At 31.8% G+C, this 72,089-nt stretch overlaps 1 protein-coding gene across 1 annotated transcript; it reads right to left on the reverse strand.

Moving 5' to 3' along the window:
- Window positions 1-30,472: 30,472 nt before the first annotated feature.
- On the reverse strand, window positions 30,473-36,249 carry LOC106716329 (zwei Ig domain protein zig-8). The gene is made up of 7 exons (XM_014509836.2): window positions 36,065-36,249; window positions 33,873-34,006; window positions 33,265-33,342; window positions 32,915-33,047; window positions 31,597-31,716; window positions 31,072-31,269; window positions 30,473-30,768 (listed from the first exon to the last, which is right to left on the reverse strand). The coding sequence occupies exons 1-7, from the start codon at window positions 36,168-36,170 to the stop codon at window positions 30,635-30,637; spliced, it is 903 nt and encodes a 300-aa protein (XP_014365322.2). The 5' UTR covers window positions 36,171-36,249; the 3' UTR covers window positions 30,473-30,634.
- Window positions 36,250-72,089: the final 35,840 nt, after the last annotated feature.

Consider the following 72,089-nt stretch of genomic DNA (forward strand, 5'->3'; position numbering starts at 1 on the left):
GGGAGGGGGCAAACGAGCAACGGACCGAGACCAAGTATCAATGCAATTGATTTTCGAGAGTAAAGTGTTACTAACAGATTTTGAATGTAAGAACACCTACACACAAATAGTGGCTTGTGTACTCCTGCGGTTGATTGTGCTGTGACGTCATATAGTAATCGCGCGAGGAATCACCGTGTTGAGAGTAACCACACCTTCGTATAAAGACTAGGTGTTTCATTCATTATTGCTTTTTTTCGCAGTACCCGGTTAGTTATTCAAAGCTTGCGTAATGTAGACTACATATTTTTCTGTACATGTGTTGTACTTAATTAAACACGCAGTAATGGTAACATTAATGTTGGATAATCAGCTTTACTACTTGACATGACAATAATTAATGTTGTCAACTCTGTCATTAAATTTATACCCTCATCTTGCATTGTAATCCTATTCAACAAGTATGGGACTGTGTTTAGGATTATATATAAATAACAATGTTTGTATTAGTCGACTGACTCGGGAGAGTTATGTTTTGTTTGTATGTTTTATGTATGTAGATTTGTTTGTATGTTGTAGTTTTACATCAACTTACTTCAAATATAACAGTCTAGCTGTCGCCCGCGACTCCGTCCGTGCGCAATTAAAACAAAACGTAATAAATAGCCTATGTGTTCTTCTAGACTATGTTTCACGATCCATTCCGGAGATGTCTTAGAACAAACATCCATCCATCCATCCATCTAAACATTACGCAGTTCTTAGTTGGGAACACACACAAACTGACATTTGACAAAATGTACATCGATTACTTACTAAACTGCAAGTGCCGGATATAACGAATGTAGGCTACTATGTGATTGAAACTTAACTGAATTCCGATGCAATTTGTGCTGCTAAAATTTCAACCTATTTCGCCGAACATTGATTAATAATCAAGCAACAACTAAAATAAACTGAAGTTTACAAAGTTTCCGACTGTATTTAAAAGCGGAAGCTTAAGCAAAGTTGAATTCAATCTTTGTCTAAAATATTAGACGTGTTCTGATTGAATTTTAAACTAGCTGTAGCCCGAGACTCCGTACACACGGAATAAAAAAAAACATAATTAGTAGAATATGTTAATTTCAGCGAGATCTAAGCAGCCGTTCTGGATATACCTTCTAACAAACATACATCCATCCATCCGAACAATCACATTTGTAATATCAGTATGATTTATACAAAAAATATATTTAATTCTAATTTATTCCTCGCAAATATCGTTGCAATTTTTGACAATTATTTGGCAGACGCAAGTTCAACAGTAGACAAATGTGTGCAGAATTTTCATAAAATATGGTGGTAATAAACTATTAATTTTACTAACTGGCTGTAAATTAAAAAATAAACTGTGATAATCGGGTAACGTAGAATGATATACTTTCTTTACGTTTTCTTCATTTGGAATAAGATTCGCAAAACAATAAAGAAACATGCCCTATATTTTGAAATATAAAGAAACGCTTAACTAAATCACTGGCTGGCTTTTTTGACCTATTTATTATACAGGTAATTTATATTAGTCGCTGTTTTTACGCTTCGGAAAACAACGAAATGTTTTGCCATTCATTATTTTATTAAGTAGCTTTCTTATATGCCGAAAAGTTTTTTTTTTATTTATTCATTGAAACAATTGACTTAAAGATGAAATATTTTCTAGTTTGATGAATGTGGTGCCTAAGGCCTATATTTAGTCCAAGTTGCCTTTACACTCTTTTCTTATAAGGAAATGATGGGAAGAGGAAGTGGATTTGATGGGGACGCATAGGAAGAGGATATATCTTATTTCTGTGCAGGCAAGGCATCTGCAATTACGGTTGTCTATGACCAGCGGTCGCTTCGCTGTTTAGGCGGACTCAGGTGACCGCTTGTTAGTTTGTCACCTGATATAAAAAAATCACGAGTAAAATATTCTATCTCAATAAAAATTCACCAGAAATTTGTGTCCCTTAAAAGAGAAAGCGTTAAGGAAAAGGGAACACTTAAGTACCTGTAAACCTTTAGTTATGTAACATTAGGCAATAGACGTTCCAGAACAAACAACGTTTGAACGTTTTAGTTATTTAGTTTTATTTAAGTAACAACTTGTTTTTCGCGTACAACAAATAAACCTAATAAATTAGATCTGATATTTATTGTGTTCTAATACTTTTATTTCTTAAAAAGTGTTATTTGATATTTGTTAATATATGTACTAATATTTTTGTATTAATTCCAGTTAAAATGGAAGCATGTTGATAACTAATTCAAATTAATAGATTCAAATTCAATTACTGTTAGGTAATATGTTCCCTCAACCATTAGGTCTTTAGCATTTTAAAATTATTTAAAACGAAATAAATAAAACTACTGATCTAACTTTATCGATTTTACTTTAACCGTACTGAAGAAAGAAAAAATATACATCTCTAATAATGTTTAAAACCGCATACATATAAGTAAAAAGTATGGAGTACTTAAGTTGTAAGTAAAACTGCTACTTGCAACTTAAGTACTAACTATAAGTATGGATAAAAGTTTTATGAGACAATGGAACATTCTGTAATAACCCTTTATATAGACTTCGCACATTATTTAACTATACTAAAACTGAAATATTGCTTTAACGTGTAGAATATTTCGTGTCACATAATACCCCAACTTAATGTTTCTTAGTAAGTACTGGATCTTAACTTGCCAACTTGGAATGTGAAATGTTAATATGTGCATTTATCGTAGGCTACAAAGAACTTGTTATTAAACCATAGTATGATACAAATATTATAAATGCGAATGTTTAGATGGATGGATGTTTGTTTAAAGGTATCTCCAGAACGGCTCAACGGATCTTGATGAAATTTGGCACAGATGTAGAACATAGACTGAAAGAACACATCGACTACTAATTAAGTTTTTTTAGGTTTAAAGATCTTTGTTTCTCATAAAAAACACAATGTTTCACTTACAATGAGAAAAATAAAAAAGAAGTAGATATAACATACAGGCTTGCGGGTTAATACGTAATATAGATACAGAATACAGGATTAATATAAAACAAATAAACCTTAACACAACTATAGAAAAGAATCTAAATTGACAGGAATGACAAAGTTATATATGTAGATAATATTGAGAGATTATTACAGTTCAGCGATGATATATGATTTAAGTTTATTTTTGAAAACATTAATACTGTTACAATTCTTTATCTCGTCCGGCAGTTTGTTAAACATTTGAACGCCTTCGAACAAAATAGTTTTATTTCCATAGTTAGTTCGCGGAGTAATTGATTTTAATTTGTGTTTGTTACGTAAGTTATGTTTGTTATCTCTTTTTTTATTTTTATTTAAGTTTGTTATTTCTTTTTAATTAGGCGCAGACTGAGTCGCGGGCGATAGCTAGTGTATAACAAATCATAGTTGATGTCAGTATCCCACGTGACGAGAATCTCGTAAAAGCTGAAAACGAAAAAATTATAAAACATTTAGTTACTTGGCTTACGAAGTTAGCGCCATGTGGCGTAAATCGACTGCCATTATTTCGATTGTATTAGTGAATGGACTGATAGCAAAGAGCTTCGACCAACATCTTAAGAAGCACTTGCTAAATAATTGAAAAACGCGCGCATTGTGAAGAGGTTCCTATCTCTGCAGCCCTCATCACTAGTTGCTTGAATATGGGAATGCGTAGCCGGTGGTGTACTATTTTATATAATATATTTTGTTATTTTTTTTAATGTATTATATTGAAAAATATGTCTATAAATTAATTTGATTTTAATAATTTTTAGTTCAGTAGAAACCGCTTAATATGACATCTGTTAAAACAACATCTTTTAAACAAAATCCATAGGTCCCTAAGATGTTATTATAACCGGTTTATGATATAAATTAATATTATAAATAAAACCAATACAAAATTCATATCGAACCTTTGCTAGCTAAGTAAATAAATACACTTTTACACTTCGGTTGCCAATACAACGATTTTCATTTAATAATCTCAAAATTTGGCATTGGAATAGTTATAAAAATGACAGTTTTACCAATGACAAACTTATCGATTTGATTAAGTCCAAAAATAGGTCAAGAACTTCGCAGACAAATATAATATAAAAAGCAATGGGTCACTTTTATTAAACTATTCGTCTTTTTTACGGTCATCCGAAGGTTTTCTGGTCAATCCGGTGCTTGCTAGGATTTATTACGACACTAAAATCCAAGAATATATTTACATAATACATAAATATTCCCTTTCCTTCGGATTGTTTTATGAAAATGGCTAACTAATAACGCATGCCTTCAAAGGTTTTATCCCTTCCTTATACTAGGTAAACATAAGACCCTATACATAAAACCAATATACATTGCAAATATTCTTCCTTCATGGAAGATAATTATATCCTTCTTATTTCCATTGATAAAAATGTAGAAAATAATGTTGAAAATATAATATTTTACAATTCCTACTAAACGTCTTAGATTTTCTTTCCGTCAATCGATCTACTCGTAGAATATTTTGAAAGATTCTCTAAGCGGTCTCTACGTGAGTAGGAAACGCAATGAGACGAAGTGATGCTATTTGATACATGGCGAAAATGTCAAAATAGTAGTTGATTTTATTCAGTGGGTTTATATTTCTCAATCTTCAATTGATCAGTCTATCTTGTAGAATTCGGTCTAAAACATTTACACACATCACCATTTAATTATTCTGCAAGAATGGAAGTTTTATATGAAGAACTTAATAATTCTATTGACCCAAAATTGAAGAGATTTTTTTTGCTCTTATGTATGTTTCTAAGAATGCGAGACGCTTCGAACGTTTTTGAAGGATAACACATCATTAGATTCGTATTGATTCCGGGAGTTTTATATAATGAGATTGATGTAACACAGACAGCATAATTTTACAGTATTTTTTTTTTATAGGAGAAGGAGGCAAACGAGCAGCGGGAACATCAAGGTGTTCATCGACGCCAAATTAATAGTATCAATAGTATTTACTAAGAATATCATAAAAAAAATATTATAATAATGATTGTATCAACAGTTTTATTTTCCAGCATTCAGTAGCTTGTCAGGCTTTCCTTAGTCTTAAGTCTCCCCTAGTTTCTTCCACTTCTCTATCACGTGCTAATCTTCTCCATCTTTTTGGTTAAGTCCTATTTTATTATTTGTCGTCCTCTTTGTCTTTGCTCTTCTCTGGGGTACCAATTCATAATATCTTTGGTACATTTTCTTTTATTTGTCTTAATAAGTTTTTGTGAAAAAACAAACTTAAGAGTATGAATTTGATTTCTAACTTAAGGTTTAATTTATTTTCAAATTTCATTTTGGTTTCATTTTTCATCGAACTAAGTGTGTTACAACAATGAATCAGAAGTTAATATTGCTTCAATATATTTTCGATTTATTCCCTCAGAACTCCGCGAGAATAATACTGTGAATATCTTTTTGTGATAATCCTTTTCAAACGGGAATTTAGTGCTCGGAGAAATTTTTTGAATAACAAAAAAGTTGTAGATCATATCTGACTTTTTGTGGATTTTTAAGACTTTAAAATTTGAATTCTCAAAACGTGCAAGAGGTTACAAATTCTTCTATGCTAATATTCCTTGTTTATTTGCATTGAATAGGCTCTGAAACTACATAACTGATTTGAAAAATTCTTACATTCTTTTTTTCCGCGCGGACATAGTTGCGGGCAACAGCCAGTATTTAATTATATCAAAACAATCAATATTATTTAATGATAACTAGATATTTGAATGATACTTTGAAACGAAGGTCTTTTCCTCTTCTCAAATATGTATTATTCGTTCGTTTTGGAGGATTGTTATTGATCGTAGAGTGTGTTGAATTTTTAGCGAGAACGAGAGCGAGTTTAATTTGTAATTCAAAGATATCAACGTACTTTGATCTATAGAATTGATAAAATTATAAGACTGGGAAGATTAGACTTGGTATACATATAAAATACACAATTAATTAATAACAAAGGCAACAAAGATATGTGTCCAAAAGATTTTATAACTGAGTATAATACAATCAAGTAACATACGAATACGTCTAGAACAAAAAGATATATAAATCTTATAAAACAATGATATCAAATGAGCTGAATAACTCAAAGCGTATCACGCGCTCTGAGCTATTTGTTTAGGAATAATTCATAACAGTGCGGTTATGGCCCAAACCGAGGGTTGTACGTTGACGGCAAAAGAATTTTTTCTCAAAGGAATTTCTATGCGTACTGGCAACATTCATCAATGTAATAAAAATCACCTGCCGCAGTTATATAATGTATTTTATTAATCGTTAAGAACCAATTACGACTTTGAATACGGTAGTATGTAGTACTACTAAATATATTATTTAAAAAAAAAATCACGACCATAAAGTTGTTCAAACATAAGTACAAACCGAATGTGAGGCATCCGTATATTAAATCTAAGTGAATTTAGAATAGAAAGGAAATTAACTTTGATATCTATCGTTTTACATCACATGTGCAATGTCCTTTTTTTAATCGGTTAAATCAATTACGTTAAATATAAAATAGCAAATATTATACTTAATTCTAAGGTGAATGTTTCATATGTCGGTATTTAAATCAATTAATATTCTTTTAAAATAGAAATTTTCAACAAACGTTGAGGATGTCTGTTTTAATAAATAATAGAATGGAAGGCGCCATGTCGTCTACACTTGTAGGTCAACGGCTCGATAAACATGCAAACTGACTTGTTTGTCAACAGGATTGTTCGAGAACATTCGAATCATGAAACGTTTTCCGATGAGAAAAGGGGATTATCATGATATATTAATTTACCTATACAATAGTTTTTTGTCAAAGTATCATATCTTATTTTAGTGAACAATTATTATAATATTTCTTGGTTATTATCGCTTGCGTCTTCATTGTTGTTATGATCTGTTCACACTTCCTATCCCACCCTTTTCTTAATAGAAAGGGAAGGGGATATGGATTTGGCAGAAAAGGGGACACATAGAAAAAAGAAATATCCTCTTTTTGGGTATCCCATCTTATGTCGATTAAAGGTAAGTAATACAGATTTCTATGACCTTCGGTCATTTTGCTATTTTCACGAATCCAAGTGACCGCTTGCTCTTTCGCTACCTTTTACTACAAACAAATTAAAAATATCATACATTTGTATGTGAATTACAATATCCGTAGTAAATTTAACCACTTAATGTCATAACTCAGAAACACAGCAAGGTCTAAACATAGTAAGATAACAGTGATATACACATATGTACATTACATAATATTCTCAACGCTTTGTATACCTATATATTAGTTTTCAATGAAACTGTATATACATATTATATACATAAGAGTGTCAATTGTAATATAATATATCTAAATTTTATTTCTTTAATAAAACAGAGTATAACATGTTAATATGAAAATAAATATCTCCATAAAAAAGTATACAATTTGTACCAATCAAGTGTAATTTTTTTCTCATCAAGGGCTTCGCTAAGAATTTACGAGGAGGATGTTAGGACGATAACAACGTACCCTAATTATGTTCCAGTTATTTCCAAAACTGTTTTTTGTTACAAAAAATAATATTCACTAGAAACTTAATATTTCTTAAGATAATAAATAAGCCACGTCTATTGACTATGCGTTTTAATGCCGAATAAATATATAGAAGTATTTTTCGGTCCAATTTATTTCTTATTTATATTTATTTATCTATATTTATATATTATAACTTATGTATTAAATATAAATAAGTTATAATATAGTGTGATTTATATTAAATATAAATTCATCATTCATTTACAAATTGTAATTAAAATTTAAATTGTAAATGAAAATAATGAGAAATACCACAATTTTGCGAATTTGCGAAAATATTGCTGAAATTTATTAGATAATTGACAACCAAATTTAAATATTTTATATTTTAATAATATTCAATTAAGATAAGATCTTTATTATCATACTAATATTATAAATGCAAATGTTTAGATGGATGGATGGATGGACGTTTATTTGAAGTTATCTCCAGAACGGCTTAACGGATCTCTTTGAAATTTGTCATAGATGTAGAACATAGTCTAAAGGAACGCATAAACTACTGATTAACTTTTATTTTTATTCCGTGCAAACGGAGTCGCGGGCGATAGCTAGTTTACTATAATTTATAATAGCAGATAAAAAAGTGTAATAGCGGTGTAAATCTGTAACGACTTGTGCGTATCCTTCTAGAGCGGTCCCACATTAATTTTCTCGGCGCCTCGTCCCTTCATCGCGATGTAACAAGGGCTTTTATATTTTACATTTGTAAAACTCCGCTTAGTTCGATTCTGATTACATTTAAATGGTAACAACGGTTTTTGTATTCAAAGGATTCTTACTGTACTTACGTATTCCATTTGGTTAACAAGATATTATAATAGAGTGTAATAAAGCTAACTGCACTTCAGAGATATTTTTTTTTGGAATGTAAGATGTTGTTTACCTCCAAAACCGGTTGAATTTCATCATCAACTCACTATACGTCCCTACCGAGGATCTCGGAGCCTACCTTAAGTTAGGGGTGACTAGGTCATAGTCAACAACGCTGGCCCAGTGGGGGTTGGTTGATTTCACACATATCATTGAATTTCTTCTCAGATATGTGCACGTTACTTTTCTTTACCGTAAGAACGGATAAACCGGTTGAATGGTTCAAGCTAATAATAAAGCTAATAATCGCTGGCCCATGACCTAGGCTAGTAGATTTGGGGGGGGGGGGAGTATCTACGTAGAACTATAGGGCGTATAAGCTGCTTCCCTTTTTTGACAACTGCAGGGATTCTCGTACTAGAAATCTTACTAAGATTATAAATGCAAATGTTATGATGGATGGATGTTTGTTTGAAGGTATCTCCAGAATGGCTCTACGGATATCGATTAAATTTGGCAAAGATGTAGATTATAGTCTGGAAGAACACATAGGCTACTCATTATGTTTTTTTTTTAATTCCGTGCAAACAGAGTCGCGGGCGACAGCTACTATAAAATAATTGATAAAATACTGTACCAATAACACTAAGAAGCCGAAGACAAAACGGCGTGGAGGCAGCTGGTCGACGCATCTGTAGAGGCATATCAAGACGAGCACGATCTTCAGTAATGAAGTATACGAAGAAGAAGAAGAACACTAAGAAAGAATACGATTTTTCATTAAATGTTCTGTGTGAATTGAAGTAAGTTGTAAGTTTTAATGAACTGAACATGAATTTAAAATCAGTCAAGTTTTTTAGGTTACATGAGGGCACAAGGGAGTATACTAAATATTATAATTACTTTAAGTTTGATATAATTTGCGACTTGAAAGATTCGACTTGATTAATCAGTTTTGTTTCATCATGGAGAGAATATCGAATGAATACAAAATATAATTTTATAATGAGTAACACGCCACGCGAGAATTAATGTGATAAACTCAATTTTGTATGTGTTAAATATTTCATTATAAAATTAAAATGATGAAGTAAAATTTTGGCTTAATTTTTTTTTTAAAATAACGAATTAACAATTTGAATGGTGGTCATATACATTCGAACATCGTAAATGCTGAAGTGGTAAAGGCTGGGTAAGAAACGGAACTAGAAGTATATGCCTCCTTCCAAATAGACACGTGACTTTGACAAAATATATAGGTTGGTTTTCACTGCGTTTTGTAGGAATGATGATAGGGCAGACTAATCCATAAATCTATCTTATTTCTTATCTAATCTAATGTTTACTTTTTTTTAAATTATATTTTGTTATACTTTAATTTGCATCAGTCGTTTGTCATCTTTACACTTTAAAAATACTTGGCAATATCAAAAAACACGTGTACGCTTTGCAGTGGAAAGATACGAAGAAAAAAAACTACACAGTGAGCAACGGAAATATTAAGGCTGCGGCGTTGGAGGAATAAAAAAAAATAGACAGATTTCTTTTCTTCAGTCGTTTCCATTTTCCCATCTTTGAGTTTATACGTTGTATATCATGTGTTCTTTGGAATTTAAGCGATTTTGCGCTTAAGGAAAATGAAAACATATTGAAGAAAGAGTTTTTCGTGTTAAGTGATTGAAAAGTAAAACGAATGTTGGAATTTAAATTACGTTTTATTTGTTAAGTTTTAACTTAATGTTTTTTAAATATGTTGGAATTATTGACTTTATTGTTATTTTACGGTTTTGTTCTATTTAAACAAAACACAAGCGTACAAAAAATATTATCACTCATTTTTTATTTTGAAAAAAAAAAGGGGATATTAATAAATGTGTTTTGAAAGTGGAAACTCGCGGCATTCAGTTTTAAACGGCATATCAGATAGAGTCAAGTTACTAATATGTTTTTTTAATATTTAGTATTATAAATGGGAATGTTTAGATGGATGGATGGATTGATTCTTGTTTGAAGGTATCTCCAGAACAGCTCAACTGATCTTGATGAAATTTGGCACGGTTGTAGAACATAGTCTGGAAGAACACATAGGATTTTTATAAAGTATTTTATTGCGCGCGGACAGAGTCGTGGGCGACTGCTATCTCACATATATTAGTTATACGTCAAAGTGTATTAATATACAAAGTAATACTAACCAGACTACATTGTGTAAGCTGATGCAACATACTGCATGCATATATTATTAAATCATAGTATCAATATTGTTGTATACAGAGCACAGATGTTTCCACATAAGCTTTATGTAAGATGTATTCAATACATAAAACTTCAATCATAATTAAAAACAAAATAAATTCCAGAGATTGTAAAAACTTATAATTTTACAATCTATATATCTATATATATAAAAGAAAGTTGTGTTAGTTACACTATTTATAACTCAAGTTCGGTCGAACTGATTTAGCTGAAAATTGATGGGGAGGTAGCTTAGAACTAGGAGACGGACATAGGAACTTTTTTTATCTTGTGTGCATTTTTTTTATTCCGCGCGGACGAAGTCGCGGGTAAAAGCTAGTTAAACATAAATTATATTGTAACAATCAATTTTCAACCTGGTATCATCTTGAATTATATAAAATACGTTTTATTCCTCATCATCATCTCCCTGACCTGATCCTACTCACGTGGGGTGAGTGCACCCGCTTCCATATCGATCTATCTTCCGTCATCTCAGTCGTCACACCCTTCTTGATCATGTCACCTTTCACGTAACCCATCCATCTCTTCCTTTAGTCTTACATCTACCGGTGTACACTTCTACACTCATAACTAGAATTATCCTTGCTAGATGAGTTTCGTTACTATTCAAAGTAAGTATTGTAATTAACTTATACATATGTGTTACTAATATTATAAATGTTTAGATGTATGGATGGATGTTTGTTTGAAAATATCTCCGGAAAGTCTGAACGAATCTTGATGAAATTTGTCACAGATGTAGAACATAGTCTGGAAAAACACATGGGTTACTTACTAATTTTTTTTTTAATTCCGCATAGACGGAGACGCTGGCGATAGCTAGTATTAAAAAAAATAGTAATTAAGATAGAAAATTTCTTTAAACACATTTTTCAGAAGTTAACTTATAGTTCCAATACATTTTAAAAAGTTTCCATTAACGAACAAAATGCAATACCGTTCTGTTTCTGTTCTCGACTACAATATAAGTAATACGGTTACATTAATGAATTTCCGTACTTGTAGCACTAGTTTCCAATACTATTCAGTTCTTAAAATAGTTCGTAACATTTATTTTATAAATCGTATTTTATTACCAGCTTGTACTGCCTGAACTCGGTATGCCACATGAAAATTAATGACAAAATTAACCTTTTAATATGATATTGAAAGTACAGTGCAAGCGAAAAGTTTAATTACATCCAAAATAGCTTACTGTATCGATTCTTAAAAATCTAGTGCTTTTAAATCGTAAAGAAAATATAAGAAATAAATATTAATTTTTATTTATATAGAAGAAAATAAAAACGGCATCATTTCAAAAGTATACCTATTTCTATATACTTCTCCTTCTTACATATGTATAACCATATATATTACCTAAATTACACTGGAACTCTGTATCTTTTCTTTGGTATGTACATACCCCCCATTTTTATACAAAAACTAGATGTTGCCTGCGGCTACGTTTGCGCAGAATTAATAAAACTAGTAGTCTATGGGTTTTTTCAGACTATGATCTACATGCATGCCAAATTTCAAATGCTAACAAACATCCATCCATCCAAATTTTTCATTGATAATCTAATCTATATATACAAAAGAAAGTCGTGTTAGTTACACTATTTATAACTCAAGAACGGCTGAATCGATTTGACTGAAAATTGGTGGGCAGGTAGCTTAGAACCAGGAAACGGACATAGGATAATTTTTACCCCGTTTTCTATTTTTTATTCCGCGCGGACGGAGTCGCGGGTAAAAGCTAGTATATTATAAAATTCTCGTGTCACAGTTTTCGTTCCCGTACTCCTCCGAAACGGCTTGACCGATTCTCATGAAATTTTGTGAGCATATTCAGTAAGTCTGAGAATCGGCCAACATGTATTTTTCATAACCCCCCCATTTTTTTTAACTGCGCGCGGACGGAGTTGCGGGCGATAGCTAGTTTAAGATAAAAATATGTCCATTTGACAAATTGATATCTCTAATGTTTTTTTACTACAAACATGACCTTTGAATATTCCTCTCTGTTTAAATATTAGCTAGGACACCAGTTGGCGTCCGAGGACGTCCTTTTAAACCTCTAGCAAATAGTATTGTCCTGTCATTTAATTCGGTACCTCTGTTTGCTCGCACAAATTGCTACTATGTCTACGATGTTTTCGAGTACTTTAAAATAATAAAAATTAATGATGCATGTTGCCCCACTTAGTATAGATTACTCATACTAATTGTACAATTATATTCTGCCTCAGTGACCACTTAAAGACTGTTTAAAGTGTAAAATTATCTGACCCGGGGGCATCAATCAAATTAAATTATGATAGCGCACTATCGCTCACTATCGCCCCTCTTGTCAATGTCAACCAAGTGTTCAAGACCATTGCCGTACTGTTGTCTTGTCATTTTTTTCTTTTATTTGATGTCCATTACTATATCTAAGTAGGTTTTATATATCGACGCTGGAAAGCGTAAACGCTGTAACCCCGAAAGTATGAACTTTACAGGAGAGCCAAAAAATGATAACTCGTGAGCTGATACACCTACAAGCATGCGGTATTTAGCAATGTTGTGTAGTTTGTGCTAACCTATAATAAAATCATTATCGTTTGATAATGGTTGAAATTATTAACGTGAGAAAAACATTCGCGATTTCAAGGGTTACAGCGTTTATGCTTTCCAGCGTCGATATTTTCTAACAGATTTAGCCGCGATAGCAGTGCCTCTCTTATAAAGTCAGTCGCACTATACTCGTAATTGTGTAGTGCATTAAGTTAACAAGTCATAGTTTTATTCTATCGTAAATAGCAAATGTATCACTAACAATATTTTATAATAATGGCTGCATTTATTAGGTCAGTGAACGCATTGATATCATGTCAATGGCACAAAATGCATGCATGAAAGTGATCGGAAAAAATAACAATAGATACAAAAGAGTTGTAAGCCGCATATTTTTTCATTATTGTACATTAGTTATATGTGCATCGAATGAGTAATCTGTACATATTAATAAAATTGAAGTGTCTGTATGTAATAAAAAAAACATATTTCGTACACATGATGTGTTGTTACGTAACCCATATTGAAAAATCAATTATTAAAATTTTTGTCTGTTTTTCTGTTTGTGTTTGTCTGTGCGCAAGGTCGCCTTTGTTCCGTGTAGTCTCCGGAACGGCTGGACCGATTTTTTTTTTAATTCTGCACTGAGAAAGTCGCGGGCGATCGCTAGTAATATCAATAAATAAAAATGTCGGGGAATATGAAGTAAATGTTAAACTTTTTTCATTAATTTATTTAGAAAATTTTCATATCTATCAAATATTTAAAACACATATGAAATGCATAAATACATGGTTTATTTAAAATTGAATCTATAAAATTATTTATTTAAAAATATAAATGTAAAGATCAATTTTTTATTAAAAATAGCTTTGTGCACTTCTGTACATGTCCACTTATCACATCCGATTACACAATATCCTTTACAAGAGATATAAACTATTAACTTAACGTTATTAATATAGTTACACATGTGGACCACTACTTAGCTTTAATTTTGATAGTAAACCATTGCACTACGTTGTGATACAATTTAAATACAAACTTTACAGTCGTAGTCAAATGCAAACGTGAAATAAACAGAACACGGCGTGTGTGCATTAGGAAAACAAAGGAACGAGAACTTACGTAAGTTCTTACTACTGAATGAGGAAGTGGGAACTTGCTTGTTTTTTACCATTCCTTACTTAGAATACCTGCTTGAATAAAAATAAAGTACATTTTAATATAGAATGATAACGGATAAACTCATGTTATCTTGTTATGTTATAGAATTTACATAATGTATTACAGCTTATCCGTTCAAACCGCAACATAAATCTAGTGTAACAATGCGTTTCCCTTCAACATATATTTCATTCAGATATAGTATTATATATTAATATGTATATTAGATGTAGGCTTATTGCTATTCTTGTACAGTCATTTCTTGTTATATTCTACGTTTTATTCACAAGGTGGCAAGCAAGCAAGCAACCACCAGAATTCGCCGTAATAGCGAAGCGACCGCTGCCCATAGACATCCGCAATTGTAGATACGTTACCTACATATAAACGATGGAGGACGCAGAGAAAAAAAATTACATCTCTTTCCTATGCGTCCACTCCTCCGTCGAATCAATTTCCCCATAATTTTCTTATAAGAATAAGGATATAATTAGTCAAGTTAACAAACAACTTTTTTTAAGGCTTGGTCGATTTTTGAAAACAGAGTTGTCATTCGTTTTTAAACTTTTTTTAACATTGTAGCTAATTTTACCCGAATCACTAAAAAGGAGGAAGGTTAAGTTTTTCGCGAGTATCTAAGTTTTATTTATGTGGGTTTTAATGAAAGTAAACTCCATTTTAATCACCTGTAAACTAATGAACTAAACTAATGAAGACATTGGTGGTGTTATTCGTTTCTTATTCGTATAGTCAGTCGTTTTATTTTTAAATCAAATAATAGATTTATTAAAATTTATTTAATAAAATATTTCCAACAACATTGAAGATATCCCTTGTATCAGTTGTACCCTTTCCTTTATTTAGTGTCCATAGGGGAAAATAAATGTGAACAACACGAACAGTTCAATTTGAATGGATTGCTTTTTTTCTATTTGAAATTGACTACGTTGTTTCGCAGATAGAAATGCAATTTTCACGTCAACGGTTTTGTGGTAAACTGTTCTCCCAAAAAAATCTACACATCGAATAACAAAATGTGATTTTTTATATGGCAAGTCTTTTATACATTACTTCGGTATTTATTAATAGCTGTCGCACACTGTTCGCACGGAATAATAAAAAAAAAACAATTTCAAACAAAATGCACTCAAAAGTAACATAAAAAAACAATTTCAAACAAAATGCACTCAAAAGTAACGTAAAAAAACAATTTCAAACAAAATTCACTCAAAAGTAACATAAAAAAACAATTTCAAACAAAATGCATTCAAAAGTACCATAAAAAACAATCTCAAACAAAATACACTAAAAAGAAACAAAATAATGTCATGAAAACTTCTTTCTCTCTTTCAAAAACCCTCTAAACTCTAAAGAAAGTTCTCTTCTTTCTTGTAACATGTCTATATTGTATAATTATTGTTATTTCGCAGTCGGTGTCGGCCGAAGTAAATAGGTGACATTTTATATTTGAGAAGTATTAGACATACTTACGTTTATGTCCCTACTTAGGCCGAAACCGACTCCAAAATAACAATAATTATACAATATAGACATGTTACAAGAAAGAAGAGAACTTTCTTTAGAGTTTAGAGGGTTTTTGAAAGAGAGAAGAAAGAAAGAAAGAAGTTTTCATGACATTATTTTGTTTCTTTTTAGTGTATTTTGTTTGAGATTGTTTTTTATGGTACTTTTGAATGCATTTTGTTTGAAATTGTTTTTTTATGTTACTTTTGAGTGAATTTTGTTTGAAATTGTTTTTTTACGTTACTTTTGAGTGCATTTTGTTTGAAATTGTTTTTTTATGTTACTTTTGAGTGCATTTTGTTTGAAATTGTTTTTTTTTTTTAAGTTACTTTTGAGCGCATTTTGTTTGAGATAGTTTTTTTTGTTTTGAAGTCGGCTATTTTTTTTCTTAAAATGTTTGTTTTATTTCTCAATTTTTAGTGAATTTGAAGTTCAATTACAAATTTCCTTAATACGTATAGGGACATAAATAAGACAAATAAAGAAAAGGACTTTCTTATTTAATATGTGTGTACTTCAATACAAAAACTAATTTAGAATACACCAAATAACCACTTATCCTTTAAACAATGAAATAATTATCAAAATCGGTATACAAATTGAAAATTAACGAACTAATACATCGTAGCGTGCCTTTAATTTTGTCCAGCCGCGCGCCGCAGTAGCATTTTTCGAATGCGCGTAGTTTTTAATAATTTAATATCTTCCAAACTATTGATCAGAATTACATAGTTTAAAGACTAATGTAATCTGCATTTAATACTCTAGCCATCAAACATATTTATTGGGATAAGGATTCATATCGAATATAATATAATAGCGCCGTAAGCTTACGACGCTGTTTTTCGTGTGCAATTTAATCGAAGTTTGTTCATAATAACATGGTTTTTGTGAGACATCCATAGATGATAGATATATGCCACCTGAGACTTTTATTTAGCAAATTTAAGGATCTATAATTACTCCATACATCATTTTAATGTAGGTCATATAGTTTGACCTACGTAAGCCCAGAAAGCAAATTTGTGCTATTCATTGTAACGCGATGTAGCATTTTTCGTTTCCGCGTAATTTTATTCTTACGATATCTCCTAAACTATTAGACAGAATGATATAGTTTCAATTGCAAATATAATCTACATTAAATTCTCTTGATAATGAACATATTTATTTACATAAGGGTTAATACTGAAGGCTGAGCGTCGGTGGCTCAGGGGTTAAGCACTTGACTTGCAATCTGCAGGTCCTGGGTTCGAATCCCGCCATGTACCAATGTGTTTTTCGATTTTCGATTTACATATGTACATTTATCCGACGTTCTTACGGTGAAGGAAAACATCGTGATGCAACCTGCACATATCTGAGAAGAAATTCAATGATATGTGTGAAGTCAACCAACCCGCACTTGGCCAGCGTGGTTGACTATGGCCTAGTCACCCCTAACTTGGGGTAGGCTCCGAGCCCCTCGGTGGGGACGTGTAGTGAGCTTGATGATGATGATGATGATTAATACTGAACTTGAATAATAGCGTCGGAAATAGGGCATGAATTTAATTAATGTTTCTAAAGAAAAAAATGGTTATTGTGAGAAAACTATAAAAGATAGATATATGCTATCGCGGACTTTTATTTAGCACATTTAAAGAGCTACAATTTGCCATACATCATTTTTATGTAGGTCCTATAGTTTAGCCTACGTAAGCGCTGAAAGCAAAAATGTCCATAATTTCCGCAACAAATTTTGAAGCTATATTCAAAATCTACTAGTCTTGTAGTTATTTAAAAAAAAAAACAAAAAAATGGGACCCACCTGCAAGCACTTCCTTTCGATTAAAATAATTTTTATCAAAATCGGACCACCAGGGGCCGAGTTTCGCGGTAACACACATAAAAAAAAAAAAATACAGTCGAATTGATAACCTCCTTCTTTTTGAAGTCGGCTAAAAAAGAAACTTAACGCCTATGTGTTCTTCCAGACTGTGTTCTACATTTGTGTAAAATTTCATCAAGATCCGTCGAGCAATTCCGGAGATACCTTCAAATAAATATCCATCCATCCATCTTAGCGCATTTATAATATTAGTAAAATCTTGTTTAAAATACGCTTGTGCGTTCCAATTATTTTTTTCTTTAATTAAATCACCAATTGATTTTTGAAGTCATTCGTAAGCTTATCTATCAGGGAGGGTCGTGAGAATGTTTCAAACAAATCCATTGATAAAGGCAGGGGGTGTCCGCATCTAAATCGCTACTATATAAAGTCACGTTCCGTTACAACGAGGGACTAGGGACTTGAGAAACTGATTATTAACTTGATATTCTACACCAATCTTATCATGATGTATTTTAAAGTTTGTCCCGTTTTAATATGAGATGACTTGTTCGATCCCTCTGTTATTTTGTACCTTGTTACCACTATTGAGATATTTTATAAAAATATAATGTTATTTAAAAGAAAATATGCTTTTATAAATATTTCAGCATTTTAGTAGGGGAGGCAAAGCAGGGATATTGGGATTTACTTCTACGTGACTCTCAAATACAAAAGGGGGAACCTTGCAAAGTATCCAGTACTTACTCTACACATAGAACCCTCTATATAATGAGCTTTTAGGGCAATCAGGATACCAAGTAAAAAAAAAAAATCGGTTGTTATAAATAATCAAGCGCGTTAGAATGAAACAGGTTAAGAACATTAGAGAAAGTCAAACTTTTTTCTTGCACCTTTGTGACTTTTTCCTTATGTACGGTGCAAATTCATCATCATCATCATCTCCCTGGCCTTACACCACTTACGTAGTGTCGGCACACAAGGTTTTATGAACCTTAAAGTTTTGGCTTAAATTTTTACGGCCGCCCGCCTGCCTGTCGCCAACCCTACTTGGGAGGAATTTTTTAAAATTAAATATAACATAATAGCTAAATAATATAAAAATTAATTCTAAAAATACACCAAAAATAAAAATAAGTAATAAAAACTTGTAAATAGAACACAACTTGTCTTGATAATCGTCCGGTGTGTCTTTCAAAACATTATTCACCCCTATAGATGAGGTCGATCTGGTGATTCAAAGTGGCAGTACATTGACATTATCAAGTGTGAGACATTTATTTTTTCATTCCATTTAAATTCCATATCTTAGACATTGAGTATTCCGTTGATTTGAGAAGCTTTGCTGTTTAAGGTGTAAGATATCAAACTTCTGACGGCCCCGCCTGACACGACGAACAAGAAGAGAAAGCCGCCCATAATATGAATCTTTTCCGTGTCATAACAACAATTATCAATTTTTCACATTTATCCTTATTGTTCGCCGAAAATAAGTTTAAGTCTGCTCTTCACTGTAAATGACCAATAGTTAGTTGGGCTCGTTGCGGAAGGAAGTAGCGTTTGTAACACCAAAAGGAAAGTCAATACAAAGAAATACTAATCCATATTAGTTGTGCCTGTTTCCAATTATTTACACGTTCAAATCCATTTTAAGCTGTTTTTTTGTAATCTCAAAGATTTTAGAATTTCGATTTTATTTGACATGACATTGACATATCAAAAACTAGTAATGTACGGTGCAAATTATCAGAAAATAATTGAGAAGTAATTTTTTTTCATGTAGGTAATAAACTTATCCTGTCTCAAAGTAATGCGCAAGAACATCCCTACTATTAGGAAAATTTCTTGAACGTGTGGTTACGACACATACACGTACCTATTCAATTTTTTTTTATCAGAATTGGTTGTTTTTTTTAAATAAATGGCAACCTTTTAAATAATCGTCTGATGACCACATCTGAAAATTAGTAATCATTTTAAAAAGTTATCTTATGATGGCAGTTTTTAAATTTAAAGCAATATTTAAACTACTTGTACTACTAACGTTGTTTAATCCATTGGTAGTTATTCATTTTATAGGCATTATGTTTAAGACAGTTTCAAATTTAAAACTAATAGGCAATTTGCCTCCTGCCGCGCACATCCACCACGTACAGTGCTGAGGATAATACGGATCAGATTGTTTCTCTTTTACTTCGAAGACTATAGTTTTTTTTTACTACTTTTTAAAAACTTTTATGCGCGAAAACGATTTCATAAACAGCTTTTAAATGATCAAATAACCTTTATTTTTTTAATTAACAGGTTAATATAACTAGGTTTATATATTTTCTAATTTTACAACATAAAAAAAACATTGAAACAAAAATTACTTTCGTATTAATTTCATTTCAAATTATACTACACACAGAAAAGATTGTATGAATTAGTTTTAAGAAAGAAAGCGTCGAAGGAAAAATCGATACCTACTTACTAACAAGTGTAATGAAATTGCCTTACGAACTGAAAATATATAGCGATAAAATCTTGCAATACAAGCAACCAAATGGTTCAGATGTAGTATTATATATATTTTTGATTTTTCACAGTTTTGTCATTTAATCAAAGGATGAACTGATAGTACAATTAACCTCTATTCCATGGGTAGCCAATTTGATTAGACCAGAGATTTACTGTTTCTTGAAGAAATCCTGTGCGATGTACCAAATCCAAACATCTTGAAATCTTAAATGAATATCATTAAACTGCTAATTATTCTTAGTTAATACCTATTTATATAAGTGTGAGCATTACGTCTGTGCATCTTCTGCTACGTTATATTTTATGTAGTTATAATTTTTTCCTTGCTTTGACCGACAAGATTTTTTGGCTCGATCAATCGGTTGGCGACCCCTGCCTATGACTTCCTTTATCGCTGTAAAGATTTAGGTGAAACTTTGGTGGAATTTTTCTATAAGATTTATTCAACTTCTGCTCTTTTACTACTTAAAGAGTTGCTTTCGTAGTAAATGAAAAAAGTCTTGACTACGAGATGACATACTGTTGTCGCTTGTTAGCTCAGAAATTACAGCCAGAGGCGATTGTTCGCGAAAGTAGGACGTCCCACACTCACCACTGCATGACTTAAAATTTACTCTTCAAATACTTTTCTAAGTTTTGTTTTTTGTTTTGGTTTCCTATATTTAAATGCGGGTATAATATACATATTGATAATTTCGTCATGTAACAAACAAAGAGATTAAAACAAATCAGTAATAGAGCGGACTTTACAAACATTTAATTACAAATACATTTAAAAATATACGTTGATTTTGATTCATGGGATGAAATATTAAATCTTGTGATGAATCACAAAAGTGATAAGAGACATGTTAACTTTGCTCTCGTAACCGATTTTAGTAAAACTTGGCTCCGCGCTGTCGCTATCTTGGATTAGGTAATATTAAGATTTGCTAACATGAAGACTTAAGCACGCTTCTACACCAGATTATGATCCTCTTGACACAGTTAACATCTAGTCAAGTCTTTCCGTACCAGAAACCTCATTTAGCTTATTGTAAAGATTGAGAGAGATTATTTTGTAAAATGTTAAACGTACTTATATCTTATTTCACACAAAATTTGTAGGTACATATATAATATGTACCTACAAGACAAGGGACAAGAGACGCATTGTTTGCTTTTCAAGTGCTAATGCAGAGATGTTGGGACGTCAATCAGGAGGTGTACGTTTGTTTTATTGATTATGAGAAGGCCTTCGATAGAGTCAAACACAGTAAACTCATAAGTATTTTAGAAAACATTGGCATAGACTCTAAAGATATAAATTTAATAAAAAATCTGTATTGGCATCAAAAGGCGAGTGTGCGTGTCGAAGGCAAGCTGACAGAGGAGGTTACCATCAGAAGAGGCGTGCGTCAAGGGTGTATATTGTCGCCACTCCTGTTCAATATTTACTCGGAAAGGATCTTTGACGAAGCTTTAAGCGAGTTAGAAGTCGGTTTGATTATCAATGGAAAAGTTATCAACAACATCCGATACGCTGATGATACGATACTCATAGCTCCGACTCTAGAAGATCTACAGTTACTACTCAACAAAGTACAGTCGGTTAGCGCTTCTTACGATCTTAATATTAACATCAAAAAGACCAAATACATGATCGTATCAAAGTTGCCTCCACCGAATGATACTTTATACTGTGCTAACCAGATACTTGAAAGGGTCCAAAAGTATAAGTATCTAGGTTGCTTTGTTGATGATCAAGCTGACCACCGAGTGGAGATTCGATGCAGGATTGAACAAGCGCGAGGAGCTTTTATCAAGATGAGGAAACTTCTCTGTAACAAAAACTTGAACTTGAAACTTCGGACCCGTCTTGCACGCTGCTACATCTTCTCCATTCTTCTGTATGGCGTCGAAGCTTGGACTTTAACCGAAACCATGTGCAAAAAGATCGAAGCTTTCGAAATGTGGATATACAGAAGAATGTTAGGGATATCCTGGAGAGACAAAATACGGAATGAAGTAGTGTTGCAACGATTGGGGAAAAAAGTAGAAATAATAAATACTATTAAGAAACGAAAGTTAGAGTATCTTGGGCATATACTGCGAGGACCGAAGTACGATCTACTAAAAATCATTATACAGGGTAAGATACAAGGAAAAAGAAGTCCAGGTAGGAGAAGAACATCTTGGCTGAAAAATCTGCGCCAATGGTACAACAAAAGTACGCGTTCTATATTTCGAGCTGCCGTGTCCAGAGTTCAAGTTGCCATGATGATCGCCAACCTTCGTTAGGAGATGGCACCAAAAGAAGAAGATATAATATGTGAGGGAAGTACTCTTGACTTTCTACAGATTTCCTAGTCGAAGAGTCGTGACAAGTTTTCTTACCTTTTAAAATAATTTCGAGTTTACTTATATGTTCGAAGATGCCAAGAAAGATGGGTTTACAATTGTTAGAAAATGACCTTATTAAGAAAATGTTCGCTTAAGTCGGTAAATTGGAGATCTATGATTACAAATTTTCCATTTGGAGTGATTCTGGCAAACGCTTTCTTGTCTTATGTAATACTAGCTGTTGCCCGCGACTCCGACCGCGCGAATTTAAAAAAAAAAACGTAATAACTGGCCTATGTGTTCTTCCAGACTATGTTCTACATTTGTGCCAAATTTCGTCAAGATCCATTCAATCGTTCCGGAGATACCTTCAAACAAACATACATCTATCCATCCGTCTAAACTTTTGCGTTTATATTAGTAAGATATGCTCATGTACAAGCAGTAGTCTCGACTTCATCCGCGTGGGATTTAAAAAAATCTAGTAATAAATATAGCCTTTGTCACCCGGAGATAGTTTAGCTTCGCAACATTCAAAGAATTTTTCAGATCGGTTCAATGGTTTCAGAGCCTATTCAATGCAAACAAACAAACTAACAATCAAATGTTCATTATAATATTAGTATAGATAAAACTATGAAACTAAAATTCGATTAATAATTACATAAGACTTTACATATTATACAGTACACTGTATTATTAAATAGCACAATTCTAACTTACTTATACTTTTAACGTCAAAGCGGAGATTTTTACCTTGAAAGTGGTAATTAGGATTCGAACTTTGACGTAAAATCTTTAATGAGACTTTTAGACTTATCAAGAATTTGTAAGGGCCAAAATGTTTCTTTTTTAGAAGAATATAATATTAAATACATTAATAAAAAAATCTTTCTTTAAAAGAACATATGAAAGTGTAGTAACATATTTTCTTTTTTAACGAAGAAAGTAAAAAGAAACTGTCTTTCTTCTTTCGTCAGTTTCATGTCGAAATAATTATCTTATTGTTGATTTCTGAGATCAAAATTTTGGTATAAAAATATTGTTATCTGTGTTATATCAACGATAATGAGAGAGAGGACAATATGTTTAAACCGGGATTTTGGTCTCAGAAATCAACAATAAAAGTAACAATATCTTTTCACGTATTTTTCGTCACTGGACTAGAGATAAGTCTTTAATAGTACAATATTATATTTACTCAGCCTATGAAAGTAAAAACAGATACATAAGGAAAGATGACTCATCATCGTCATCATCATCATCAACCAGCCCTTATTGGGTCGGCACAGTATGTACTACTCCTCTATAATTCTCTATCAGCCGTTATGACTGAATTCACCCCCTTTCTAACGCATATCCTCTTTCACACAATCTATTCATACTTTCTCTACCTTTGTAGCCATTCACATTCAATCTCATATTTTTTTTGTTTTTGTGATCATTGAATGATGTCTATTTTAAACATTAACTTTGACTAGAAGAAACAATTAAAATTAACAATAGTATATTGTATTTTTTCTTAGAATGCTTGTAAGATTAAAAGTGTTTGTTTCGCGGTCCTTATGCACTATCTCACTGTCTTAAGTCCTTGCCGCGTTCTCGTTTGTCACGACAACACCAGAAATGGACCACTAGCTTGTCCGCGTTACTTGACATATATCAGAGCAACATTTGTTTTAGAAAAGAAAATGGATGTATTCAAGTGTAATTCCTGGTTAACATTATGCCAGCACAATAGAACAGTAGCGCTTACTGGCATCGACTGGCGATGGTTAGTGATTACATTATGCCAGTTGTAAACCAGCGCTGGTTAGCGTGGTTTGGACATGTTATGCGGAGGGATGGAAATTATTATATGTTAAATGTGGCCTATTAAATTGACACACCTATATAGTTAACCTTTAATTTAGATTCCAAATATCAAGTCACGTGTCTATTTTCATCGGATCTGCAAGCCGTCTTTTATCACCTCACAAAGATGCTATTTTTCAACGAATAAAATAGACTTGCACATGATCTCACGTTTGATGTTTTAAATGGTCGAAGAAGTTTTTATGTGACCGAAATTCATTTTGAAAAGGAACGTATCATTCAATTTGTATTCAATTTTGAAGTATATAGTGGTAAATTAAATATTTTTTTAATGTAAATATTGAGAAATAAAGCAATAACTACATACTGTTATTGATCGCATAACATAAGATATGTTAAGATACACCATGAATAAGTAAAATGGTAAAACTTCTTACACTTTTACGATTCATAAAAATATATGTTATATAGCAGGTGTTTCCTTCCATGCATGATATAGTATCTTGTTTACGATTGTTCATAGTGCCTTTGTATGTGTAGACTATGTAGTGAAAATATATAATATGTTACATAACTTAAAATAAAAAATAATACATAATAAAAAATATCTGAATATTATAACTAGAACTACATAACATATTTCTTGTCGTTACATAACATTTTCTGGCGAAATGGCAAAACGACCGCTGCCCATAGACATTCGCAATCGCAGATGCGTCCTACCCTCAATCGACGAAGGAGGAGACGCACAAAAAGAGAATATTTAACCTTAGTATGCATCTCCTCCTCCATCAAATCCACTTCCTCTTCCCATCCTTTCCTTATAATAAAAGAGGTGAAGGAAAGAGGACTAAAATTAGGCCTTCGGCACCACACTCATCAGACGAAACGCGGAATTACTTCCACTTCACGGTTGTCTTCTGTGTGGTCGTGGTATTTCACCGGGCAAGCCGGCCAATTCATGCAACTGATGTTGTTGTTATTGGCGTCTCTATTTCAAATGCCATTTTGAAAATTCTTTCACTAATAAAAACTATTTTAACGTTGGTTTCTGAAACCAAAAATTTCCGTATAAAATGTATAGTCATCACTGTCGATATGTCTAGACAAAACAGAGACAACAATCTATCTATATATCTATATATATAAAAGAAAGTCGTGTTAGTTACACTATTTATAACTCAAGATCGGTCGAACTGATTTAACTGAAAATTGATGGGGAGGTAGCTTAGAACTAGGAGACGGACATAGGAACTTTTTTATCTTGTATTTTTTTTATTCCACGCGGACGGAGTCGCGGGTAAAAGCTAGTATGTTTTAAACGTGGAATTCGGTCTCAGAAACCCACGATTAGTGTGTTTCGATAATCAAAAAAGCTGTTAAAAGCTTTTATCCGCGACTTCATCTGCGCGGAATGAACTTAGTAACTTGCGTGCTATTTCAGACAATAATCTATTATTCAGATTTGTCCGTTTTGATGTTCGAGGTAACAAACATACATCCTTCTAAACTTTAGCATTTATAATATATACTAAGATATGAAGAATTCGTATTGTAAATTAATTATTTCGTATTTAATACGCAATAAAAATATTTATAGCGTAATCTTGACATATTATTTTATATTCAAATTACATTTCTAGCGTACTTAAGACGACTTCTAGTTTCTATAAAATAAGGTCTTACACAACTTGACCTATATTTGCAAAGAAGTAGAATAAGATTGTTATAATTACCATTTACCCTTATATAATATTAAAATTAATATAAGCGAACATAGAACATAGCAACATTGTAGTTACTCATTTTAATCTTAATATGATTTTTATAAAGTTAGTATTTCGTATTAATTTATTGAAAGATTTCTTGTTGATTTGCATAGAAATTTTTGTTTAAATCGTTGTATATTAAAGAAAAAATACGCTTACAAAATATATATTTTTTTGTAAGCTTTTTTGTGTGTTCACTGCACTATCAGAACATGCGCCTTTTAAACATACGTCAACAAAAATCTTTCTTTTTAAACTTTTTTTTTATTTGAATATAGTTCTAAGATCTACTTTTTCTTGTCTTCTTGGTCGTACAGAGTAAAAATAAATTACTTTTTATAACCTATAAAGCTACTAGAAATACCACTTTATATTGATGTTAAGTCACATTTTGTGTGCACATAAATAAACCATAAAATATTTTTCTAGCAAGATCTTGCTTTTAACTTTTATCGTTTTGAATAATACATAACTTTTTGTGAAGTGCGAGCATGACCTTAAATAACTTTAATAACAAACATAATGATGAAACTTTAGCGAAATAGGGTAAGTCGTAAAGAACCACTTTGTATAGAACCGTAAAAGGTAACCTTGCTTAAAAGATTCAAACACATTATTAATTCTTCACTTTTTTTCTTTTTACACCACTAGTTGTTAACCGCAACTTTATCGCGTAGAATTTAATTTCAATTGAAAGTAAATTTACTTGCGAAATTATTAATTTTGTTACAAAAAATACTGTACCTGTATTCGTGATTTTTTTAATTAAACGTAGCCTAGTTTTCTTTTTAGAACATGTTCTATTTCTATACCAAAGATTATTTGCGTCGTTTAAAATATATTTTGTCACAATAAACTGTAATTAGTCGGGCTACCTAATATATTTTTTTCTGTTGCGATTAATTTACAAAAATTTGATAATTTTCTCAGATATTTGCCATTGGGCCGATCTATCCTTTAGTATCTTTCCCATTGGGTCGATTGAATTCATAGAATTAATCATCCCAATAAAAATATATTTTTAAATTCCCTTGGGAAGAGCAGAACCGTTCATTAGGAAGAATCCATATTCTCATGCCTATAATATAGCGTAATGCAGTGATAATGAATGTATTATGTATACTTAATTCGATACTTAAATAGTTGATACAATTACTGCACAGTATATATAAAAGCTCTAATCATATTATTAGTCACGTAGCGTTGCAGGCAATACGCGGAGGCCTTAGAAATTGTGAAATTGTATGTTAACATATGTGGGTACTTGTTAATATGTAATTTGATACGATTACATGTTTATAGAGCTTCTTTTTGTGTAATCTATGTGACTAAATTTATGAAAAATTGACGAGGAATACGATTTTTATTTTTAAGTTTTTGTATTTACGAGTATGAGATGTGAAATAATTTAGACGATAAATTATTAACTATAGGAACATAAAATATTATAATCATCTCATTTATATTCATATATACATATATAGTATAGTATATATATAGTATATATATACATATACTCATTTATATATTAATGATTATTTTATGTCATATCATATTTCATTAAATTCCTCGTCAATTAATTATAAAACATGTCAATAATCTGTTGGATATGTTTTCAATGTTTAATATCTTGACATGATTTCGTTATTAAAAATGTTAGTTCTTACAATAAAGCAGGGAGTCTTCACTGTTAAAACATTTGGGCAAATCAATATCTCTGTCATTCTTTCCAATAAAATTCAGATAACAATGAAGTTTCTTTCTTGTGTCTCGAGTTCGACACTCGAGAGATTTTCTATCATATTAATACGAGTATAATAAATGCGAATGTTTAGATGGATGGATGTATGTATGTAAGTAGGTATATCCGGAACGGCTCAACGGATCTCGATGAAATATGTCACAGATGTAGAACATAGTCTGCAAGAACACATAGGGTACTTATTGCTTTTTTTAATTACGCGCGAACGGATTCGCAAGCAACAGCAAGTTATTAAATAAATAAAACAAAAGTAATCATTACTATCTTTATTTGTCAAAGTTTTTCTTACAATTATAGTATATTTTTAACTTATTTATTTTTCTACATTTTTTATCATTATAAATGAAATAAATTTTTATTGTTATTTAATAATTATAAAAGAAAACTGTTTAATATTATTTACACAATTCTATGTACATACTATAAGTAAAAATAACGTTGTGACACAAATATTACCTTACACATTCTAAAATAACTAAGATGGGCAAGTGTTGGGTGCTTTGTGTACAGAGTATTTACAGCCCGTGTAAACAATTTGTGTACAATATATCTCCTTTTATAACTTCATAATTAAATTAAACCGACCTAGTTTTCTAGTTAAAATAAAAACACAACATTATTCTTTACATTTCTCATTATGTTATAAAATTAACTTTACACTGAAATTGTAAGAAAAAAATATCGACTTCATTTGAGCACTGTTGAAACCTCAAGAATTAACGAGAACCGATGGTAGTATGAGAAAAACAAAACACTCTCAGATTGAGTCTGAATTTGAAACCAATTGAACAATGTTTGGCAACAGCAAAAAAAAACATTACACACTCGAATTCAATGGAGATGAGAAATGTGTATATACATGTCACTGGCTGACAATGTAACTTATAGTCTTTGAGTTTTATATTGGTACATGGATGATGTTCGTGGTGTCAAACGCGTATACATGGGATGACCTAGTGGTCGGCGCTCAGTTGGCCGTCCCAGGTATCGCTGGATGGATGAGGTGGATCTTCGGGAGCTACAGGTCAGGGACTGGATCTGGGAGAAGAGCCAAGGCCCACTTCGGGTCACTGCGTCACCTTAGTTAGTTAGTTATTGTTTAAATTGTTGATACAAACGTGACTATTTTTAATAATTCTGTGATTGTAGACTTTAAAATTGTTTAGATAGGTTTGTTATAATTTCTCATTTGTATTGAATTTGACTATAGGTGTCCACTGCCGGTACAGCTTTTCTCAAATATAATTAGAGGACTTGCTGACTACATATTTTTGTGAACCTCCGATTTAAGAAAATTAGTTAAAATAGAGAATTAAAATATGTATTTTTCGTTTTACGACTCTAGATTTAATAACTGCCCCAAAATGTGTTCATTAGTACTTATTAAAATTAGATGTTCATTTTTATGTCTCTTGATAATATTTATTTTCTCAAACATTTTAGAGATACAATTTCTTTACTAATTAGAGGATCTTCTTCAGACTCTAAAATTTGTCCAAATTCAAACCACTTTAAAAACGTAGAAAACTTCGCTCCAGAAAATTTACGTCAACATTTAATTTTCTACTAAATTTTGTTAATTTTATCAAGACTTCTTATTTTTACTTGCTGCTGCCAAATCTTTTTACTTACTATCTAAAACATGTTTATGAATTTATAATTCATAGCCAAAAATTAAAGGTTTTTTTATACAATGCTATGCATTTTAATGAAGTCATTTTAAATTCTTTATTCGCCCACTTAAGATAATCTTTGCTAATAAATTATATATTTTGACAGTCAGAACTTTATGCTATAAATAACATTGCATTTTGTATGAAATAAATTGCTCGATATTGTGTTTTAAGTTATTTATGTACTATTAAACTAGATTATATTCATCTTATATTTAAATAAAGTTGATTCAATTCGAATGTTTGAAAATCAACATCAGCGTATCAAAAGTTTTATTTCTTACAGTTGATAACAAATCCAAATTCTACTTATCTTAATTTGCATATAAAATGTATTTGTAGAATTATAAATTTTGTACATGTTGGTATATAAAGTACTAGAAGGTTTTAAACAGAAGCAAAATGTGTTAGGAAAATAGGGAGTTTTGTTGAAAGAAACTTAAAGTTGTAGAGCGAAGCGATCTTTGAACATAATACACTTAAAGATTGACCCAATGTAATCCGATAAATTTTAAACAAGAATTATTTATAAAGTACAAAAGAAAGTTAGAGTTTTAGAGTGTTAGTTGTGTTAGTATTAGAGTAAACTCTATCAAACTACAGGTTCTTTTACTATATGATAACTTTGTATTCCGACAGACATCAAATAAAAGCAAATATTATACTGGCAGAAAACATGCCGAAAACACTGAAATAAAAAAATCATCTTTCAAAGGTTATCATGGTCAAAAGACTAGTTCTAACCGGTTCATTAATAAAAATAACGAATCAAATACAAACATTACCCCAGAACCCCAAAGCACTGGCACTTAAACTAGTACACTTTGTCATCTCTTTGACAAAACAGTGGCTATAATTTGTGACAACACAAGTCTCATTGCAGTCGAAATACATAGTTATACATGTAAAGAGCATGTTGGAAGATTATCACCGGATTACGGAGGGTCATAAAACAAAAAGGGATCAGACACATTATCTCAATTCCGACGCCTTACTTGATGAAGGCTGCATTTTGTAACTTTCATCTGAAGCCATCAATGGTGCTGGTGTAAAGAGTCGCGATGGTGCAGTAGAGGGAGATGAGCAGGTTCACTGATAGAGCGCAGGGTGATGCTGTGTTCGCATTACCATGTTGCATAGCTGCTGGATGTTCTCCTGGAAACAATCAGAATTGTAGAAAAAATCCGTACCTTACAAATGGATCAGCTAAGAAAGTTTTAAAAACTTGTCTATAAAAACATTTGGAATTGGTATTCCGTGAGTAAACTGTGTTCTAAATGGCTTTAATTGATATAAAGTTGTTATCTGAAAAGACATAAAGTAACAATTTGTATTGTTGAAATGGATACACAAGAAATATATACGACAAATTAATCAGAAATAATATTTACCACAGTAGTACTTGAGTATTATAAATTAAATATTTAAAATTAAAAAAATAATCGAAGTTCCACTTACCGTTAATAACATGAACATTGACTGACGCCGCTTCAGCCATGGTGGGCACGCAGCTGTAATTGCCGCTGTCCCCAGGCGTTAACTTCTCTATAGTAAGCCGTGACGTCAGCTGCTCCGTCCATTCCGTCTTCAAACGAATCCGCGGCTCCATCGCGATCTCGTTTCCCTCAACCTCCTTATATTCTATTATGTTTGATCCTGGAATTTAAATGAATTAAAGCAATTTGTTTGGTTTATTGATCAGTTACTATAATTGGTTATCGTTTAATATTTTTGGATCATAGTCGAAGTTAGAAATAATAATAAATGTTTTTTTTTAAACATTTTATTATTTACTCATTATTTCTTTTAATGAAATTGAAATATGAATTTGATTTCGGTAGTGAAAATCCAAGGTAAGCTTCTATCGGATAACAATACGAGTATTTAACATGAACATGCTATTTTAAATAACCTACAATATGAACGTGCCTTAAGCCAAGTAGAAAGCTGTGTTAATTGCTATTGATTATTTGTTGTTCTTACCCTTATACCAAAATATAGTGCCAAGATCGTGAGGACCCTGGCTGAGTATGCACGTCAGAGATAGTGCACTGCCCGTTTTTACATACAAGTCCGCCGGACCGAGGATATGCGCCTTGGCCTCTGTTGATTATAAAACATTAAAACATGCTAGGGTTACTGTTTCCAATCAAGTATAGCATGGAGGTCCTCAAGATAGTGAAGCGTACATACTAAATTAGCGTGTACCATTATTCAATTTATCATTACATTAAGTGGGATCGTATTCAAACACTAGTTCGAACTAAAAAAAAAATCTGAATCTGGCATTCCGCCCTCCGGTTTCAATATCACGCAATATTATTAGAACGTACTAGTATTTTCAATTTAAATCCTTTGCTAAACTAAAAAAAATATATTAACATTGTTGTTCTCTCGTTGGTTTCTAGTTTGATTAAACAAGTTATTAACCTATAATATTCCAAGCAGATTATTTATATTACCATTGTTTTGTTATAATTAAAATAATAGGAATAAATTCTTGTTTTGGCTGTTAATTTTATCAAATACCCGTTTCATTACTTTTAAAAAGTAACCGTGAAAAAATATAAGCCAAGTTTCTTTTCAGCCAGTTCATAAATTTGTAAAATGAAACAGCTAAAGAAAATTACGACGAAGATTGCCTTGTTTTTCCCCGTCCTCATAAAGCGGTGTTTGTTTGGGTATTAAAATGAAGAAAAAAAAAACATGAAATACTTTCATTTAAGTTGTAAGGACGTATAATATAAGCGAGATAAAACGTAGATATTGTCTGAAGAAAACAAATTTTTGAACCGAGATTTAATCCCGCGAAAGAGGGCAACTTTTATCTCAGCCTTCATTTCGTATTGTCATTGAGCAATTTAATTTGTTTCCTGTTCGTTGAGTCTCTACCTTGGCCTTTTTTGTTTATTTTAATAACGATTTTATTAGGAAATTAAAAAAGTTTTTTTATCGTATTATCGTAAATTATAGAGAATACGGTATTTATTCTTACTGTCTTGACTATTTATTTTTAGAAAAAGATTCTTTCAATAACATGGGTGAAGTCTGTAAGTAACTTGTTACAGAAAAAATCAGTGACAAAGCTTAAGAAATATACAAATAAGATAAATGTACGTATAAACTCAAGCGAAGAAATATTGCAAGATTTATTTTAAGTATTTTTTTTTCGACCTATAATTTTTTCATTTTGATTGTAGAGAAAATTTTGATTGTCCTTTTACGTTTTAAATACAGAGCGTAGACAATGTTTCAATAACACAAGGGTAATTCCACAAATGTATCTTTAACAAAGACTTACCGACGACATTTAGCTGGAATGCGAGTGACATCTTAGGCTCTGTGTTCACTTGGCATTCGTAAATGCCCGCATCTCGTTCCTGAGGGAATTTGATTTGGAGCGTCCAGTTTTCTGATTTATCTGGTCTGATAACCTTTAACAATACAATATTGTCTGTACAATCGTTCATACAAGCTTTCTTTGCTATCGTTTTATTACTTGAAGTAGAGTTTTATAAATTTTGATTGTTATTTCAAGTATATGGTTTATTATAGCATTTACTGTTTTTGTAACATTTTTGCTTAAACAAAACAGTAGTTCAGAAGACATAAAAGTTATGAAGAAAATGCGAAATATATTTTTTTACTTACTTGAAATCTTTGATCTGATGTGTAAGTTAAAATACCAGCAGTGAGTATGTGAAGATCCCTTTTCCTTATCCAGGATACCTTAAAAAAAATAGTATTTTAAAATCTTTAAGTCAGTCAGTAATTGAACCTTTTTAATTCCTAGTCAGTCAGGTAATTCAATTCTGAGTCAGTTAGGTAATTAATCTCATATTTGTCAGATTTGCTCTTGGTAATTTGGGTAATTAATTTGAGTAATTTAAAATCGTTACCAAATTATTTATTTCTTAGTCAGTCAGTAATTAAACCTTTTTAATTCCTAGTCAATCAGGTAATAAATTCCCAGTCAGTCGAGGTAATTAATCTCATGTTTGTCAGATAAACTCTTGGCATTTTTGGGTAATTAATTTGAGTAATTTAAAAATCTTATGTTTTGGCAGATAAGCTCTTGGTAATTTGGGTAGTTAAATCCTTCGTCATTCTGGTAATTAAACGATTAGTTAATTGATTTTTTTTTCAGTCAACCTATTGTCATTCAGTTTATTAAATTCTTGTTCAGTCGGGGAATTTAACTATTCGTTAATTGGGTGGTTGTATTCAATACCATATTAAATGGTTGTCAATAAACTTACCGCTTTGTCTCCGAGCTGTTCGACTCTGCAATGTAAGAAGGCAGTTTGTCCGACTACAGTCGTCACATTCCGAGGCACGTTGTACTCGAAATATGGAAAAGATCCGACGCTATCTTCCCCGTAATGCGCAGTGCCTATAATACAAATATTTAATGAAATATCACAGAAAAAGTCATTCCAGCCATTAAAAATTATGATTTAGCAACATCTTGTATAAAAAAAAAAATATTAAATTTTATATTTATTTATGTATTTTTAAAATATAACTAATTTTATTCTACGTCTATTAAATCTTTTAAGACCATCTTAATGCCTAAAGTTGTCCCAAAATTTTAGTTGTTTTATATAACTTACTTCAACCGTATTCTGTTAGAAAACATAAATAAAATCATTAAAATGAATGTACAGAATAAAACAAAAGCATTTTAAATTCATAGTATGTGGGCAGACTTATCTGTTTTAGAAACCTTTTTGTCGCGTATGTCATTAAGCAAATCTAAAAGTAATTTAGCGTCTCGCATACGTGTCGTGATCTCATTAAAGGATAAGTATTTTTGGCATTCCGTCTGTTGCAGACTCCCAAATGGAATAGCAAATGACACAATTAAGGTAAACAAAGGCGGCTTGATTAAGAAATTATTCGGGTCTGCGTCAACATCTGAGCTCTAATGTGGGTACATAGCAGGTGAATATCCATAACTTCGAATACACGACCCCTTTTTACATGTTAAGATGGCAAAAACTTTGATCTATATGGGCCTAAACATTTTGCGTCAACGTTAAAAAAAGTTAGGAAAAGGAAATTTAACGAGGGTAGACGTACATTGGATTTCAAAACATTAGCAAAGTAAAGGTTGTATATGAAATGATTGATTTAGGAGCAACATTTTTGCCATAATTCAATAGTTGAAAATTTGTTTTACAAAAGTTTTCCTTAATTTTTTTTTTGGAAGTTTATTAGTAAAAAGTAAAAAAAATATATTTAAAAGTCTTAATACTCAGAAAATTCAAACAAAGTAAATAATATTCATATTTAAAACACGTAAACACGAATTAAATTCATACAGGAAAGCATTACTGCAATTTTAAGTATACAAGCATAATAACGGTGTGGACTTTCATTCGTTGCAGGGATTTAGCATAATCTAAGCCGGAGTCAAAGGAGTCGCTTTAAATTCTCGCAAGCCTGCTAAGGTTTTGCAGTGAACACTTTCATTTTAAAACTTTAAGCGGCTTAGTATGAGTATGTTAGGTCAAGTGGCGGCTACGTGTGAGGCTTCCTTCGTTAAGTTAGTTATATTAATAACGAGTACAGTAAATGTTGAGTTTAAAAATTTAATGTTGCATCACATCTTTTAGATAAAGACTTAAGGTGAGATTTCACTAGCGAGACAAATACTTAAATAGACGAGACGAACAATACTGTTTGTATTATTTTGTACAACGCAAGATCATTCAAATTCGTTTTGTCTTGTAATTGGAGTATAGTTATATTGTTTTTAATTATTAATTGTATTCTTAATAAAAACTTTTGGCAATTGCTAGAATACCGAGCAACTAATACGTCTTTGCATGTGCCAAAGTTAACAGACTAATTGGGCCTAAATCTATTTAACGGATAAACACATTACGTAGTAAATGTTTGTTTCGATGAACAAATATTTGGCATCGTTCTGATTTTAAGTTCTGAGCACTACTGGATTTAGTATTTATATCAATATGTTAGTATCGTCAAAAATTGTGAGTTAAATGGAAGATTTAGAAATTGTATTCAAATTTAAAATGATTTAGGAAAACATTATTAACTCTGTCTTTCGATATTACCTTCGTTACATACAATTCCAAATTGAAAACTTCAAAATTCTCAAAATGATATATATTATATATTTCTTTTCAGTTATATATGCAGAAACTTTAATATAAGTTAAAGATGCATATTCACTAGTGATCCGTAAGCTTAACTAATACATGTACTGCTACCAACTACTACTTAGTTTCGCTCTGTTTGAATTTCAATTTGAGGAACAATATGTTTTCTGTCAGTTTGCAGTGCCTAATCACAAACCCAAGATTTCTTTTTTAAGTCCATACAATGCTGAATTTTCCAGACAAATATCTGGATGTGTACTATGCTAATCAACTCCAATAGAACGCTACGTACATCTTCAATCTTGTATTATAGAGCAACGTACCTTGGCTCTCATTAAAAAATCCAAGCACCATGATGACAATCACGACGATGCCAATTTTGAGTCGATAACCCAAAAAGTAGGTCGTCGGCATTTCTGGTTTCCACATTACTTGTTTCAGCACCACTTATCCCCGCCTCATCCATTCGTTATACGCTTTTATATATATCCTTGACTGCTTATGATGCATTTGATACATGATCTGAAACAAAGAAAGAATCTATTAAAAATAATACTCAGTTAAGAAAATTACACTTCCTCAAAAGTTGTTTTCTCAAATTATCATTTTATGCTCTAAAATGAATACAAGAATACAAGTTTTTTGTGATTCCACTCTTGAAAGTCGATGAAAATGAAGTTTACAAAAGAGATTTGGTAAATAGTTAATAAATAAACATAAATGGCAAAGTCGTAGTACAAATGTCGAGACATTCTGTACAGTGAAGCTAAATATGAAAAATATCCAAGATTAAAAAATCCGGTACACGGCCGCACCATACATCAATCCGTATTTTTTATTTGCCCAACCAACCGTGACCGCAACAAAAGGGAATTCCCTTAGGAAGACATTAAAACTTGCACGCCCCGTCCGCTCGCTGATTCTAAAAGAAGCTTTAATGGCCCCGAGTAACTTCAACAACTTTCTTTGTAAGCGGTAAACTCGCTAATTGTAAAGTTTTTTGCGCATAAGCTTCCGAAGAATGAAAATTAAGGAATCTGGAAAATTAAAAATGTGCATCGTAAAATGGTTCACATTTTAATTAATTACTGCAAGTAACAAGACACAAAAATATCAAGTTTCTTAAATATGTTCAAGGTAAAATTATTCACCCATTCAATTTTGAGGTTGTAAAAAAAAATCTGTTCGCTAAAAACACGTTGGGTAATATTCTAACCTAAAATATGAACCGTGTGTCACGTTATTTTCATAAATCCTCTAAAACCGCCGAGACTTTTTTAACGAAATTTTAACAATTTGTAACACATGTTTGTTTTACAAATTTTGTAATTACATGTTTTGTAAAAAATAAGATTATAGATTTATCTCAGTTAAGTAATTATTAAGAGAAATAATGTTTTTCCTTTAACTTATTTCAAATTTCACTGTTATTCATAAATAACATTTTACGTTTTTGCTAAAAGTTACCAAGCATGAACAACGAAAAAGACTTCACTTAAGTCTTTCGTTGGGTATTTATTCATGGTGAGTAGAGTAAAGACAAAGGCTTTTTTTTACATCGACTGATGGACAAGGGATAAAAAATGTTTGTATAACGTAATGTATCCTTTGATGTGACGCGATTTTGATGTTCGCAATCCCTGAGTATGCATAATTCATATGAGAAATTATGCAATTTCTCCCACACAGGGAGCTGTTAAGCTTAGTCTGATGTGCCCATCAAAAAGCATGTTTAAACATCGAGAGGACACATAACTTCGTATTTTTATTGCTGACACGGACAAAGCATTTACTTTGAATAGATTAAAAAAAAAAGTAGGCCGATACTTCGAAATTCTAATGACTTCTTATCAAAATTGTTAGAAAAGTTAGAAGAAGACGGCGATTTGAGAAGCTTTTTATTTTTGAAGTTGTTTTAAAATATGATATTAAATAATCTTCTAAATTTTTTACTTTTGTGAATGGTATTTAAATTAGTCAACAAATGTGTTAAAATAATCAGATACATAAGACCTTATTTTGGTAAAATTTAATCCATCACGTACCAGCTCCATCGTCATCTGACGAGAGAAAAATTAAGCTGAGAAATCGTTTTTTAAACGTGCCAGACCCCATCAATCAAATATTTAGTAATTTTTCAACGTCTGCTTAAAATTGAAGTGACTTGTGTTCTTAAGTCTGTGGCGTTATGCAAATTGCTATTGTTTATGATGTAAAATATTCATCATCAATCAATTTTAATCATTATTTTCATCCTTATCATCGTTATTTTAAGGTTTTACTTCAGACTAGAGCAAAATTATCAAACTGTAAGTGATAAGTGGTAGGCATCAGATATAACAACATCTGTTTTTGTTTTTTTTGTTTTTTTATGTCATAAGGTGGCAAACGAGCAAACGGCCACCTGGATTCGCCACAATAGCAAGGCGACCGTTGCCCATAGACATCCGCAAATGCAGATGCGTTGTCTATCTTTAATCAACGGAGAAGAGGACGCACAGAAAGATGATATTTCTCCTTCCTATGCGTCTCCTCTTCCGCTAAATCCACTTCCCCTTCCAATCCCTTCCTAATAAGAAAAGGGCTGGAAGGGAAAGAGGACTAAAATTAGGCCTCCGGAACTACACTCATCAGACGAAACGCGGAATTGCTTCTTTTGCACGAATACTTCGATGGCTCCTATGTATAAGGGCAAAAGTAACAAATTTATGATTTATACTTTTTTGTGTTAAAAGCTACCTCTTAGTTCAATTAACAACATGCAAAAAACAAAATACACATTTACAGGTGTAAATGTTATTTTTTTGCTGAAGTAAAAGGCTTATGCGGCCTATTTTACTATTTGATTGAAACTTTGAGAGCCTCTCCTGTAAAGTTATCAATTTCCACATTGGCCCTTATCAGTATTTCGGCTCGACCGGTGAAATATACCATGACCACGAGGAAGACAGGCGTGAAGTGGAAGTCATTTCGCGTTTCTTATGAGTGTGCAGTAGGCCTAATGTTAATACCCCCTCTTCACCCTTTTCTTATAAGGAAAGGTTGGGAAGAGAAATGGATTTGATGGAGGACATGTTACTCGATTTCTACGTTAAAAAAATAAGCCATATTTTTTACATAATCTCATCTTTAACACGTTAAAGGACGGAAATATTGTTACAATAGATTAATTCAAGACCATATAATAATAATCAAGTACTAAAAGTTGTTTTTAAACTGAAATATTAGTGGAAATGATAGAATATCCTACAAATCTATATATATAAAAGAAAGTCGTGTTAGTTACACCATTAATAACTCAAGAACGGCTGAATCGATTTGACTGAAAAAAGGTGGGCAGGTAGCTTAGAACCAGGAAAAGGACATAGGATAATTTTTACCCCGTTTTCTATTTTTGATTCCGCGCGGACGGAGTCGCAGGTAAAAGCTAGTTTTTTATAAAAATCTGATGAAGGATTTAGATTTCTTAGATAAACAAAATATAAACATACAACTTTATCAAAAAGAGAATGAATAATATAGAATTATTGACAACATCAAAGATAATAAATTCTGTAGCTTCTTAAATGTAATATTGAAAAATGTATTTGTAATAATAAATTACATCATTAAAACTGTAGACAAATGGAATAAGATTTTAATGTAAACATAAATAAAATAGAAATGATTCGAATTCGACAAAAGTAATGTAGAAATTTGCTTTAATTTAACGGGACAAATGAAACACCAGTCCTCGTCATTTACTTTGCTGATTAACCCATTACGTTTATAATTCAACTCCCTCAGAGAGGGTAGTTATTAAACAAAATTTATACAGGCCTTTTTGTACTTGTTTGAACATTGTAAACTGTTTCATGAAATTTATCAATGTATTTAAATGTCCCAAATCTTTTGAAATAACAAATTCGTACATTTCAAAATTTACATAATTATAAATAAAAATAAAATTGACTTCTTTTATGATATATTTTTTTTAATGTAATAAAAGTAGGAGGTTCTCAATTCGTCTGTTATACACTTCTTCAGCTTTATTACTACGTGATTAGGACATTAACGTGGGCTTGTGATACTTACAGGGAAGATAATTACAGGGGTGACGATATGTTTTACATAAACCAAAGGTTGGACAACGCTGGTCTTGTATTATAGGGGTAGTTGATTTTTCACACGTCTTTAACCTTCTTCGCAGACATATTCTTTTCGTTTGTGTTTTGTTTATTTTTTGTAACATTATTAGAAAATTATGTTAACATTTTGTCTAAAGTTGTTTTTCATTAACAAATACAGAATGCATTTGAAAATAAAATTGCAACAATGTTTATTTGATAGCGGTCTTGAAAGCGAATTTCAGTTGCGCTCGGACAACGTAACAGAAGTAAGATCCATTGTACTTCTATTGTATTACAAAGATATTTTATTAAAAATGTTGTTTGTATTTCTAACCAGTGAACCAGTTCCACTGCCTTATAATACTTATATAACAAATATTTTATTGTATCTGTTTTTCAATTATAAGAGGGGGAACAATAGAATTATGAACCAAATTTTGAAAAAAAAAAAATTCAGTAAAGCACTGTAAGATTTATTTAAAATTACTTAACAACTGAGCAGTTTATGGACAGTGAGAACACAAACTCATATTTAAGAAGCTACAGAATTTATAACTAACAAACTAACTAGGGTGACGTAGTGACCCAAAGTGGGCCTTGGCCTCCGACAACGAAAGTCTCCACTTTCTACGATACCGCGCCGTTCCGACCCAGTCTCGGACCTGTAGGTCCCGAAACTGGTGGCAGAGCCCAACAGAATTTATAGTCAAATGAAAAAAAAAACTACTTACATTATAACAAATTCCAATACGTTCTTAATAAGCTTTTAGCGTTGTTTACATTTATTTTAACAACTAGATTTGAACCAAACATACATTGTTGGTTATATGAAAATATTATGCTCTATGTTTCATAATTTTAAAACGAAACAAATAATAAAAATGTATAATGTACGAGTACAGGTTCCGTAGCGCTGAATGTACTAAAACTTTAAAAGCTGATTTGCTAAGTGCTTTCCGATAAGCTTTCAGTTAACGATAGTTCAGTTAAAATTACGTTAAACCTATAGATCATTGAAATGAATTTCGTACAATGTTGTAAATTTAGTTAAAAATATAATGATATGACGAGAAAAAACTAACCAAACAAAAGTGTGTGTTTTAAGAGAACTTTTTGTTAGTGCGATTTACAGCCAAAAAACATGAACTTATAAATTAAAAAAAGGTTTTGGATGTAAAACGCTTGACTGAATTACGAGGGTAAACGAACCTACTTCATAAATTACAATAAGATTGAGTACACCTAAAACAAATTTAAATTTAGAATTGAAACCAAAGTTAAAGTCAAAAAAGGTCTTTTATAAAAATAAAAAAATAAAAACTAAATGAGGAGCGAATATAACCCACAAAGGATATTGGAATAAGAAGAAATACAAGTACCTACCGTCTTGATTGTTTGCATTTTGCTATTTCGAATAAAGACTCTTCCTGTATTTAACTTGAACCAGAATGTTATTTTTGTTATCTAGGATAGTTTATATTCAAAGATAAGATAAATTATTTATGATTAACAACTGGTGAAATCATTTAAGAAAATGCCCTCATTAATTATGTGTATTGATATTTAACCCATCGTCAAATAGCTAAGAGTTCAAGAAAAGTTACGCATCAGAGTCAATACGTACGCATTCACTCGTTAACAACAAATATCCGTTTAGACAACTTCTGCTCCATCCGGCACGTGGAACGATCTAATTTTGTATCAAATATTGTACATAAAAACGTATATTATTTGATATACTTATATAATTTATATTTTACATTTCATATGGATTTAATTTTTAAAACTGAACCATTGGTTAAATGTAGCTGATTCTAAACTGTAATTTTATAGATCAAAGCTTAGTTAGGATGTTATTAATTTTAAAACAAAGATATCTGACTGATCTGACCTTTATTACACTCAGGAGAATAACATCAATGGAATGATATTTCACAAAAACGCTTGACTGAATTACGAGGATTAACGAGATTACTTCATAAATTAAAATAAAATAAAAAACATCGTTTAAACATCAGTTAGGATATATAAGACATAGGTGGTTACAACTTAAATGAAATGTACCTAATACCATATTCATACAAATTTATTATACTTACCCACAAAAACAATTAATAAAAATTTATTGTCTGTATGTAATATTAGAAATCTCACGAAAATGATCAATATGCAATTCCTATCTTCCTATCTGTCCGCAAATCTGCATTTGTTACGGGTAATCTCCGAAACAGGTGAACCGTTTTTGACAGGACTGTGACGGAAAGATAGCTGATGCATGCTGGCATATTATAGGTAGGTTAGTGTGGAAGGTGTTGTGTAGAAGGAATTTATAAGCAAATCAAACAAAATGTAATCAAGTACTTTTTTATTTATGTCGCTTTGCAATGAATGCAGTTTACTTTTAGAATGAAATAGAATTCCTATACAAATTACTATTGTAAAATTACCATATTATCATATATTCTGCAGGTCATTCGCCGATCTAGTTGGCTCGCTTCCATTTTAGTTCCACTCAAAAATAAGGATGACAAGGCATATCGTAGAGACGGCTTAATGCTTTCTTATTATACTATATTTATAAGAGTTTCTTAGCTGTCCCTTTACTTTGAAAACCAATCTAATTTATTACCTTGATAGCATTTTATCCTTATTAAAGCTGTTGGCAGTGTCATGTAAAAATGTTGAAATTTATAATTATTGCCAAGGATTTATAGTTTTATAATTATAGTTGCTTATTGAATTTAAAGAAGAGCTTGGAATATTAGGTATAGCTCTTTAATTTAAATTACATCTAGTGTTACCCCAGTAGTTTGGTGAATCCTGTAAAAGGATTTCATGTCATAGCATCATGCCGTAATCTGTCACTCAAACTGTTATTATTAAAATCTTTTAAAATGAGTGCAGCACTGTAAGGTAGAGCAGTAGGACAGACCAGTACTGTTATTGTCTAAACTCACATACCTAGAATGAACAACATAGTTGGCCTGCTCTGTCTACTGTTCTGCCTCACTGTTTACCTTCGTGTAACAAGGGACACCAGTAAATCGGTTGCATAAATTTTCCAGTAATATACTTATTACTGGAAAATTTATGCAACAAATATTTAAAATTTATGCAATCCTACTGGATTGAATTAAAAATCTTCTTTTATTTTTTTCATCACAATTGTAATAGTCACTATAAAATGTCGCTTCTGTTGACCCAGACATGTCTACATTGCCAATTAGGTCTAGGCTATAATAACAGCCATCTTGAAAATTGCTTCAGAAACTTTATAAAATATCTAACCCTGTTGGCAGCGTCGTGGGTAATCCCATGAGTATAGTAAACGCTGTCTAAGAGAAAAGGCTGGGAAATGTAGAGAGTAATCTTTCCACTTCAACCATTACAGCCACAAAATATACACTACACAATGTTGATATAATAATAAAGTTTAAGTACTTGTTATTTTAAAAGTAACGTTAATCATAATATCAACTATCCGAACATAAAAAGAAGGTTCTAATTAAAAGAGTGCAGTGATTTTTTTACAACTTTTAATCGAATTAACTTCACTCTGTGCTTTCTTAAAACAAATACCGGAATGCTATTACATATACTACGGTTGATTTATTTTATGTTTATTACATAATATAATACATAAAAATAATAATGTGTAATTAATGAATCAATCTCTGAAGTATTTTTGTTGTTAACATACTATTTTTTTTAATCAAACTTGTCTAGACTTTGTGAAAACATTCATATTGTGTTGTATTTTTTTTGCTTTAAACATGTTTATTAGTAACTTTACTTGAAATTAATACATTTTTATTTTATTTATTTATTTAATCTAAAAATGATTGTAGATTTTAATCATTAAATACTGTAATGAATCGTGATTCTTTGAAATTTATAATCTCTTTTCACCACTGCATAATACGGACTTATTTATTTCGCTATTACAAGTACCTTGAAATCGGAACTTTCAACTCAATTTCTATGTATCATACAATTGTCAATCAAACGGTTTTAATGATCTGAAAACAGTTTGATCTTTCTCAATAAAAATATTGAAATGAAGTAAACGACGTCTGTAATATTGTTAATTTGTTGATTTTATAAACTAAGCGACCAGTGAGTACACTTAAACCCTGTGGGTTTTTGTACTGCCGACTCTAAATTGTTTATGTTTCTAAATTGTTTTTATACAATAAATTAAAAAAAAAGTATAAATCAGAGACAATCAGAACGAATCTCAACTGATGTAAATAAATTATTCAGGTAATACAGTTACGGTAAGAGTGGTTTTGTTAAATACTTTTGTCGGCGTATCTCTCAATGCCGTGTTTAAGTGCCAACAATAATTCACCTTCGCAATCATTAACTATACCCGAATACGGATAGTAGATAAATATCAATACCAAGCAAAACAAACACATTGAATTAATGATGTTTATTACATAGATGAGGTTAGAAATGAAATTAATAAATCACATAATGTAAGGTACATAATTTCTTTTATGTATTTGATTTTCGACATAAATGTACTTATCTTTTCCTATATGCATTTTTAAATCATAAAAATATAAAAGCTTTTATTAAAAAGGTTTCATATGACTTTTTGAACTTAATTTGACATAACTTAGATTTTGAATATTGGAACGTATTGGAACGTAGTTCCTTATCGCGCGTTGTGAAAGGGGGCTAGACGGAAAAAATTCTTACGAAAAGTTGTCCCGACACTTTTTGCTATAGTAAGTATGTTAACGACGAATGAGCGCTACTTCACCATGGCAACGACGTGACAATATATAACGAAAATTCATAGAAATAAAATGTACTTCTTGTGAAGACTTAGTTTTTTATTCATAGAATAAACATTGGTTCCTTCACTAATTAATCGAAAGGAACTTCGTTCCATCCGGGTGTCCCAACACACCTCTCAAGTTTTTTTTCATTTTGAAACACATTAACACGTTAACTGCGAGGCCATTTTGGCGGAACTTTCAGCCAGTGCGTTTGAGGCCTGTTCGTGGCAAAGTTGAACTTTTTTCCAGTGCTATTGAGGCCTCTCCTGCCTCACAAAATTATGTTTTCGAAAAACATTTTTAAAAAATCCAAATTGGACGATATTTGCTTGAAACTTCACTCTTATGAACTTAAATATGTGCATAATATGAATCTAGCTTCGCCTGGAGTTAGGACGTTTCGTTAATGAATAAAGTAAAATTAAAAATTTGTCATCGATTCTGCCTCAAATCGCACTGAAAGGAAGGTCAATTAATGCCTTGACTAGTGATGGGATTAAAAGAGAGTTGTAGTTACGATAAATGTTTATTGAGTATTAATCACAGAAAATGTTTTTCATTAAAACATGGTAAACAAAAAGATTTGTCACACTGGACACAAAAAGTCACAATTTTTTTAGTTTTTTTAGCAGGTTGCGTGCCATTCAATGTCAATCTTAATTTTTCGTAGCAACCTACGCAGCGCTTTCTTTGACCACCTCTTTGGAACAAATGATCAGCACATCTGCCGATAGGAAATCTTGGAATAAAATATATATTTTAGATCATCAGCAAAAACATTCAACGTTCTCTGTACATAAACGATGATCAGCACACAATGGTAAAAATTGCCACTATGGACTAAACTTCGAATGGAACTGTGACTTGCTTAAAATAACAGCGAAGAATAATCCACAACTGAGCACACATTTTAAGGCAACACCCATGTGCAAAACAAAATAATGATGATAATTGAGTATTGTTAGTGGTGAATGTGCGTGCGTGCGAATATTATATTAAGTATAAGACGTATTAATCGTGCTATTTAAGTAGAATAAGTTAATAGTAGCTTGGCTTTTAGTGTTGTGTTTCTGGCTCGTAAATACATTCTGTGTCCGATTTATGCACTTTTGGTTCATCATAACCACATGCCACCCCCTTAAAATTCAAAGTTGCAGTAATTTAGGTTTTGTATGGTATAAGTAAATTTTTTACCGAGGTCAACATAGTTTCTCATAACTCCAATAAACATTTTCAAATAAGTCAGATGAAGTACCATTATTGGTTTAAAACGTTAAGGATTTTAAAATAAAGTTCTACGCTTAATCTTTAATAAATCCTGCCAAAACGTCCTCGAAACTCGAAACGTTATCGAAACTTTCCACAACACTAAGCTAGGATGCGCGGCGCCCGCGCCGCCCGCGCTTCATGCAGTGCGGCCATGAGGCCTACAAATTTTGAGATAGATTTGACCTCAATCCGCACTAGGCGTAATTTATTTCTTTTTAGTGCGTTTGGGGCCTGTGGGACCTCATTTTTATCTAATTACGCTATTGGGCTAGATATCGCAAGATAAACATTTCTATATATTTGTCTCTGTCGTACTCATAGAAATACTGATCTAGTAGCCTCCCGCACAGAGCGAAACAACCCGATTTTGACTGCCGCACCAGCGAGAAGTCACGCTTTGGGCCTATCCTGCCTCAATCCGCAGTTAACGTGTTAAGGGTTCGAGTAGTAAACACAGTCGAAAATCTTACTAATATTATAAATGAATCTTTATGGATGGAAGGATGTATGGATGTTTGTTTGAAGATATCTCCGGAACGGCTTAACGGATCTTGATGAAATCTGGCACAGATGTAAAACATAATTTGGAACACATAGACTACTTATTAAGTTTTGTTTTAATTCCGCGTGGACAGAGTCGCGGGCGACAGCTAGTCTTATATATAAGTAACAGTCTTACCGTAGGTTTCTGAGACCAATATTTCCATTATCTTTGACAAAACAGAGATAGCTATATGTTTTAAACGGGTTTTAGTCTCGGAAACCCGCGGTAAAGATATGTTTAAAATCGATGGAGTAGTTTTTGAGCGTACACGGGATAGAATACTTTTTTCTTTGTAATATCGTACATTAAGTGTATTCTTTATAATAACGGGAATATATTTAAAAGGCACGAATATGTTTTATGGTGAAAGGGTTCTCTCGAAAGGAAATTGACACAGAGTACTCTAGGGAATGGCACCATTACCGTACGTCAATATTGGTAGGCGTTGTGATCAGTTGCTGTACGCGCCGTGCCACGCTAAATGTTTGTTATCTATTTGCAGGTTAAGTGATTAGTAAACAATATAATTCTTAATTCATATAAAAAATTTACTCTAATCGCAAGTTTTCATTTGCTATTTGACAGTCAGATAATAACGTATTGTATCAAATTCCCGCAGCGGAAACCAACGGTGATGTTGATAAAAATATTAAAAGCAATATAATTATGACAATCGAAGTCGACGAAACCTTCGTTACGTTTCAAATGACGTCACACTCTTTGAAATCGGTCAAGACATTCAGAGTATACAACATCACAATAAAACAGATATTCACATAGAAATACAAACAACAAACATAATTATTAGTTGCACAAAAAATGTGACTAAAGGAGAGACGCACCACATTTCAAATAAAAAATAATAATTATGAAAATCGGACAACCATGTGTGAAGTTACAAAATAATAAAAATACACACACATAGACCAATTAAACACCTCCTCTTTTTTAAAACGGTTAAAAACAAAGACAAGCATTCAAAGTTTTATATTCAAACAATGACACTATTAAAATTGTAACAATTCTCGAATTCCATGTCGGAGAAAAGTATTGATAAATGAAAACGGAATGGATGTGTACAACAAAAGAAACGCGAAATAATTAATCTTTCCCATTATACGTAATCTCATCGATTTTGCGTGCGTTCCGCTCTGATTGATATGTGTATTAAACATATTGGTTTCGTAATCACTACGTGATGTTTGTCCGTTTGTCCGTAAATATTTTGCATCCGTATATTTTTTCCGATTTCATTCACTCATTTGATAAGCAACGACTGAGCTATTGATGGATGTCTAATTATGTTTGTATGTCCTTTTAATTTTGACTATATCTTAAACCGTTAGTTTGCCTTTTTAGAAAAGAACTTATCCGATGTGATCCGATCTTTTCACAAACATGCCCAGCAATAGCAATCATGAGAAATGATTGAGGCTGTTGTAATTATGATTTAACGTGTGTTTCCACTTAAGAAATATACTTATAAAACAATTTTTATACCTCATTTGCTTTTAAAAAACAGAGATAGAAATATTGTGGTTGTTCTTGTTACAGAAGTCGAAACCCACGGTCTGAAACTTCAGTGGCATCTTCTAGAGCCTAAGTACAACTTTAAAAATAAACGAATTCGACTCAACTTCCATAATATGAAAACAACTGCAGTAAATTGAAAACAATTAGGTTTTTTAATAGAACTTTTTTGGTGGAGCATTAAAAGGAGATAAAGTTATCCAAGTTTGAAAACAGTAATGAGACTTAGTAAAGTTATCCAGTTACACAAGTTTGTGTTCAAGTTACAATGTACAGAATTAGGGAGTGCTTGCGTTTTGAGATATGGCAGGACAAAGACTTAGTGAGGATTAATGTTAAACAGGGGCTTGATAACAGGGGGTTGTAAACAGACTTTACAAAGTGTTGCATAGCTTTCTCATCCCCTATTATGATTTATATATAAACTTGTGATTTGAATTGTATGTTAGAAGTCGGCTTTGATTGTATGATCTCTTAGGCCCTTCGTACACAAGTACGAACACCTCATAATTTAGTTTGACTTACTAACCACCTTGTCAGATATCCTTATCTATCTATAAATTACAATGTTTAAAATAACAAAAGTAAAAAATAAGTCCAACCCAAGACAATTTCAAGTTTGAGATAATACGTACAAAATAAATGGCTAATGGTGCTTGTTGCCAAATGGAGCAACTTAGTTTGCAAGCAAAAATACGACAAATATAACTTAGTGATAAGAATGCAAAAAAAAAATGTATGTCGTATTTTAATGTAAAATTTAACATATAATTTTTAGTTTTTCTACATAAACTTAAAGCGCGAATACACTTTCGTCTTCAACTGCACACTCGAACTAAAAAACTAAAGGTGTGTAGCGGGCTTTAGCCTTACCTTGGAATTCTCATCTAGTGACACTTGTATAGTTACATATGTCATCCCCTTAATCTCTATGACAAAACGTAGACACAATGTCTTATTATACTTTTAATGAAAGGTAGGTGATGTGTGGTGGAGTAACTTAGGTTACATTTTTTTAAATTCTGCTCTGACAAAGGCACAGGCAACAGCTAATAAAATAAAAAAAATAATTTGTGATAAGGCAAATAAATGAGCAAATGTTATATTAATAGCTGTATGTTTGTTAATACCAATATAATTCAGGTAGCAGATAGTTGAATATAAAGGCTTATCTGATTTTGAAATAGGGTTCTTTCGTTTCGTATTATGCCCTGGTATAATTGTTTTGCTTTTATATATGGGCTCAGTCTATTTGGCTTATTATTTTTTTATGTTGCTTGTACATTCATTCGATAACATGCCCAAGCCCTAAAGAGAATTAATGAAAATGGTTTCTAATAATAACAAAACTAATCCGATGATGAAAGTGATGCTATTAAAACTTTAAGTTGTTACATCATGGAATGAATTTATAGTTTGCCGAAGGTACCTTCGCTATTAACTTGGGGTCCGATATGGGTACGAAATCCCTTTCCCATCATAATTGCTACAATTTATACGTATTATAGGGTAAAGGCGGGATAGATGCCCCACTTTTTGGAATATACTCCTAATTTAAAAAATATAAATTTTATATAAATAGTGTTTATTAATATAGCTACTTTAATTCTTTATCTTTTACTATGATTTGTCTTTTTCGGCCTATAAATGACAGATTTTGCAGATTTTAGCTTTTTGTGGACCTCGATTTTTGAGGATAGATGCCTTCCCGTATGGATAGTTGCCCCACCATGAAAATACTAACAAGGATAGATGCCTGCGGCGCGGGATACATGCCCTTCATACTGTAAAATTATAATATTTATAATATTTTATTTTTGTCTTTGTCTTTTTTTTATTTATAATGAAAAGCATCTTGCAGTTTTTAAAATCTTTTAATTGTCATCTTTACAATTTAATTCTAATTATGAGATCAAATAAAATTATCATAATAAATTTCTAATATCATTTGTTCAACAAAAACAGAAATTCTAAATTCTTATTATAACATACAAATTATTAAGTTTCAACACACATATTCATAAAAGCCTTTACTTAAAAAAATTTAAATACACAAAAAGATCATCTTGTAATTCTACTGAAATGATACTTAACCGGATAGAGCTTTTAGTTTTCCACATCTTGAGCAATAATTTCTGAAGAATGTACATGTTTCATGTAGCCAGTTTTGACACTCTACACATTGTATCCAGTCGGAATGAGACTTCGTATGTTTATAATTTTCAAAACATTCTGTGCAGTTATCTTTGTATTTTTAGGCTTATGCTGTTCATCTCTTTTAGTTCTCTTTACCGGCAAACCTTTAGTTTTCTTCCCCTTAATTTGTATTTTTGTCCAATTCCTCGAAAGCTGACTGTAATTGTTCTGTAGGCCAAGAACATACCTACTCGAGCTCGGACTCCTTCCTTTCTTTTGTATTTTCGTGACATAGTTCTGCTACAATCAGTAAAAAGTCTAAATATAAATATACATAAACACATATAAAATATAATAGAACATAAAAATATGTTCAAAGCGCATTCAGTACAACGTGGTGAATGGAGGGATAGATGCCCCTAGGGGCACCTATACCCCAGAAAATCGGGGCAACTATCCTTTTTGATAGGGATAGATGCCCAAGTAGTTTTTAAATAAATAAAAAACAAAAGAGCTACTATTTCCATCTAGATGCATACTTGATGAATCAGTATATTGATGTAATAAAAAATATAACGGAATTAATAACTACTTATAAAGATATACAACAGCAAATACTTACCTTTAAAACTTTGACGTGTTTGTTAAGTGCGCCGCAGACATAAATCCACAAATAAGCGAAATGCTTCTTCACCGCACCTCGGCCCATTGCTAAATAAGGTGCAGGGTACCTGCGGCTCTTAGTTATACTATTGATTTTTATTCGCGAGTTTGGGAAGTTAGGTTTTATGAAAATGAGGCATCTATCCCACTGAGGCATCTATCTCGCCTTTACCCTACTGATATGAAATTTTACTTTTTCTTTGTCTTTTTGAGTCTAAATTATAAAAGCATAAACCTTATAAATTAAAACTGTTTAATTGCAAAAATACAGTTAGACGCAGTTTACTTAAGGCGGTGTTTTATCCATTTGACGACGTTATATTATGGACGTCAACGCGGTTGTAAAAAGTGTGTTTTACCCTTAACGTTAATTTCAGAAGCCAATCACAATTTAATAATCATAATTTCTGGTAATGTCTAATATCAGCGAGCGATACAAGGATTGTCATAAGTTTAAACTTAGATGCTGCTTAAATGCTGACTTAAGTCAACCTAAATGTGGCTGCATTAAATCTTCCATTAGAAACTAATATTAGTCGTGCATATTTAATGAAAAAAATTTAGTTTAAGATATATAAAAATGTTATGAGAACAAGCAGAGCTGGGCATTAACTCGTTAATCCGTTAATCGTTAATTAACGAAGTTAACATTTTGCTTAACGGATTAACTTTTAAGTTAACTTCAAAAAGTGTTAACGCTTTTGTTAACTTCCGTTAAACTCAGCTTCCGTTAATAAAAGTCCGTTAATCGTTAAATTAGAAACTTGGAGACGTGCTGTCATTTTGTTTAAATTACGTGCCACGCCACGCTCGTAAGTTCAACTATGTTGGGCGACTGTCGGCGACTTGAATGGTGAACGAACGAGTTTATAATTGTTTAATATATGTGAAGTTTGCGTGCAACTGTGATGCATCAGAACGTCCGGGAAAGACGTGATCAACAGGACAAAATCAAAAGAAGGTTCGAAATATGTAGTATATTGCATTACGAGTATATAAAAACAAGAGTATGTAATAGCCCACATTCCGAACGCTCTTCGTCCCTGCAATACGTCACTTTTTAAGCAACTGTATTAAAACACTTTTTTACTCGTGCTTTTTCTTCAGCTTTTGCGTTCTCTTTCCCAACTGTCAAAATAATGTCTATTAAAAAGAAAAAACCAACCACGAAGTTTTTACAAAAAAAAAAAAAGAATCATTGAAGTTTTTATGATTCATGCAAAAATTTCTAAAAAGAAGCTCCTAATTTGTTACAATATCAGATTTGATGATTTGCTTCAATGAATTAGGTTAGGTTTCATTTTATTTCATCTCATTAAATTTCATTTTCTTTTCATATCAATAAAAATAATCTACTGAAGACTTGGCCGTTTGGGCATAGTTCCCTTTGCCTACCCAGAATGGGTGAAGAAAACAAAAAAATCTCTGTATTCTTTTACGGTTGGCGCCATTTTTCAAACATTTTAGTTGAGTTTATTGTGTTTTTATTCTATTAAATTGCTTCATTTTTTGCAACTATATTAAAAATAGTAGTTTAGTACACGTGCGGGACTGTCATTACAACTTGTTCCAACTGTCAACCCTCATCTTCGGCTGCGCCTCGGCTCGGGTCAGGCTTTCCGCACTCGTAATGAAATATACTATACTGCATTCATACTTGTCTCTAATACTAATGTGTTATAGAATGTACTATAGTATAGTACTATAGTCAAATTACTATTTTAAACAAGTGTCGCCACAATAAGTGTGAAATTAGTATGTATAATTTTGGTATGGTTAACTGTTAACGATTAACTTTAACTTGCGTTAAATTTTCGAGAATTTAACGCTTTAACGATTAACGAAGTTAATTTTTTAATTAACGAATTAACGATTAACGAAGTTAACTTTTCGATTAACTGTGCCCAGCTGTGAGAACAAGGTCATTTCATATAGTATACGAAATATAAAATGTCTGCAGAAATATGGCTGTTAATTTTGAATACAAAAGTAACAGATTTTTCATAGCTTAATCTTAAATTAAACGAGAAAACTTTTTGCTTTTCTCCTTGATTACTTTTACGCTGAAATAATTTTTGTAGAGAAAAATTTAAGACGAAGATTATTTAGATATTATGAAATGCCAAAAGTTATTTAGTAATTTACTTTATTCTATTAATGTTTTATTCAATTTTATTTATGTTTATTACTAAATAATGACACATCCACGGGATCACTCATTCGACACGATTACATTCTTTTACACGCAACTGACAAAAACTGACTTATAAGTCAGTGATGGGCTTATAAGATATTTCATCAGATAATAATGTATTATTAATTTATCAATTATTTTTTATAAATTATAAATGTCCAATTATAATATACTAGCTGTCGTCCGCGACTCCATGCAGCCGTTCTGGAGATACCTTCAAACATCCATCCATCCATCCAACTATCCATCCATCTAAACATTCGCATTTATAATATTAGTAAGAGTAAGATTATTATTTTCCTCTCCCGACAGTTGATCCAACTTGTTAAAAGTTAGTTTTTGGCCTCTCAGTGAATGTACTGTTTACTCATTTACTTCCTACAAAATAGAAAGTAGTAATATAGTAAATTAACACATAAGTATGTGTGATCAATAATCAACCTTATTACTTGGGAATAACGATAATATTCACATGGTAATTTAATCAAGTTAATACACACTCCATTATCTTTTGGTCACAGACGCTCGGCGGAACGACTAAAGTGGGTCAGGAAATTAACGTAGAGTTCAGAGGATCCTTCGGGGGAAGGAGTAGAGTAAAAAAACTAGTATTGAATTAGACAAGTGCTTCAGTGTTGAAACGTTATAGTTTTTTTTTATTTCTTTAATGAAATGACAAATTTTTGAAATCACCTGTTTTTTTTGTATTAAGTATTTTGCGTTTTCACTACAGAAAATATGTATTAAAAGTTATTTTTTATTTTTTTTTATTTTTATTTGTTTATTTTTATTCGTATCTCAGTTTTTTTTTAATAATTTACAGAATGACAATAACACGTTTTTTGAAAATACAACTTCATTGCTAGAAATCAACATAAAATACAATATGGGTAAAGCTTTTCAACTTTCGATTAAATCTCTGATTTTTAAATTATTCTACTGTTTACTTTAAAAATATATTAATTTTATATTAAGTAAGATAATTCTGAAAAATAATTTAACTAACAAGAAAATTTAATACTTTAGAAACTTTCATTTCTTTAAATATTACTTATATAATATTTTAATAAATAAGTAGAGTAACTTAATGGTAACTTGCTAGAGAGATTGTTACTCGCGGTCAAGCATTTGCATTCAAGTTGAAGTTAATAAGAAAAGAGATATGATGCATTAATAATCTAAAAGATTAAATATATTTTTCACTAGAATAGATATTCAAAGATGCAACATCAAATATTAATAAATAAAATATAGAATTAGATAAGTTGAAACAATTATTTTTCATAATTTTACCGTCCTCTTGTACTACTCAAGGAAATTTAATTTTTGCAAAAACTAACTATTTCGTAAATATTACCTTAGTAAAAGACCATTTAATTAATATTATACGAGGGCAAGATATTTAAAACATAACTAGTGAACTAAATACGAAAATATATCTCATCATCACTTCACTGTACTCCCCACTCAATGTCTCTGAGCCTACTCTAACTTATGGATGACTAGGCCATAGTCAAACACGATGGCATATTGCGGGTTGGTTGACTTCACACATATCTTTGAATATCCTCGCAGATAGTGCAGGTTGTATAACGATAATATCCTTCACCGTGAGAACGTTGGATTAATATACTTATGTAAATCGTACATTGAAAAGCAAATTCTTAAATGGCAAAATTCGTATCCAGGACCTGCTGATTACAAGTCAAGTGCTTAACCCATGGGCCACCGACGCTCTCTATACAAATATATCTCTGTTTAAATAATACTATTTGTATTTTGTAATACTGTTTGTGTATTTTTAAACAATACCGATACAGGTTGTCATGGTTTTTGCTCCATTGACCTAAATGAAAATGTTTCGGTTGAAGCGACAAGCTACATTTAGAACAATCGATCCACTGTAAGATGAGACAATATCATATTCTGAGTACGTTATATTATATACGATATATCAAAGTACATTATATGTCCTAGCTCTGGTTACTTTAAACCCTGTTTGCACTACTCTTAATAATGCTTAAGGTGTACCAAGTGAAGTGAGTGCCAAGTGGAGTACAATTAAATAAAGTGTGTGCGCAGATATATGAAAGTATATTGAGAGAAAAGTATCCATACCTCGCCAAATTGAGGTCCATGGTCTGTGCCTACCCCTCTCAGTCACTAGCGTGTGTAATGCTGCTATTATTATTGATTTAAAATGAAAAACATGATTGTTTAAGTTGCAACAACATTCGTTGGAGTAATCTGTCTAATCTCCCTTTTAACGAATTACGTTTAGCGAGTTGTGTTCGATTAAATTTTTCGCTAAGCTGTCTTAATTTAATTTAAATAAAATGAATTTGATTTTACTGTTTAAAAGAATTCTAAAAATGTATTTGAGTGATACTATTTGCTGCACTCAAAGTTATTGTCACTTAAACAGTTTAATTAGTAAGTAGCTGCTTAGCTCCGCACTAGCTTTTTTAAGTTTTTATAAAATGCAAGTGTATTTGATGGTATCAATTACCAAATTTCCTTTGTTTGAACGTTACAAATTAGATGTGAATAGAAGACTAATGTTAAGCGGTAGTGCTCTCTTTGAAATGTTCACAATACATTACGGCACAATGCTTGATGAATGACTGTCACAGTAGATGGTAGTGTATATTGAAAACGAGAAGGGAAAAATTAATATCATAATATTGCGAAATTTTATAATTTAACAAAATATTTTGTTATATTACTACTATTACAAATGCGAATGTTTATATGGATGGATGGATGGATAGATGAATGTTTATTTGAAGGTATCTCCGGAAAGGCTCAACTGATCTTGATGAAATTTGGCATACATGTAGAGCATAGTCTGAAGGAACACGTAGGCTACTGATAAAGTTTTTTTTAATTCCGCGCGGACGGAGTCGCAGACAACAGCTATTATGAAAATAGAGTCAGAATACAATGTAGAAATTACCACGACACATAGTTTTTATGCAGTGGTAGACGTCAGCAACAACAATATCGGTTGCAGAAGACGGACGCGAAATGGAAGCAAAGCGTCTGATGAGTGTAGTGCAGGAGGCCCTACGGACACCTGAATTTGCCGAAATAGCAAGGCGACCGCTGCCCACAGACATTTGCAATTGCAGATAGATAGATGCTTTGCCTAGTTTTAAAAAGCAAAAAGTTTAAAAAACAAAGCGTTTAAAATTAGATGAATGTTTTATAAGTGAAAAAGTAAATATTTGTCTGCCCTCTTCACAGACATATTACTAAAGTTTGAATTTAAAACTAATTTAATTAAAACTTGACCCTTCAGTCCAATTTGTATTTACGAGCTAAAAGGTAATTCGGCTATCATACTTTTTTATTTGCGATCCTAATAAAATCTTTCCTCAAGACCGAACAAATTTATAGGCCAATAAACCTGTTACTCGTCACATAACCAATTTAATCTGCAGCCAGTCGATAGGCGCTTCGATTGCAATAAAATAAATTAATGGCAAAAGTACTGAGAACTAAGAACACTCTTTTTTTTTTCAAATATTAAAAAATTTACGACAATAGCTGCCATCTGTTATTCTAAGTTACGACAATCTTGAAAGTTTAACTATAGATTTGGCGACGTATTTTATGGAATAAGTAGGCAAAATATATAAAAAGTGCTAAAAGACATTGGAATAATTAATCTCAAAATTATCGTGATTGTATTTATGAAGGAAATATGTTTTTCCTAACGCTATATATTATATAAACACCAAACAATATGTTAAAGATTATGTGATTCCAACGAAATTTCTAGAATAAAACACGCATTTATATTTTAAATTTTTTCGGAAATAAAATGGAAATTATTAGACATGTGTGACATTTTAATTAACACATAAAAATGTTGTATGTTAAACACAAAATTGGCCGTTGAACTTGTTTTACAGCTGCAATTTACAGCACAGTAAACTGGTTTTGTGCCAAAATGAAAATTAGTGCATTTAAAACAAGCTAACGGTCGCCCAGCGTGCTAATTGTGCTACCAAAAATTAATTCCGCTGTCACTATTAGAGTACACGGAAAACAATGTAAATAGAAATACATTTATTTTACGTACTAAAATTTTGTGATTCACAGAATTTAAATCATAGTTTGAATAAAAATTTTACATTTTTATAATTTTTTTTTTGGATTAAATTATAATGGACTTAAAAGTAAAATTATTAAGAAGGGATTGATGACTGAAATAAATGATTGAGAGATTTGCAGAACCAAAAGCTCGTGAGATAACATCTCAACCCCCCTATATAATACTGTATTTCGAATGGTAACAGCTACTTTCTTTGTCGACAGTCGTCTGGGAAACTAAAATAGGTCGCCAAATTAAGTACGTCCTTACGAATCACAATGGGCAGGGTTATTGTTGTAACAGTGTAATACAGACCAGCTTTTTGTTGGTCTGCTCAAAGATAATCAGATTGAATCCATTGTAAAGTCCGTATCGTATTAATTAGACTATCGAAAATAAAATTTCATTTTTCGTACATACAATGTTTTTGCGTTACTCGTAATGAAATTTTATTTTTGTCAGTCTGTCCGAAATTTCGCGTTTGTTTCGGGTAACATCCGAAATGGTTGGACCGATCTTAACAGAACTTTTACTCGAAGGTACTGATGACTTACTGAGGCAATTATTTTTATTCCACACTGACGTAGCCGTGGGCAACCATTAATCTCAAATATAAGTCGTCTTTTAATTATCAAGTATATGACTTATTGGTACAATCGGTATCATTTAGTCAATAAGAAATTCCCTTATTGTCTTTTATAGGTATTAAACTACACTAAGTAATTTGCTCAGCTGTCAACGATCAACGATTCTGAGTAAAATATATAATGATAATTTTAAGTCAGATAAAGAAAGATTCAATCGGTTAACATTTAACAAATGCGATTATCGGTTATAAAAAATACCATAAAAGTGTTCTTAATGTTACTTTTGAATATCTTTATTGTATGCGAAGATGTATGAATGTAGAAGAAGCTAAAGACGGGTGTCAGGAACGCGTCAAATGGAGGTCCGTCTGCCTATCCCTCTAGGTTACGGGCGTAAGTTATGTTGTTGTTTTACCATGACTTTTCTCTGCTGAAACATCTTTTAAAGAAAAAGTTAGGAATGAAAATATGTTCTTGATAATATAGTCAACTCACCTGGTTATGCTCGTACATGTTATCCTTGCTATCACATGCTATCCTTGGTACTATTTTCTAAATTAAGCTATACAATTCCTATTTAATGAACATTTAATAAATGTACATAGTTTACGGTTTGAATCCAATTAGTTCTGTAGTTTACTGTTTGCATTTAACTACAAGTAACTATTCTGTTCTCATACCAATATAGAATTTAAATTATAAATTTAATACACGTAAGTCCTTTATAAAAATAAGGTCTCACAAATAAATTTGAACGTGGTAGAAACTGATATATTTTTCACTTTGAAATCTATATATATAAAAGAAAGTCGTGTTATTTTACACTATTTATAACTCAAGAACGGCTGAATCGATTTGACTGAAAATTGGTGGGCAGGTAGCTTAGAACCAGGAAACGGACATAGGATAACTTTTACCCCGTTTTCTATTTTTTATTCCGCGCGGACGGAGTCGCGGGTAAAAGCTAGTTTAATATAAAAGGTCAGGAACAAGACAAAATGTACAAGATGAAAATGCGAATAAGATGTAAAATAAAACGTCAAAACGAAAAATATCAAAGAAAAGAATTTTTTTTTATAAATATGTCCAAAAAGGTTGAAGCAAAAAGGCTGTATGTAAATTAATCAACAAATTTTGTAATCCAATAAATCTATTCGTTTGTTCTCACAGCCGATACACTTGTAGAAAAACATAAAAAAAAAATTTCGTCGATTTGAAAAGTGAAAACGAATTGAGTGCTCAATTTATTGTTTATAGTTTTTATATAAATAATATTTTATGTGGTACTTATTTTTATTGTAGATCAATAAGATTGTATCTTGTACAAAAAAAAAAAAAAACAATTCACAGTATAAATTCATTTGGATTTAATATCAGTCTGTGCAATTGTAAACTGAAATTGCAATCATTGATAACATTTCGTACCAATTATGTTATCTTTAACGGAATTTACCTAAATATTACCAACACAAATTCTATTTGTAAATGTTGGCAATTAAATTTAAATTTATTTAATTCCGAATAATACAAATAATTTAAATTTAAAAAAAATGTGCATTCTCTGAGATCGAAGTAATATTTATAGAAAAATACATAAATAAAACAGGTTTACGTTAAACAAAATAAGTCATAATATGTCAGGAATTCCGTCGCAGTAATAATGTTCTTAAGGTGTAAGTTTTAAGTAAGGGTCCTATATTCCATTACCTTTGTAATGAGAGGAGCCATGCTAGGAGTAATGGAGTGTACTTGCCCATAAGCTCATACAGATAAACTTTAATATACCTGTAAAATGTTTAGTACGATAGATAAAGATTATTGCGACTACACGAGTAGCGCTTAGCTAGTATATAATAAATAACCTAATCTGAATTTAAAAAACCAAAATCACCGACCGACTCAGGCTCTAGTGGATGAAATAACGCCATCTTTTAGGCTTTTTAAACATATATTTACTTTCTTATTTCAGAATATGTATAAATTCTTGAATGTAAAAAAAATGCTATGTTATAAAAGTTATCGCGTTTGTAATCGACGAGTGAGCGACGGGCCGCGTTCGCGAAATAATACCAGTCCTATTCATCCTCATGAAGAGCCCCCAATGGGCTCTAAACTAGTCGGTGCCGACACTGGACACATGAGTGTTTTAGCCGTTTATATATTCGTCTATTAAGTTTAAAAAGTTTGCTCAAATTTTTAGGTTTGAAATCGTTAATTTAAAAATTTATTACTTACGTCCACTCTATATGTTTTGTTGTAAGGTAATATGGTATATGTCGAGGAAGAAGACGGATCGAATGACATCTCACTCGTCTATATCAGTTCAATTATTTAGACTCTAGACCGTCACAATAGAATTTACATACATACAAACCCATATACATAAAAAACAACTTGTACGACTAATATTAAGGACAAAAGCTACTGGAAATAGGTAACAAAATATATCTAAGTGCATACCTAGATATGTATATAATGAAAAAGTTTACGTGTGTGTTTCACCAACATCACGGGAAGTTACGGTGATGCAGTTAAAGGCTAACATAAAACGGTAAGATACGAAGGCCTCGCCGGCATCTTTACGGTGAATTTGCCTGACTTTTATTACAAAAGAAAGTTGAATACCATTTTAGACAGATTCATTTTATTGATGCAAATAAAAACGAGTTTATGTCAATCTTTATATAATACTTACAAGGAATATGGTATGAATTTATTCCTATAGCATAGATTTAAGGACTGGCACACGGACTGCTTAAAGTTTATTGGTTCAAACGAAAAGCAACGTACGCTATTAAAGCGACAACTCGTACTGCGGTCGGTGGGTAGATTGAAATTGTCAATACCGACTGCATGAGACGGTCCGTGTATCTTTTTTGTATATTAAAGCCATAGACATCCGCAAATGCAAATGCGTTGCATACCTTTAAACGACGGAGGAGGAGACGCACAGACAGAGAATATTTCCCCTTCCCATCCTTTCCCTATAAGAAAAGTATGGGAAGGTAAAGGAGACTAAAATTACGCCTCCGGCATCACACTCATCATAAATAAGTGAAAATAATAATGTTCCGTAAATTTCGTATGTTAAATTCACTTAGCCTAGCCTATATAAATTTAGTACATATTTTAAGTATACAGTATCTTCGAAACCTTGCCTAAAGGCACTCCTTTTAATAATAAATTTTAGTTTTTATATTATTCTAGCTGTCGCCCGCGACTCCGTCCGTGCGCAGTTAAAAAAACTTAGTAGCGGTATGAAAATAGATAGTAGCTGATTCTCAGATCTACTGAATATGAATATAAAATTTCATAACAATCGGTCAAGCCGTTTCGGAGGAGTACGGTAACTAACATTGTGACATGGAAATTTTATATATATTAGGTCCTTACATATGAAATTGGCGTTTTGTATGGGAGGAACAAAAAGTCGAATATTTTTTAATATAATATATTTAATTAATCAAAGTATGAACCATTATTTTCTATGCACTTTTGCCATCTCATAGGTAGTTCATTGATCCCTTTACTAAAAAACCAGTCGGACGGGAATCAATAAAATCTTTGAAGGCGATTTGGACTGCCCCATCGGAGTTGAATTTTTTCCCTTGCAAGAAGTTATCCAAATTTCGAAAAAAATGGTAATCTGTTGGAGCAAGGTCCGGGGAGTACGGAGGTTGTCTTAGACTTTCCAATTGAAGCTCTTCTAATTTAGTAGCCGTCTGTTGCGCAGTGTGTGGTCTAGCGTTGTCGTGAAGCAGCAGTGGCGTGGAGCGATTGACCAGCCTAGGTTGTTTAGCCGCTAGCTTTTCCATCATGGTTTGCAATTGCTGACAATAGACATCAGCCGTAATAGTCTGGCCAGATTTGAGAAAACTGTAATGAACAATACCGGCACTAGTCCACCAAACGCTTACAAGTAACTTTTTTGGGGTTAATTTTCGCTTGGGGCAGGATTTGGCTGGCTGGCCAGGATCCAACCATTGCGCTGAGCGCTTCCGATTATCGTAAAGAACCCATTTTTCATCATAGGTAATGATTCGGTTTAAAATACCTTCATTATTGTGCCGGTTTAGTAATGTAACGCAACAGTCGACGCGCGTTTGCCGGTTTGCTTCAGTCAATTCGTGAGGTACCCACCTTTCAAGCTTTTTAATCTTCCCAATTTGCTGCAAGTGAATTAAAACAGTTCTATCACTAACATCGCAGCCTGCAGCTAACTCGGACGTGGTTTGCGATGGATCCGCGTCCACAATAGCCTTCAACTCTTCATTATCAACTTGAGTCTCAGGCCGTCCACGGGGCTTGTTCTGCAGATCGAAATTTCCAGAACGAAAACGTTGGAACCAAAAACGAACTGTGTTTTCTTTTACAACACGACCGCCATACACATCATTCACCCTTCGAGTCGTTTCCGCAGCACTAGTGCCACGGCGGAACTCGTACTCGTAAATAATGCGATATTTTAAGTTTTCCATTTTGTAAAATGAGTGACGCAAACAGAAAAAAACAGAAGAAAAAAAACAAATGAATAACGGTCATCGAACCACAAATACATGAGTCTATAGCTGTATAAATTTCAATTTGGAATTCCTTACCAAAGAGGAGAAATTCGTGATTAAAGTGGCCAGTACGAAAAACGCCAATTTCATATGTAAGGACCTAATATATGATTTTTTAAAGTTTTTATTTTTATTTCTAGCGTAATTTATATTTAACTTAAATCTCAATTTCATTATATTAAAGTATACAAAGTTATTTATCGTCTTTTAAGTCTATATTTATACATATATATGTAGTATTACTCATAAAAAAGATTAAATCTTTGGCACCATTCTAATGAAATAAATATCATTGTTATGAAAATTCGAAAACATTTTCTTTTTTTAATATATTGAGGAAAAGTGGAATTAATTTCCATTTCATTAGGACCCTATTCTGTAGTAAATTAGGTTTGATTATTTGTGCCTTTTGCGAACGGGAAATTTATGGCATTTCTTATTTCAAGTAATTTATTATTGTTTATAAATGTCACTTTTAAGGGTGTCTTATTTTTCTTTGTCCCTTTTAATTTGAACTGAATTAAAATAAGTGGACTTTTGTTCATAATAAGTATTGTATTTTTCTTCTATAATAATAATTTAAATTGTTTTATTCGAAATACTAAAAATAACTTCAAAAGTCGTAATATTAAAACTTTGGATCAAATCTAGTAACTCTCAAATCCTACTAATGGTTTGATCTGAAATTTTCTACACACCTTTTGCTTCCGATGATAGTACTATAGTATCATAAAAAAAACATTTGATGTTTAAATTTTTTTGAACGAATTTATCATTAATATTTTTCAATTTATTATTTTAATTTATGCATCGTCATCATCAGCCTTTATCTGCCCACTGTTAGGCCTAGGCCTTTCCCAACGCTTTCCACAGTACGCGGTCCTCCGCCTTCCGCATCCAACGACTTCCCGCAGTGCGAACTATGTCGTAGGTCTACCATGTTGTTTGATGTTATAAGTTAATCATCATCATCAACCTGCCCTTATCCCTATGGAGGTTCGGCACAGTATGTACTCCTCCATACATCTCGATCAGCCGTCATATCTGAATTTACCCCATTCTTACGCATTTCCTCTTTCACACAATCCATCCATACTTTCTTTGGTCTTCCTCTACCTTTATAGCCATCGACATTAATTATAAAGTAATTGTTTTATACAATTTTATTTACATAGATTTATTAAATGTTTACTGATTACAATTTTACAGCCTTTGAAGTTGTTAACACTCGAGAGATTAATTTGTATTCTAACCTGTTTACTCGTGTTTGCGAATTCACGAAACATTATGCAAAATTAATTGAAATCGTACACACCGTAAATTGTAAGTACCCTTTTAGGACTGAATGAAGAATGAATGGACAAGGGTTGATAGAAAAATTGACGTTTCGGGCTCACCAAGTTGTGTTTTGACGTGTTTTTTTAATAATCAACGACACGTAAAATCAAAGGGTCTTTATTAAAAAATAATCACGTATATAATATACGTGTCGTTTAATAATATATTTTTGATCTTTTACCGTTTATTACGTGGCTAAAACAATTTTTTGAATTAAATGTGATGTAACCTATTTCTGTTTATACGAACTTTTATATTCATATTGTACTCACATTATTTAGATAACAGTATATTAATTCTTATCGAAGTACTTACTTGGGACTTAAATATTCTTGCGATAATAGTAAAGAATTAATTAATTTTTGGAACTATAACTTAACTAGCTGTCAACCGAAATTTAAAAAACTTAATAAGCAGCCTATGTTCTATATCTGTGCCAAATTTCATCAAGATCCGTTAAGACGATCGGGAGATACCTTCTAACAAACATGCATCCATCTAAATTTTCACATTTATAATATTAGTAAGATATGAATTATAGTTTCTGTTCACATGATGACTTATAATTACCATGAAAATTTAATTAATTCAAGTCATGGTTCATTCACACAAAGGCAATTAAGATCGAATGTCGCATTAGTGTTCGTCTGATCTTACGTCCTAGTTGTATTCCCATACGTCTATTTTTTTCTAATTTTAAATTAACTTAATATTATTTTAGTTTTTTTATTAATTAAAGATGTTCATATCATTTTATATAATAATCAGAAGAAGAAATCAACTTTTAGAATTCGAAATTAGAACACGTGTTCGACTGTATGAATGAGGAAGAAACGAAACAAATGTGTCAGGACTGTGCTAAACGAGAAATCATAATCTCTACCTACCCCTCCAAGACGTTGTTAGACTTAACAAGCATAATAACAACTCATTGTTTGTATGTTACTAGCTGTCGCCCGTGACACCGTCTGCGCGGAATTAAAAAAAAAAAAAACTTAATAACCTATGTGTTCTTTCAGACTATGTTCTATAACTGTGACAAATTTCATAAAGATCCGTTGGGCCGTTCCGGAGATACCTTCAAACAAACATCCAACCAACCATCTAAACATTCGCATTTATAATATTAGTATGATTAAAATAATCAGAAAGTTTACTAACAAAAACAAAAAAGTAATTTAATATATTCTAAAAGCAAAAATATGTATATGGGCGCTGTACATCATTAATAGAATTAAGGCTTCACCCGTGACAGGAGCTTTTCACCGTAAATGGAACAAAAACATGCGTTTATCGTTTTTTTAAAAAAAGGGATCTGGTATTCGCACTTCCATCAGCACACAACCATCGGTTGCCCTATTTTAATAAAAAATATTATAATTTGATACAAATATATTAAAATACTAGCTGTCGACCGCGACACCGTCCGCGCGCAGTTAAAAAAAATGAAAAATAGATGTTGGCCGATTCTCAGACCTACTCAATATGCTCACAAAATTTCATGAGAATCGGTCAAGCCGTTTCGGAGGAGTACGGGAACGAAAACTGTGACACGAGAATTTTATAAATTAGATATATCCATGTAATTTGGGTAGGCAGTGATGGAAAAGAGTCATGATCACAAGACACATCATTTCACAAATAATCATTCAACTATCCGTATGTTCATTTAAAACTCTACCATTTTACTATCGGACATTCAGACATACGGCTGGAATCCATCCTTATGTAGTAGACGTGCCGCGCGTTCGAACGAAAAGGTTTGAATCATCGTTCCTTGTGCGTACTGCAAAGCATTGGAAGAAGTTGCCGGCGTCAGTTTTTCCGTCTAAGTACGACGTGGGGGCCTTCAAGAGTAGAGTGAATAGGCATCTACAAAGTTAGCGCGTACCATCTTTAGACCACATCATCACTTCATCGGGTGGGATCGTGGTCAAGCGCTAACTTTTTCAATATTAAAAAAAAAACTGCCACATTTGAGGTCCGAAATGAATTTTCATTTTAACATGGCCGAATAACCGTAGTATAAGAGTTTTTAACTGCACTGCTATAAATCTTTTCATTTAAAGTCAAACTTAACGTTTAGATATTCGTAAGTATTTTGCGTTCGTAAAGACATTGTTAAATCGATCGCATGTTATCAATTGGAGAGTCAGCTTTGTTAGAAAATGCGCATACTTGTTATTTTCCACGTGATGTCACTTGACTTGGTGACGTGCCTCGTTACCGGTGAAAGGAAGTCAAGCGTAAGCTCTATTATGACAATCACTTCCTTTTTATTTCATTTGTTTCATTACGACAATATGTCAGATATTTCATTTTTTTATTTGTTATCCAGCACTTTACTTGGACAATGTGAAACTGGCCATTAAATAAAAAAAAAGAAACTGCTCAGCAATCTCGTAGCGCTGTAGTTAAAAGTCGTAGCTCATTAATGTCGTGGCTTTAATTAATTATTGGGCTGTCAAATGTGAAAAGAGTCTTAAAGATATGAAAATCTCGTGTCACGTACATGCTTCGAAAATAGTAAACCGATTTTATGAAAAAACTTTACTAAAAATATGATCTATCTTAATTAAAATAGAATAGATATTATAATAAGGGCCTGTTTCACACAGTTCAAGTAAATTGCTTGATAACTAACTTAAGAATAAATTAACTGGCACATAAAACTTCGTGTCAAAATAGTTCGTATTCCACATATTATTTAGAGATTGCGAAACGCTAAAGACCTTATTTAACAAACAAGTTCCAAGTAAATGTAAAAGTCAATTATTTGTACATAATAATAATGTTACAATTCTTGTTATATCATAAACAATTACTATCAATTCTCATAATTACAGTTATCCAGTAATTTAATTCTCTCAAACTAAATCAAATCCAAGGCCATTCCCTCGTATACTCATTATTGAATTGTGCTGCCGGAGTTACCGCAATATGTTATCTTGAATCAGAATTATTCATGCAAATTTTCATGTACATATTCATAAGACAATAATTTTAGAGCATTATTTTTTTACAATTATTAGTTTTATTTTATGATCTTTATTTTGAGTAACGATATTATTTCGTCTTTAAATGCGTTAACGTATCCTGTATATTTATGCTTATTACAAACCCACTTATTCGCAAAATACATTACTCAAATTATTTCAGTAAAGGTTAAGAACGTTAAAAGATATCTTACTAATATTATAAATGCGAATGTATGTATGTATGGATGGATGGATGTTTGAATGGAACTCCCGAACGGCTGAACGAATCATGATGAAATTTGACATAGATGTAGAACGTAGGAAGAACACATAATTATGCTTTATTTTAATTCCGCCAGGCGACAGATTGTTTTAAAAAAAAATAATTCAAGGGTTTTTCATGAAAATAAGATCATTTTTAAGTGTAATTAAAACATAAATTCCTGACTCCTTTATTTTTACATTTGGAACACATGTAGAACATAGTCTAGAAGAACACATAGGTTACTTAATAAGTTCTTTTGTTAATTCCGCGAGGACGGATCGCAGGCGACAGCTAGTTTTACAATACGATATGAAAAGACTTCGAACAATACGGCAAATATTATAAATTAATTAAACTTATAACTGAAACATAATATTGTATCCAACATAAAAAAATATAAAAATTAAACATAATTTGAAAATAATAAATAAAGAAGCTATCCCAAAAATATACAATTTGGCTTTGAAGTTTAAATTTCAATCGCGTAGTATTAAAAATTGTCGAAAAATGACAATGTCTCAGTGGCCTAGTTCAGTCCCATTCTACATGTCTACACCAGAACTCTTCATCTGCAGTATATAACGTAGTGCGGTAAACATCCGAATAAACAGAGGCGTTGTCGCCTTTTATCATCTCTAGAAATATAACACCATATATTATATCGACACAAGGAAATCAAACCCATGAATCCTGTAGTTGTAATTTAAAGGTGATATATAACAGCAGATTTAAAATATAGACCCAAATTAAAAGGGCTTAGAATTCACGTCCTTATTTAAGAGAAAAAAAAACTCATGTGATATCTTAATTTTGTATAAAAATTAATGAATGGTTCCTAAGAATACCGTTTTTTAATCCTACTTATGCACTCATGTGTTTATAAAGAAAATGTTCATTCTTTTATTTAAAAAAAAATGTAGGTAAATATTTTTTACACTTAATAAATGTAGGTAAATAATTTTTACACTAAATAAATGTAGGTAAATATTTTTTACACTTTTAAAGTTTTATTTTTTATAAAATTAATAGAATTGGTTTTTAACTTACCTGACGAAAAATTCACTATTTAATTTTCACACAAGAGTTTAAAATCCACTCGTTCAATGAGTTTACTAAAACACTTTCACTTTACACTTCCCAATTATTTAACTTATATAAAAATTAATTTTCACATAACCACATTTATATAAACCGTCCCACTGAAAGTTAACACACGTTGAAATAATTATTTAACAAAATCACCGCGTTCCACTAAAATATATCGAGATACTTTCGAAATGTACGCATAAAATACGTCCTTACTCCACGAATGTCTATGAGCAACTAACGTACACAGCATTGCCAGTGATGAATTTTTGTATGTGTGAGTGCAACAACCCTGTCTGTGTTTGTATATTGACGTAGGTTTCTTAGTGTGGGAGTGATTTCAGACGCTTGTGTCAGTGATTTCAGACGATTCTGCGCTATCCTTACGACTCAAGATTACGAATGTGTTCGCCCATCACCTCGAAATGTGTATGTGTGCGTCATAGCCGGGGAAAATGTGTATGCCAGTAACGGACATTCTTTGGGTATGGATAAATATTGTAGACACCACAGTATAAATTATATGACATACATTGAAAGCTCTTTTATAGTGCTAAAGTGGACCTCTAGTGTTTTTAGCAATATTTTTTTTTTAATAATAGATATAAAATTACTAGCTGTCGCCCGCGACTCTTTCGCGCGCAGTTAAAAAATGGGGGGGGGGGGGTATGAAAAATAGATGTTGGCCCATTCTCAGACCTACTCAATATGCTCACAAAATTTCATGAGAATCGGTCAAGCCGTTTCGGAGGAGTACGGGAACGAAAACTGTGACACGAGAATTTTATATATTAGATTTACTTCATCAGAAATCATTTCAATTCATTCATAACAATCAAAAAGGCAATTCTTCAGAATATTCCATTTAAATTTTCATCTTATTCTTATTTCATCTTACAGTAAGTAAGAGCTTTATTGAGTTTTAAGTAACAGTTTGAGGTCAGCCTTAATTTGCAAAATTGTGTGACGTTTTAATGAAATTTTATTAACTCGCCCGATTTTTACCTCCAAAAAAAAATTGTCAAGCAAAAGTTGTCTCCTACTGTCACACACTTCAATTAAACGGTCCCTAAGTGTAGATTACACTCACTAAATTTACGTCAACCGACTGCCTTAATGACTGCGTTAACCTTGACTGTGACTAGACAAAGTACAAGTATAATGCAATAAGTATTGTTTAAGCGCGGATACAGCTACTTCTCATTCGGTACCAAAGCTTGAGTATCTAAAGACAAAAAGCTCTCAAAAGTTTTTAGTCTCTCAATACTCTATATTAAAAGCGGTTATTTAAAAGAGCTTCGATTGGAATATTGTGCTTATTTTTGTCTTTAGAGAATTTTTTTTAATTAAATTGTAAGCCTGAAGTATACCTTAAGAAAGTGCTTTTTTCACCTATTTCATTTTAAGTTATGGAGGAATAACAATTAAGATTAGTAATTAATCGATTTATTTACTGATACCTACATCAAAAGAAAGGTTTATATGAATTTTATAGGCATTTCCTTTGCGGGCGGTTTCTGTGGTTCTAAAAAATATTTTAATCAATTTTATTACCTCATGTAAACACTCGTTTATTACCCGACTGAATTAATAGGTTAATGTTTTTCTCGCGAATTTAAATATAAATTTTGTTTATGGCGGCTTGTACGTAAGTTCTACTATGAACTCTGATAGCTTAAGGCGCGGCTTTTGTGGACTTTCGTGTTTTTAGAGGGATGAAGAAGGTGAGGCGCAAAGCATACACGCGGGGCTTATTAAGTAATATTTATATATTTATATATTGTGTATTTTGGTACTCCTAGCACCTTAAACGACTGAATTGACTTGACGACTGAACTGTTGTCGAGTGAGGTGCTTTTCAAATCGACTTTTTCTCTGGAGTGTTATAGGTGCCAATTGGGTTTTTTAAATGAACAAATAATGTTGACTTAATATGTAGTAAAACATATTGTTACTTTAAGTTACAAGCATATGAAAATGAACGCAATCTACTCTGTTAAAAGCTTCGAAAGGCTCTTACGATCTCAATAGGTTTAACATAAGTGGATCAATTTACGTTTTAATTATAAATTGCGGTCTTTTAAGTTATTCAAATAATTGAAAAATAACAACTAAATGCATTTGTACTAAAACTTGCAATTAAGAAACTAATTAGCTCAAAAAATTTACAAACTATAACAAAAAAAAGTCGTTTCAACTACAAAAGTTCACAATGGACAAATTACATTGAAAAATATTACTTTCTTTTCAATCAGACAATCAAGTATTAGTAAATATAGATAAACAGTACATCTGTCCTTTTGACGGTAATTTAATTTTGAATTTTTTATTATGTTGAGTATATAAAATAATATATTTTTAGTACGAGTAGTTTTGCCCGGCAAAGTTCTGTTATTTCAACACAAGGGTACGTCGTGACGGTTATTAGTATTGTGGTGTGGGTGTGTAATTATCGTCCGCTTTCAACGACCTGCCTAATAAAGGAGGCATGTTACACGTGATTATAGTCAATTTTATTTCTGTTGAATTTTTTATAAATCAATAGTAAACATATACTTGTAGTCAGTCGTATTTCTAGTCGACTGTAAGTACTCGTAGGTAAAAATAAGAAATCCCAGTCGTTTTTCTCATAGGCCAATTTCAAAATATTACTGGTTTCAGTGAACCACCTACGAATAAATGTTTTCTGGAACTTCTGAGAGGGTTTACTTTGCCGCTGTCGAACATCCACTCCTGCGCCACGACTTCCGTGTATCCCAGATCCACCTGAAATACTTTGGGAATCAGAGATGAAAATAATAATGTCCGCTCTAACCTTTTGAAATCTTAAAATTCGACTGATTTTTGAATTATGTCATTCGACTAGCATTCTTCCCTGAAGTGTCATGGGGGCTTTTATAAACAATAGAGTAAAAATGGTGTATTTTTTAGTTCTGACCAGTCTTTTTTATCTTATTGCTGTGGTCATTTTCCTTTTTATAACATACTTCTTCGTGTCATTGTCTACTAAATAAAGTTTTATATCAGATTTCATAGGTAATTCATGCTTAATGCGACGATCGCACGCGAACCATAACAAATGATTATCATAAAAACAGTGTAAACATAGTTCTTTAGAGCCGAACAAGAATGGCCTCGCCCCATTTTTATTTCAAGCTAGAAATGTACACTTAAAATAATTAAGGGCTTATAAATGTATTTGAAGGCGCGCGATTATTATTTTTAGAGTCTAAGTGGAGATATTAACTAATGAATTATTGAATCTTATAAAGTTTAAAATGAAACTTAAGTAATTCTAAAAATAAAACTTTAATTTAACCTCTTAGCGTAGACTTTTCGAGAATTTTGTGAATTTGTAAGCAAAGAAAGTTTACACTAAGCCTAGGTATTTTGTTAGCCAGTATTAAAATTGCCTTAATAATTGTAAATACAGACTTTAAACATGTTTTTGTGCCTAAAAATTATTTCATTAATCAAAATATTTTCTTTGATATCTTATTTTCTGTATTCATTTGGTTTCTTTTGTAGCGCTACTAAATTGAGGTAAATCGTTCATATCCAAAGGTTCGACTGAAATGTTTTATTTTGGTTAAAGATATTTCATTATATCAGTAAATTTCCATTCAATTATTTTGTACCACAGTAGAATTTTTTTTATTCATCTCCTATTTGACATAAATAAAATAGACAAGATTGGAATGGATTTATTTTTCTCTTGATTTAATTAATTAAAAATCACGTTACATTCATTAAAATTTCAATTTAATAACCACTAACTAGTTACATTAATACCTGCTGAAAGAGTATTGAACTGAAAAAACTATTTTAAGTCGAATGCACAAAAAAAATATCTTAGTTTTTTAAACTGAAAAATAAATTTAGTAAGGCTCTTCGTACACAAGGCAGTGTAATTCTTCGAAACCGAGCGATTTTAGTCGCTTAGCAACTTTCGCAATGTAACGTACAGAGGCACGCGTCTTGACATTTTGTTTTTAGTTATAAAAATCACTCCCTCGCGAATTTAAAGATGGCGGAGCAAATTTTTACAGTTTACATGTTGTCGGTACGTCTTTCCTGATCAAATAGACGACTACGAACTCGCGTCGACAATTTAGCGTTAATATGAGTACGGAGCACACAAAACACGATGTTCGCGACGCTAGAATACAATATTCGTTTCGAAGATTTGTTTTGTATT

This window comes from Papilio machaon, chromosome 25 (assembly GCF_912999745.1).
Source record: "Papilio machaon chromosome 25, ilPapMach1.1, whole genome shotgun sequence".
Classification (NCBI taxonomy): Eukaryota; Metazoa; Arthropoda; class Insecta; order Lepidoptera; family Papilionidae; genus Papilio; species Papilio machaon.

Coding starts and splice junctions, on each gene's coding strand:
- LOC106716329 (XM_014509836.2), bottom strand. CDS start 36,170: ATGTGGAAACCAGAAATGCCGACGACCTACTTTTTGGGTTATCGACTC. Junction 33,343..33,872: donor AACAGCTCGGAGACAAAGCG/GTAAGTTTATTG, acceptor ATTTTTTTTAAG/GTATCCTGGATAAGGAAAAG. Junction 30,769..31,071: donor CAATGTTCATGTTATTAACG/GTAAGTGGAACT, acceptor GATTGTTTCCAG/GAGAACATCCAGCAGCTATG.